The sequence below is a fragment of the Lissotriton vulgaris genome, chromosome 5, assembly GCF_964263255.1.
Source record: "Lissotriton vulgaris chromosome 5, aLisVul1.2, whole genome shotgun sequence".
Lineage (NCBI taxonomy): Eukaryota > Metazoa > Chordata > Amphibia > Caudata > Salamandridae > Lissotriton > Lissotriton vulgaris.
Window position 1 is genome coordinate 291,141,669 of NC_141693.1, and position 72,089 is coordinate 291,213,757.

Sequence of the window (72,089 nt, forward strand, 5' to 3'; positions counted from 1 at the left end):
TCAAAGCCATGTGTCTGTGGCCCTGTACTGCCCGCTGCCTCCGGCCTCAACTGCGGCCCGCCAGGGCTCACACATCAAATCGAGACATGACCGGCCCGGACGTTGCTTATATTTGAAAAAACAATCCCAGGCATAAACTGAGGAAAGTACACAATAGATTAAACAAACAGACTAGTTCAGTTAGAAAAAATATTTATAGTTTAATTTGATAAAAAAGGGGATAAAAATTAAACACATTGATCACAATTGATAAAAAGACTGATACATATGTATTCACAAATTAGATAAAAGGAAGGTTAAGTGGTCTCCAGTCAACGCGTTTCGACATATACAATATGTCTTCATCAGGACATTAACCATGAAAAAACTCTGTAAGACATAATTATTACATAAAATTATTATAGATGTAAAGTTACTATCACATGATTACTACTGAACTAGATTGACGTTTGTTTGCAGATTCTATTGGTACATAGTGCATTCTTCATTCCAAATTTATGGTAAAACCGCTCTAAGAAGACAACAGATTTGACAAGCTACCTATATTTACAAATGGCTGTTGGAAAGATACAAACACAAAAATTGATTTGGCATACAATACACTCTGATTGATCAATTTAGTTTAAACAGGATTGGGTTGTAATATATGTTCAAAAGCTACATAGGAAGACACCTTGGGTGCAGGATGATGTACATTTGCTTAAATTGTCTAGATATCGTTTTGGACAAGTTGCAAAACAAAAGAAAGTTATACTTGTTGGATAATTTCTGTTTAAGGTGTTTCGCATTATGAACATTTACCTGTTTTCATTTCAACTTTAATTAGTATAACTGTTTTTAAAGGAGCATAAGCACATATTCACTCTCTGTCAATATATAAGTACAATATACAGGTAAAATACAAAAATAGATGATGGCATCTTTACTATAATGTGTACAGATGTCTATCACTAAACTATTTGTACAGGCAGTAGCAATAATCTACTAGAAGGAGGGGAGCGAAAAGATAAAAGAAAAGATAAGAAAAAGTAAAGTAGATAAGTGGTGTACAGTTATTATTATTATTTATATTATACCTGTCTAGCTAAATTAAAGTAACGCTCTTTTATTTAAAGAGATGGCCCATTAGCCGTACTGAAAATTATTGCGTTCTTACCTATTGTACTGCAATATTAGGGGACAAGTGTTGAATCTGTTCTTTAGTATGTTCAACTTGTTGGAACAAGGTCAATAAATCCTAAAGAAAAAGATATGGTCACTCTAATACGTAATTTAATAAAAATAAATGTCTTGGGTCAGTGGAAAGGTTTGTGTTGGCCTTTTCTTATTATTATTCCATCATTCTTACCCTAAAATTAGAGAATTATTGATCCCACACTCTCGATTCCGGACTTTAAAATTGGAGGCACAGTAGTTACTTAAAGGGCTGTTTGGGCTACCTATCAAAACAAAAAGTAGTGCACAATTTAGATTCGGATATAAATCACGAATACTCTGGTAATTATCAGAGTATGGCTACCGTAGCTTACCGTGTGAGAAAGAGGAGGTCACCTCTGGGGAGTGACAATAGTTGTTGGTAGCAGCTGTATATGAAGGCAATAGTTGCGGTAGTATGATTGGGCAGCTGCAGAGCTCCTAACTGAAAGAACAGTTGTATTTACATTACGCTTTTAGGAACTTGGTGTATACATGATATTGAGGCTGGTGCTTCACAAATCGGTAACATTAACATACCTTTCTAAATGTGATGTGGTAGCCTTCGCCAACACCGATAAATGTGGAAAGGCGCCGGGTTTTGAGTCAGGATACTACAGAGCGGTATGCCCTATCACGGTGTAAAAGGGCGCATCAATACCCAAATAAGTCCTATGGGTGGAGGACAAAGAGTGATATTTTAAATAGAAGGAGGCTTCCAAAGGAGTTTGCAGAGATGGTTAAGTGCATGTTAAAATCGCTTACCTTGAGCGTTTAAGAAAAAAGGGGGCGCCACTTCTCAATGAGGTTGCATTCACTTCTGCACGTTTGTGATGCCGCCTTGATAAAAACAATTCCTGTTTAAGACAAAAGGCGCTTTAAGTATGGCCTACGTTTGAGCAAAGGTTAGAAAATTTAACTAACCTAACCGGAGATTAAAGAGGCTTACCAAGAACGCTGATGATAGCCAGCTACATCCGGGGGTCTGCCGACGAGTCAGTTTCCAAAAAGAGAGCGACTTTGGTACGTCGACTGTGGCGGGCTTTTATATGGGCGTTGTTAATTGGATAAGCTTTCCTTTGTGTGTTCTTTAAAGGGGACCGGGCTATATTATCGTGTGGTCTGTCAGTTTATTTCGCACCGGAAGCAAAACATTGGTAAGAAACACGATGCAGAAATGAAAACGGCCCGGACGTTGCATCACCGCAGGAGGCGCACACCACCATCCCCTAGACCACCTCCAAACGCCATCTGCCAGAGTTGAAACAGTCTTACTGGCAGACTAGCGGAGGTGCTCACACCTGTCGTGGATACCATCATTTGCCTGATACCCTGCTCAGCACTCCAGGTGCCACTGACTCAGTGCACCGCAACCCATGGACCGTTACTGATTGAGTTTTATGCTGTGGAGAGGTTGCGCAGCAATGTCACCTCAGGCAGTGTGGGAGACCTAGGACGATGAAGAGGAAGATGATGCAGGTGTAACACACCCCACTGCAGCTGCATCAGGTATATCCCGAAGGGACACAATCCTAGACAATTTGCACACATGAGTGGGCTCAGTTCTAGTGCCCCAACCTCAGTGCACTGCAACTCACGGACACTTCAGTTTGCATATTGGGTGACCTCTGTACTTGCTCCAGCTACCTCCATGTTGCTCAGCAGTTGTCTCTGTAATGCTGGTGTTTTCAGTTTCCGTTTTGATGGTGTTCACTGTTCAAGGTGTTGCCAGCACCAACCACTCTGTGTGGGCTGGCTTACACTCACCCCACACACATCCAGCACAGGCGTCACTGCACATGTGGCCCTGCCAATAAAGGGGCCGGTGCACATGCCGGTAGCCAGTTCCACATACTATCTGAGTGTGTCCCTGTGGTCATGTTGTCTGCATGAGGGCCCTGGGCCCTACAACATTACATTGTGCTGTGTACAGCGGACGCAGGCATGTCACCCAGGCAGCGGCTTAGAGCTTGGACATGTATCTTTGTCGTCACTTACTCAATGCGTAAGAGGAGTGGACAGGACTGTCATACGCAGAGCCAACGTGGGTGTGTGTATGATAATTGCGTGCCTCTGGGTGTGGTTCTGTACTGGAAATGTGCTTATGCATGTGTCTCTGTAGCATTGTAGGTCTCCTTTGTGAGGTGTAGGTGGTTCCTGAAGGGTATTGGACACCCACGTATGTGATCTAGTTCATCTTCCATGGGTTCGGACCCCACCCACACCTGTTCGGCCACCTTCTTTTGGCATTCTGACACCTGGCATTGGAATGGCATGTGTTACTTGGTGAAGTATTGTGAGCCAGCCGTGCTTGCGGTGCTTCCTGCTTTGTGGTCGGTGCAGGGGCTGGTTTCTCCTCTATGTAGCTTGGCTGCCCTGGTGGTGGGTTGCCTGGAGTGTCCATGAGCTCTTATAGGGCATCTGTGTGGTGGTCCCCTCCGGCATCACTGAGTTGTCTGGTCTGCTCTGCTGGGGGTGTTGTTTGTCCCTCTGCAATGTGAAGGGGAGATGCATGTTGACATTGTGTTGACATGTATGTTGGCGCATTGCTCTTATTTACATGCAGACTGTATGGCAATATACATTGTGCCTGTTTGGGAGGTGCTGGATTTTGACGGTGGACAATGGACATTTGGACTACATGATGGATGTGAGGTTGTACGCGTACATTCCCATCTCACAGTTTCCTACTCTGTTGAATGTAGTTGGCCTGTTTCGGCGCATGTACGGAGCCAGTTGTGTCCTTTGTTCTGCAGTGTTGGGGTTGCACATTGTACCACATAGTCATCAATGTGGATGTGCTGTTCTTGCTATGTGTGTGTACAGCAGTGTGCCACGTGGATCAGGGACATGATCCAGGGTCATCATGGGTGTGCAGTGTGCTACACATTGTTGTGCATGTGGGCCATGGTGCCCATCTCCCCCCGGCCCCCCAGTCCCTGGTTGTTACTTGCCCTGTTGATGCTGTGTCAGGTCCTCTCGTGCTGTGTACGGACTGCCTGCTTCTTGCGCCATCTCTACACTGATGACTGTGGGCTCAGTTTCCTCCAGCTCCTCCTGTGGCGCAGGACTCTCACCTCCTGTCACCGTCGCTGCCTTCCTGTTGGCAGCTGTTTGTCCTTGGTTTGGTTTTCATATCATGCCAGCGCCTCTTGGCCTCCTCCATTGACCTCCTCGACACGAACATTTGGCGTGTTGTCGGAGGCCTATCGCATGGTGCTTCCGTGATGTGTTGCTATTGTTTTTTGCATTTATCACCCCGAGTGAGACGGGTATGCTCAGACGTGAGTCCCGTGCTCTCCATGCCACTGGAATCAAGCTATCCAGGCTGATGAGGGCTGAAAGCACGAAACCGGTCCTTGGATGCTTGTTTCCAGTCCAGGGAGGACCTGGCTTGGCAGTTCGGGCTGGACTGTTCCCATGGGGCACAGGGTCAAGACTGATTTGCATGTGGCTGGGTTCAAACTGGAATGACATGGTGAGCAAAATAACGATGGATTTAGGCCCAGATCTCTGTACTGGGGTGAATGTATGACATTGTTCTGCATTCTGTCCATCACCTGTTGTTTTTTACTTAGTTAACACAGCGTTATTTTCACGCGATAGACTCTGATATGAAGAGTTGCGTTAAGCTCAATTTGCGGTACTTATCACATTCTTGAGAATATACCCCTTGGTGTTTAATCATTGTCTTACCATATTGCCAAAATATGCTGCTGTAAAGTCTGCATTAAAAGTCAGGCAGGTTCCACAACATAGTGGCATTTATTTGGTGGAAATAGTCTCTGCAACTCACTATTGGAGCCCCTAACATCCCAGTTGATGTGTAACAAGCAAGATGAAACTATGGAGCAAGCAGACATGGATTTTTATTAATCCTGCCTTCCCATTGTGACAACTTGCGTGCTCCTGGACAATAATTGCTTGAACATATCACTCTGCTCTTTACAGCGAAAGAAAGAACTTAAATCAAAGTAAACACTGGCAGTAAATATGTGATACAGAAACAGGAATGTAACCACAACAATCATTTGACTTTACCCAGGGGAGAGAACACCCAGTTTCATACTCCACTCACTAAAATGGGATATAATGATAAAAGTTTTCGACCGTGAAACAAGGAGTCCTGCACTGTGGTGTTGGTACACCTGCTTCACCAAACAGTTTGCTCATGGTCAGATCATGCCCTTCTTATGCCTTTGTCCTCTTAAATTCCATTATGTGAAAAAGGTGGGAGAGCCACTGAATTTGAGTCAAGCTCAAGCTTGATTCCTGGCTCTGATTCAGCTCAAGGTTCTCTTGGATCGTGCTTTCTGTCTGCCACCCATGCTCTAATTGCCTGTGCTACGAGTTATAGATAAAGGATAACATTTTAATGTAAAAGGAGAGAGAGAAAGAGATACCCATCTAGTGGTTAAATTGCACAATGTGAAACCAGAATATCAGGGTTCAATCCTGGCTTATCTGCTTGACCAAGTTGTGAGATCCTAGGCAATTGTTTTATTTCACGTTGTCTCTCTTTTTTTTCTTTATTACATATAAGGGCACCTTGAAATAGATGCATTTAGGATGTGCGCTGTACAAAATCATATCTTGTGTTTGATATAATAGACTATAATGTTGTTCCATCTACAATAAGAATTTAGGGCACACACAGGGTGCAACTGACTTCCCTCTTGGTTCACTAATGCCTTATGATCAGAGTTCGAGGGAGGGCATGAATGTTTCTAAGTTGATGGTTACTTTTAATAAACGTCCCTCAATGCAGTGATCCAATGTACTAGGGTGAAACACTTCCACATGTTGCATAAATAAACTGTGTTTCATTTTGAATAGACTTTATTCTACATGTTTATTGGAAATTGTCTTAGAACATGCAGAAGTTCCTAAAGGTAAATGATACAGGGCACCTTTCATGCTTTTATTCCTTTGCTTTAGTTAACATCTAAATAAATGCTTGCCCATTTGTTTAACATAATTCTGAATCTAAGTGATCAGCTAAGTAAACAGCATCCCAGTACTGCTGTTCACCAGGGGGCCACATGTAATGGTAAGGAGGGAAGTAAAGGGCACCTGGGTGAACAATGAGGGCCCGATTCACAAAAGTAAACTGAGGCCGAAAGTCTAACTTTACGAGTTTTGGTAATCACAAAGGGCAGTTACGAATAGTAAACACCCTTTGCGAATACCAAAGGTTGAACTTTACGACTTTCAGTATTCACAAAAGGCATTTACAAATAGTAAATGCCCTTTGTGAATACCAAATTCATAAAGTTAGACTTTTGTCTCATTTTTCCGTTGTGAATCGTACCCTATGTTTGGCAAGATATATCAAAGGAAACATAGAGGGCCTGTAAAGTTAGATGAAAGTCTAATTTCACGCCTTTTGTTATTCACAAATGTCATTTACTTTCGTAAATGTCCTTTGTGAGTACCGAAAATTGAACTTTATGACTTTCAGTATTCACAAAGGGCATTTACTAGTAGTTGTGAATCGGGCCCAGAGATGCTGTTGTGTATTACTGATAGTTCTTTGGGGTTCCAACCACAGTTCTCTCTTGCTTATTCAAGTGAGGGTTCCCTCTGAGATATATATATATATATCTTTCTTTATTCGGGTGCAAATGTATCCATAAAAGATACAGTCATACATGAATGCAATAAAAAGAAAATACACCACATAATATGTAAGAAAGCATTTCATGCAGCTAAAGCATCATAACATTTTAAAATAATGCAAATTGATAAAACTCTGGGGGATAGGTCTGTACGCACCCATGCACTAAAAGAACTTTACCAATGCAGGCAGCACAAATTCAGTCAACTTTAGAGAGCCTAGATCTGTAAGCGGCCCGCAAAACAATTGTCGGGATCGTCTTTTTTTTTCACCATTTGACAACAGTGTCTTCATGCGGTGGGACTATACTTGTAAATATGGACATTATATAGATCTACCGGTTTGCATATCTAAAGATTGACAATATTTTCATCTCGTATGGACACTCACTCTCTCCATTAACTATTGGATCTCCAGTTCCTAATCTGAAAAGACGATCCTGTCCAACGAGACGTATGAAATCGCACCAGACCATTTCATCCATCAGACTGCTTTCCTGAAGATGCTCTTGACCTTTGATAAGCCCTGAAGAAGTCTCTCTATAGCGACGAAACGCGTCAGCTGTATGGTGTCTCAATGTTCCACTTTGAAATAAAAAGAAACCAAACTGAAGAACTTTGATCTTTTTGATTCATTGTAATTGTAGTCTAAACCTTAATTTGTTTCATGTTAGATTTTTGTGGTGCATTGTGCTGTTATTCTTAACTTGTTGTGATCCTTTGTGATCAGGTACTGTTACAGAGGGTGTCATTCAGTATGCACACAAACCCCCTTTGAAATCTGCGGGCAGTAATTACTATCTGGAGCTCTTAGATGTTAGGTACTGAATTCAAGAAGGTTCCACGGTAAAAATACTCCTTGAATATGAAACGTGTGATTAAGAATCTATCATGAGCACTAGTTAGGGCCAAGAGGTGTGGTTCAATACCCGGAACCGATTTTAAAACTACATAGGCCCTCACTGAAGGTTTACTAAGCTTAGTGTTTTCATGGTTCACAGTAAAAAATGTATGATGTAGGTCTTTTATGATTTTAACATCCCCAAAAGGTAAAGTGTCATGTGCAAAGAAAATGTCTGGCCTTGCTATCGCCTGGAAAAACTCCTTTACTTGTCGTATCCAAAGGGGTTTTATTGCCATGTTCCAAAGCCAGACAATCCAATAGGATCAAGCGGTTTAAACCCTTGTGTTCACATGTCCATATCTTTATCCAGCACACTAAAGGTTTGATTGCCCTCTGATGTATGTTATTTGCTAATAGTACGTATTTGGGGTCCTGCCTCCCTCAACAGCCAACTACATTTTCACCTACCTCCCAGACACCTCTTCTCAGCTGGACTCTCACTAGCACATGTACCCCGCATCCACAAAGCCACAGCTGGAGGTCAGACCTTCTTTTAATCTCCCTCAAAACATGGAATGACCTCCAACACCACATCAGAGCCTCCTCATTGCTTCTCAAATTCCGCAAGATGCTAAAGACCTGGCTTTTTTAATATTTTCACCAAGAAGACAGCTGCATAAACCTCCAGCAACGCACCTGCATACCCTCACAAGTGATCAGCCCGCTATTCAAATAAACATACCATAACATATTTTATCTGTTCAGTGAGAACTGTAGTTACATCTAGTCTAAAGACAGATTCACCTGTCTATTGTCTAAACAGCTATTGTCTACAGTAACAATACTTACACTGGTTTGTAGGTCAGCTCGTTGCTTATTATTCTTTCTTCTCAGTCTCATTTGCTTGCTTTTTAATCAGTGGCGTTCCTACTTCTTTTTGTGTTTGTCCGTCCATTCAAACATAGCTTCTTTACTATCCATTTGACTAGATAACTTGTATCCTTCCACTGCTTACATTCAGTGAACTACTTTTTACTTTGCTTTCAGCATTCCCTGGGAGTGCGTGTGTTTTCTTGCTCTCTCCCGGGTGTGCTGCTCCCTTCTTTACATCTCTGTCCCGATCTTCATGTTGTACCTCACACTGCTTTTTATTTATAAATATCTCATCCATTGCACTCCTGTCTGTCCAGGCTCACTGCCTATCAGTGGTGGAATTGGCTTGCTACCCTCCTTCCTCATTTGCTCCCTGTCCCTCCTGGCATTTTCTACATTTCAAATTTTTGTTTTTACTTTTTAGGAGGGCCCAGCAGCTGCCATTTGCTACTGGGGCACTTCTTTCTCTAAATTCGCTTTAACTCCAAAAATGTGTGTCGCCGCATTGGCGTCTGCCATTTTGGAATTATAAATCTAAAAAAACTAAAATGGCCACTGTGGAATGACACCTGCACATGCACACCTCATCACACTGGGCTTGATGTTGGCTTTATTTTTGATGATCTGTTCAGCATGCCAACAAACCTTAGCAAAGCTAAAAGGTTGGCTAATGCAAAGTAGAGAACTATCGGCTTTGCCTATCCTTGTCTTAAATGTGACTATAGTTTGCTTAAAAATTATGTCACTGTATGTCATATCTAAGTTTTACATTAAATGACACCTTTATCTATGGGGAAAATATATGAATGACTAAATAAACCTGGGTGAAGCAGGTAACCGGAAAAGTACATCAAAGTACTGTAAACAGCATCACTGCCCATGTAGGAAAGATTATTGTGATACAGCACTAAAAATGATACACAGTGACCCATCTCACATTTTAGCCCCAAATTCTGATTGAGTAACTTTAACTATTTAAGTTCTGCTTTTTAGGGCTCGCCTGTTGTGCGCAGCACAGCTGGCAAGCTATATAGGGGCTTATCCAGTCTTTATCCACACCACCACTGGCTGGCGATTCCTTGCAGTGCATGAAGCGCGTGCACAATGCCACCAGCCGCCTGCCTGCCTGCCTCGCATTCCCACATCAAAGGCAGCCCTCCCAGCGCATTTCTCACCCCCTAATTATTCACGGCCGGAGGCCGTATCTACTTTTAAAACGTGCACACCCCTCACCCCCCAGTCACTTCATCCGCGCCCACTTCACACGTGCTCTGCAGGTCATAAACAGGACCATCTGCTCCACTCCCAGCACTGCATGACCATCTTCAAAGCAAGCTTGTAACACGAGCTGCCCTCAGACGTTCCAAGACACACACTTTTAATGCTTCTGAGGTCGATAACATGAGCCCCGTTGCATTGACACACACTGCCCTCACACACACAAGTTACTGTCACACACACACCCTCAACCCCTCACCCTCCCTCACCCTCACCCTCACTCACCCTCAACACCTCACCCTCACTCACCCTCAACCCCTCACTCACCCTCACTCTCACTCATCCTCACTCACCCTCAACCCCTCACCCTCACTCACCCTCAACCCCTCACCCTCACTCACCCTCACCCTCAACCCCTCACCCTCAACCCCTCACCCTCAACCCCTCACCCTCACTCACCCTCGACCCCTCCCCCTCGACCCCTCCCCCTCAACCCCTCACCCTCCCTCACTCACCCTCACTCACCCTCACCCCCTCACTCACCCTCACTCACCCTCACTCACCCTCAACCCCTCACCCTCACCCTCACTCACCCTCAACCCCTCACCCTCAACCCCTCACCCTCAACCCCTCACTCTCACTCACCCTCACCCTCACTCACCCTCAACCCCTCACCCTCACTCACCCTCAACCCCTCACCCTCAACCCCTCACCCTCACCCTCACTCACCCTCACTCACCCTCACTCACCCTCACTCACCCTCAACCCCTCACCCTCACTCACCCTCAACCCCTCACCCTCAACCCCTCACCCTCAACCCCTCACCCTCAACCCCTCACTCACCCTCACTCTCTCTCACCCTCAACCCCTCACCCTCACTCACCATCACCCCCTCACCCTCACTCACCCTCACTCACCCTCAACCCCTCACCCTCAACCCCTCACCCTCACTCACCCTCACCCCCTCACTCACCCTCACTCACCCTCACCCTCACTCACCCTCAACCCCTCACCCTCACTCACCCTCAACCCCTCACCCTCACTCACCCTCAACCCCTCACCCTCACTCACCCTCAACCCCTTACCCTCACCCACCCTCAACCCCTCACCCTCACTCACCCTCAACCCCTCACCCTCACTCACCCTCAACCCCTCACCCTCACTCACCCTCAACCCCTCACCCTCAACCCCTCACCCTCAACCCCTCTCCCTCACTCACCATCAACCACTCACCCTCAACCCCTCACCCTCACTCACCCTCACCCACCCTCACTCACCCTCAACCCCCCACCCTCACTCACCCTCACTCACCCTCACCCTCACTCACCTTAAACCCCTCACCCTCACTCACCCTCACCCTCACCCCCTCACCCTCACTCACCCTCACTCACCCTCAACCCCTCACCCTCACTCACCCTCAACCCCTCACCCTCAACCCCTCACCCTCACCCTCACCCACCCTCACTCACCCTCAACCCCTCACCCTCACTCACCCTCAACCCCTCACCCTCAACCCCTCACCCTCACTCACCCTCAACCCCTCACCCTCACTCACCCTCAACCCCTCACCCTCAACCCCTCACCCTCACTCACCCTCAACCCCCCACCCTCACTCACCCTCACTCACCCTCACCCTCACTCACCTTAAACCCCTCACCCTCACTCACCCTCACCCTCACTCACCCTCACTCACCTTAAACCCCTCACTCACCCTCAACCCCTCACCCTCACTCACCCTCAACCCCTCACCCTCACCCTCACTCACCCTCAACCCCCCACCCTCACTCACCCTCACTCACCCTCACCCTCACTCACCTTAAACCCCTCACCCTCACTCACCCTCACCCTCACTCACCCTCACTCACCTTAAACCCCTCACTCACCCTCAACCCCTCACTCATCCTCACTCACCTTAAACCCCTCACCCTCACTCACCCTCAACCCCTCACTCACCCTCACTCACCCTCAACCCCTCACTCATCCTCACTCACCTTAAACCCCTCACCCTCACTCACCCTCAACCCCTCACTCATCCTCACTCACCCTCAACCCCTCACCCTCACTCACCCTCACCCACCCTCAACCCCTCACCCTCACTCACCCTCAAACCCTCACCCTCACTCACCCTCAACTCCTCACCCTCACTCACCCTCACTCACCCTCACCCACCCTCAACACCTCACCCTCCCTCACTCACCCTCACTCACCCTCACCCCCTCACTCACCCTCACTCACCCTCAACCCCTCACCCTCACCCTCACTCACCCTCAACCCCTCACCCTCAACCCCTCACCCTCAACCCCTCACCCTCACTCTCACTCACCCTCACCCTCACTCACCCTCAACCCCTCACCCTCAACCCCTCACCCTCACCCTCACTCACCCTCACTCACCCTCACTCACCCTCACTCACCCTCAACCCCTCACCCTCACTCACCCTCAACCCCTCACCCTCAACCCCTCACCCTCAACCCCTCACCCTCAACCCCTCACTCACCCTCACTCTCTCTCACCCTCAACCCCTCACCCTCACTCACCCTCACCCCCTCACCCTCACTCACCCTCACTCACCCTCACCCTCACTCACCCTCACTCACCCTCACCCCCTCACTCACCCTCACTCACCCTCACCCTCACCCTCACTCACCCTCAACCCCTCACCCTCACTCACCCTCAACCCCTCACCCTCACTCACCCTCAACCCCTCACCCTCACTCACCCTCAACCCCTTACCCTCACCCACCCTCAACCCCTCACCCTCACTCACCCTCAACCCCTCACTCTCCCTCAACCCCTCACCCTCACTCATCCTCAACCCCTCACCCTCAACCCCTCTCCCTCACTCACCATCAACCACTCACCCTCAACCCCTCACCCTCACTCACCCTCACCCACCCTCACTCACCCTCAACCCCCCACCCTCACTCACCCTCACTCACCCTCACCCTCACTCACCTTAAACCCCTCACCCTCACTCACCCTCACCCCCTCACTCACCCTCACTCACCCTCAACCCCTCACCCTCACCCTCACTCACCCTCACCCTCACTCACCCTCAACCCCTCACCCTCAACCCCTCACCCTCACTCTCACTCACCCTCACTCACCCTCAACCCCTCACCCTCACTCACCCTCAACCCCTCACCCTCACCCTCACTCACCCTCAACTCCTCACCCTCACTCACCCTCACTCACCCTCACCCACCCTCAACACCTCATCCTCACTCACCCTCACCCTCACTCCCCCTCAACCACTCACCCTCACTCACCCTCACCGACCCTCAACACCTCATCCTCACTCACCCTCACTCCCCCTCAACCACTCACACTCACTCACCCTCACTCACCCTCAACCCCTCACCCTCAACCCCTCACCCTCAACCCCTCACCCTCAACCCCTCACCCTCAACCCCTCACTCATCCTCACTCACCCTCAACCCCTCACCCTCACTCACCCTCAACCCCTCACCCCCTCACCCTCACCCCCTCACCCACCCTCACCCCCTCACCCTCCACCCTCACTCACCCTCAACACCTCACTCACCCTCAACACTTCACCCTCACTCACCCTCAACCCCTCACCCTCACCCTCCCTCACCCTCACTCACCCTCAACCCCTCACCCTCACTCACCCTCAACCCCTCACTCACCCTCAACCCCTCACCCTCACTCACCCTCAACCCCTCACCCTCAACCCCTCACCCTCACCCTCAACCCCTCACCCTCACTCACCCTCAACCCCTCACCCTCACTCACCCTCACTCACCCTCAACCCCTCACCCTCACTCACCCTCACTCACCCTCAACCCCTCACCCTCACTCACCCTCAACCCCTCACCCTCACTCACCCTCAACCCCTCACCCTCACTCACCCTCACTCACCCTCACCCTCACTCACCCTCAACCACTCACCCTCAACCACTCACCCTCAACCACTCACCCTCAACCACTCACCATCAACCACTCACCCTCAACCACTCACCCTCAACCACTCACCCTCAACCACTCACCCTCAACCACTCACCCTCCCCCTCACCCTCCCTCACCCTCCCTCACCCTCACCCTCCCTCACCCTCACTCACCCTCAACCCCTCACCCTCACTCACACTCAACCCCTCACCCTCACTCACACTCAACCCCTCACCCTCACTCACCCTCCCTCACCCTCAACCCCTCAACCCCTCACCCTCACTCACACTCAACCCCTCACCCTCACTCACACTCAACCCCTCACCCTCACTCACCCTCACTCACCCTCAACCCCTCACCCTCACACAGTGCAATAGGTCTCAGACCATTTCAGTTACAGCTTTAAGAAATGTTTATGGCTTTTTTTTATTTGTAATTCTTTAGCATTGGCTACAGGAAACAAAAATGCTAAACATTTACAAAAAAACCCCATAAACAATTCTAAAAGCACTAACTCTAATGGTGCGAGACCTATTGCATTTCCAATGCTTGTTTATATTACCTTTCAATTGTCTTCAGAACAGATCTGATGTTCACACATCTACATCACCTAGTCTCCAGCCTTCAGGGGGTCCTTCAGGATGAAGCTAACCTCCCCAGCCCAGCCACCACCAAAGAAAGACCTTGTCCTGAACCAGAACAGAGGAACGCAAAGAGACCGGCGACTGCATGAACCAGGCTACATCCTGAAAGTCAGATATACTCACCCAGTACAGGCACAGATGAGAGGTTATTTTTCTGTTGACATTTCTTATACACAGGGCTTTAAGTGGAATGAAAAAACTAGGGGGTCTCTCAAAGGGGCGCGGACAATGTAATTAAGGGCATAGCTTAGAAACACACAAGGTAAAAATCTGTGCTTAGCATAGAGTGCCACTCAACTGCTATTTTGCTGCTTGTGATATTGCATGCAGATACATAATAGAACAAGTAACATTACACCAACACCAAGCCAGGACTATTGGCTTTGCCATTGGTTGTTAGTTGCTTAAGATAAATAAGTAAAAAATATGGTTTTGTTGTTTATAATATTAAAAATGTTTCAGCTCTAAAATGATGAGACTATAAAATAACTATAACCACCCTCTTTGAAGTTACATCAAAGGCAGTGAAGGGTGGCACTGCTGCAGAGTTAAAAAAAAAACATCCCGAGGGTGAGGGCAAAAATGGAGAGCCTGATAGAGACCCGTCTCCACACCTGCTTTTTAGACCCGGCCCACTTAAAGCCCTGCTTATATATAATGTTGAATGTTGACAATCATCCACACAAATCTATTGGGGCATATTCTCAAGAACGTGTGATAGCCATGGCAAAAGTAACTTAACCCAACACTCAACATCGCATTCTATTGTGGGAAAATTAGGCTGTGTTAACCAAGTATTCACAACACGGCGTACCATACGATAGTCTACAGATAACGCGTCAAATGACTGCATTAAAATCAACGCCACGCCGCAAAAATGCGAAACATCAACACAAAAAAAGTTGCGATGAGACATTATGGCAGTCCTTGAGCGGTGAGCCTCAACGAATTCCAGTGGGGCCGCAGGGGTGCCTGGGGCGGGGAGGTGATGGAGCTCCTTAGGAAGAGTGAGACCTTGTGAGCCTCAACGAACCTGGGGTGCCTTTGGGGGGATGGGGCTCGTGAATGCCTCTACTGACTTAAAAATGGACACAGAGACTGAACAACAATGGCAGCCGGCCTTTCCAACACCAGCTCCCCTAGAAACTTTAATTTCTTTCCCGTAAGCGGAGGCCAGCGCTTTACACGGCTGAGAGCATCTAGTCCCCGAGGAGGGGGGGGGGGGGGACGAGGAGGGGTGAATGAAGAGGGGGAAAGCGCCCAGGATACAGAAAGAGAGGAAGCTGAAAGGAGGCACACATTCTGGGCTTAAGAAATGCCCCAGGCTAATAGACTGAACAAAAGGACACCTCCTGATGGTGCGTCTTGGTGAACCTAGGTCTGCCAGGACTGACCTGCCTCCCAGCCTCCTAGTTTCAACTCCACTACTTGTTTCAAGCCCCCTACCGCTCTCCGCTCTACTCTTCTCCTCTTTCCTGCTACCGACCTTTGCCCTCACCTGTCCTGGCCCTCAGTCCCCACCCTGTTTATCTGTGAATTTTCCCACGTCAATTGATATCTAGCTATTTTGTCTGATACCCGATGGAGCTACCTGGTTTAGCTATATGGGAGACAGGCTGGGGATTCCCTCCTTGGACGTCACCTACCCAGTCGGTTTTTAGACAGACTTCCTTTCGTCTCTCATGTCGTCTCTTCCAGCATCCTCCCTCTATTTATGTCTCTCCTTCTCTCCTCTCTCAATGTACTGAGCCTAACTATTTTGTCTGATGCCCAATGGAGCTACCTGGTTTAGCTATAGGGGAGATGGGCCGTGGATTCCCTCCTTGGTCGTCACCTACCCATTCGGTCTTTAGACAGACTTCCTTTCGTCTCTCATTGTTGTCTCTTCCCTTATCCTCCCTTTCTCACCTCCCCTGCCCCCTCCACTACTTCTCTCTCCTTTCTCTCCTCTCCTAATGTATTGCCTATTTTTGATGTAGTGTGTAATTGTTGATCTTTTTCTTTTACATTGTTGATTCTCATGTAAAGTGCTCTGATACCTTCGGGTCTAGCCAGTGCTATTTAAAACTCTTAAATAAATAAATAAATAAAACAGCAAAAACCAGCGGCAGGCCTGCAAATCCCACACATCAGGCGGGAAAATGCACTATAAAAGCTACAAAAACAACACACCAGAAACAATCCTAAGTGCGCAGCAACATGGATGCACCTTGACCGAGCGCAGAGGCCAACGCGAACCCCACAAGCCCCACAGACCACCAGCAGGGAACAACGGGTCGGGGTAGGCCAAGGAGAAGAGGGAGAGGAAGACGGGGTGCAGTCCACAGGAAAACTAGATCCGCGTCACGGGGGTGACAGAACACTACCATCAACTCACCCACAATTAGACTACTGTGAATGCAGTTGGAGTGTCGAGGAGGCCAATGTAGGAGGCCAAGAGGCGCTGGCAGGATGAGAAAATCTAAACCAGGCACAAACCCACTGCCAACAGGAAGGCAGCAATGGTGACAGGAGCAGGCCCGGCCCATGCAGGGCGTTATACCGGGCAGTGACGTCAGGCGGGGGAGGGGCAGGGTGGGGGGTTTTAAAATGCGGAATATGGACCATTACAGGTAAGTAACGTAAAAAAGAAAACGAATTTCGTTGCCTACGCTGCATCACATTTGGCGATGCAGCGCTGGCCCCGATTTTGAAAAAGCTCCTGAGACGGCTGCAACGCATCCAGAACGCCTCAGCACGACTGGTCCTCGACATCCCCCGATGCAGCCACATCACTCCCCACCTGAGAGACCTACACTGGCTCCCCATCAACAAGAGGATAACCTTCAAACTCCTCATCCACGCACACAAAGCCCTACACAACGCCGGACCAGCATACCTCAACGGGACGACTCCGCTTCTACACCCCCACCCGCAGCCTCCGCTCAGCCAGCCTCGTCCTTGCCACGGTCCCACGCATCTAGAAAACTACCGCCGGTGGTAGAACCTTCTCCCACCTTGCCGCCATGACCAGGAACACCCTCCCCACCAACCTGCGATAGACCCAAGACCTGCTGACCTTCAGAAGACTTCTTCTTCGATCAGTAGCGTCTCCCCCCCTTCAGCGCCTTGAGTAGTGCGCTTTACAAATTCCTTGATTGATTGATCATCCAGTGAATGTGTGTTTTTCTGAAAATTAAATATGTTTTATATATGTACATCTCAAGGTCGATGGAAGAATAAATGGGTATATAAGTGTCTAAATGGATGATTGATTTGGGCAAATTGATTATATAACTGACTGATTAAGTGTATCTTAGTAATACATGGGTTAGTGAGTAATGTTTAACTATGTAAGTATCGTATCAGTCTATCACTTTGTGTATAAGTGGCTGCATGGGTTGGTGAGTACCTACATGAGTGTCTATATGGGTTATTAGTTGTTTTGTTGAGTATCAGTATGAGTGTCTGAGTGTCTGTATGGTTCGGTGGGGGGTATTACATACTGCATGGATGCATGAATGAGTGACTCAGTGTTTGTATGTGTTGAACACAGCATGTATGCAGGACTGTACGGGTGGATGAGTGTGTGTATGGGTGTGTTAGTGAGTGAATGATTGCCTCAATAATGTCTTTATGAGTAACTACATATGTTTTAAACTAGTATATGTGAGTATTGGTGTATGTGAGAGTGAGAGATTGGAAGAGTTCCTATATAAATAAATATGTGTTTCTATAAGTGAGTGTTTAAGAGAGTAAGTATGAGTAAGTTTCTGTAGGAGTAAGTGTAGTGGTGTGTGTATAACTGTATATGCAAGTACATGGATGTTTGATACTTTGTTTGCATGTGTGACTATGTGTGTGAGTAACTCTATGGATGAGTGTCGGTATGTAACAGGATGTATAGGTGTATGAGTACATGTGATGAGTGAGTACATGTATGTGTGATTGTATAGGACTGTTGGTGAATGAGTGGATGTGTGTGTAGATCTTGGAATTAATGAATAGGCTGTTGTAACTAGTATTGGTATGTCCATTGTTTTGTAAATGTTAATTTTTATTTTTGAGTGTGTGTATCAAAGGTTATATTAGGGTGAGAGGAGGTCTGCCACTCTATCACAAGGATGATGTCATCAGTGATGTCATTGGAGATGTCCTCAGTGATGTCATGAGCGATGTCACTGACCATGTCATGAGTGATGTAATATGTGACGTCATCAGCAGTCCATTGCGGGCGCGCGAGTTATAGTTAGCTGAACTAACTATAACGGGGGAAATACTATGGTTTTGTACGAGTGAAATGTCGCCCCTGAAACCTATGGTTTTTTCAGTGATTTGCTACGGTTTTTGAAATGCTAATTTCTAACTATAACGTGCCTGAAACCTATGTTTTTTTCAGTGAATTTCAAAGGTTTTTTAAATGCTAATTTCTAACTATAACGTGCCTGAAACCTATGTTTTTTTTCAGTGAATTTCAAAGGTTTTTTAAATGCTAATTTCGAACTATAACCTGCCTGAAACCTTTGGTTTTTTAAGTGAATTTCTAAAGTTTTTTAAATGCTAGTTTCTAATTATGCCTACAGAGGTAGGGCATGTGAAGAAAGAAGAAAAAACGCACAGAAAGAAGCACAAAAATGCAGAAAGAAGCAACAGAGGTCCACAAAGTCAAAGAAAAGTGCAGGAAGAAGCAAGATGTGCAGAAAGAACAAGCAGAGGAGCAGAAAGAGGCCTTGTTGCAAAATCATCCTGTACCCTCAACTTTTTCAGACGGGACTGGTGGTAACTGACTCTGACTAACCAGGCCTAAAGCCAGTGCTATGCTAAAAGACACTTAGAAAACAGTGAAAACACCTACATACACTAGGGAACACTATGCATTGGGGTACCCCTGTGATTAGCATGACCTTTTCTGTAAGGCCCTAGTACATAATAGGGCAGGGGGATTAAAACTACCTCTAAGTCAGAGGTGCAGAAAGGCCCGCCTCATCCCTTCACCACTGTGGAAACACGCCCTGTGGTGCATTTTAAGTTGGGGGATAAACACCTAGATTCATCAATGTCAAATTTTGCGATTCCTAAATAGCGAGAAAAAGCGAATCGCAAGTTAGAAATCGCAGAATGGCAATCATGAAAAAATGCGATTAAAAAAACCGAATCGCAATCGCCGATTGCGAGTTTCCGAAAATCGCATAAATATCGCAGAATCGGCCGATACCCTTGTTGAAATAGTGATCTCGCAATTACCGAAATCGCAAATTGCGATCTCGCTAATTGCGAGATTGCAAAAACGGGAAGTCGCATTCTGAGCACAGTGATGACATCACAACCAGGAAGTAGGCAGGTTCCACCCTCATTCAGCATTGTGAGCCTGAAGTGGAAGCAGCATTGCCAGAGCTCCCCTCCAGAGTACCTACAGGTGAAATCCAGGAGACACCCCAGTGCACAACATGTCACAGGAAGCTGCAGGTGAAACTTCCACAGGAAGGAAAAGGAAAATTAAATTTTCTGAACAAGAGTTAGAATATCTGATAGAGGGAGTGTCAAGGACCACAACCGCCTCTTCGGGAAGGACTCGAGAAGGGTGCCTGAGGCCGACAAAAGGAGGATTTGGGTGTGCATCCGCGCAAAAGTGAATTCTGTGGGGGTGACCCAGCGCTCTGTGGATGACTTGAAAAAACAATGGTACGACCTCTGAGGGCGGGCCAAGGAGAAGATGGCAGAGAGGCGGGGGGAGCGTGTTGCGACAGGAGGAGGGGAGCCCACTGTTCCACCCAACACCCCACTTGAGGACCGAGTAGAGGACACCCTGAATCCGCAGGCATCCGTGGGGGTAATCAAGCTGGACTCCTCCTGACCCACCCAAGATACACAAGGTAAGTGCCATGCGACTGCGACCATGTCCCCTAACAATGGCCATGACCCCAGATCATCCCATTACAAACCCCAGTCATGCAGCCACAGCACACCACAAAAGCCCTATTGCATTGTGGGACATGTAGTCTGACCACAGTTACCATCTAGCCCCATACAGCCAGACCTGTTCAGTGAGAGTCAATCCTGCAGCGAGTCAGGGAATGGTAGCCTGCATGCATGTAGGAAGCTCAAATGTGTAAGTAACATGTCACGAATCAACGTCCCCTTTACATCACAGGTGGCGCTGAAGTACCCAGTACGGATAGCGATGCCCTGCAAATTGAAGAAATAGCAGAGGACACTGAGGGAGACGTACATCCATCCCCACAGCCAGGAACATCAGGGCAAGCTGCCGCACCAGCGGTCATACCACCACCTGCCCCTGTGGACAGTGCCACCTCTGCGCCAACAGGCGCAGCAGTACCACAGCGAGTAACTCAAACACCAGTGGGGCTGACAACACCAGCAGCAGCACGCAGACAAACCCGCCGCCCTGCGGCTGTGAGGAGCCAGTCCAGTGGACTGGTGAGGGAGCCGCGCAATCCCACATCACGCGCTGGCAGGGGGGTGAATGTGCAGGCACCTGGGCTCTCTAATGAGAGCTGTACGCTCCACGTCCACCAGACACAAGCCTGTCATCTCGCTGCAATACATCTCCAGCTCAACAAGACCACTAGGAATGTTGGTCAGCTGACAGACCGTATGGAGAGGATGACCGCTGCTGTGGAGGCCAACACCCAGGCCATGTATAGCCAGCGGGACATCAACCGGCGCAGACACCGGCAGCTGCTGACCCGCCTGTCTGCATACACGCGGTCCAATTATATCATTGGCAATGCGACCTCCCAGCTGTCACGACACTCCTTGGCCATGCAGGTGCAAATGGTCCAGTGCTGACAGGACGTCGCGAGAGCTCTGGAGCATGTGACAACTGCAGTTCAGGGTATGCAGGCAACTGGCCATGGCCAGGCGGGGGGGGGACGACACTAGTGAGGCTAATTCCAGCCATAGTAGCCAATCCGTGCCACTGGTGATTGCACCCCGCCGCAGCACCAGGCCCTCTGCTGCCTCACGGCCAAATCAGGAGGAGGAGCTGGAAAGAAGGTTGGGAGCATCTGCCCGGAGGTGGCATTGAACATTTGCTGCTACAAGCATGGCCTCCTCAAGAACATGGGACATATGACGCAATATGGCAATCATTTTACAGTTTGGGGAATTCCCACTTTATTGTGCAAAAAACAATAACAAATATTCTGTTATGACTCATGCCATTATTACTATTGTCATGCATGAGTGAAGTCTTGGGTGTGTTGAGTGGGTGCACTAGAAACAGTTCATGCTGATTTGGTTACGGCGCCTGTGTCCTTCTGCAGGATTCTCCCCGCGTGCATGACGCACATGTGCAGGTGGTCGGTTGTCCCCTTCCGACTCACTGCCAGAGATCTCTACAGGTATCCTGCTCTTGGTAGCAATGTTGTGAAGGATAGCACACATGGCCACGATGCGGCAGCAGACCTCAGGCTCGTATTTGATGGCCCCACCAGTCTTGTGAAGTATGCGGAATCTGCTCTTTAAAAGGCCAAATGTCCTCTCAATGCAATTTCTTGTGCGTATGTGTGCAGCATTGTAACGCCGTTGCTGTGGTGATGCAGGGTTGGGGCATGGGGTGAGGAGGTACTCACGGAGAGCGTAGCCGCTGTCACCTAAATGATAGGAGCAGAGGGTGAGTGCCTGTTCTGCGCAGCTACATGATCACAGTGTACTATTTTGGGGCATGTGTACTTACCTAGTAGGTGTCCTTCCCCAAAGTCTCCCCTGGCCAGTCATGTGTGGATGCCGCTGTGCCGGAATATGAAGGAGTCATGTGTGCTCCCCGGGTACTGTGCCACTATGTCCATGATGAATGTCTTAGCATTGCACACCATCTGGATATTGAGGGAGTGGTAGGACTTGCGGTTGGGGTACATGTATTCCTTTTGTGCTGGTGGGCAGATGTGGATGTGGGCACAGTCAATGCATTCTATTACATGTGGAAAATGAGCAACGTTGTAAAATTGAAGCTTGGTCTCATTCAAGTCCTGTTGGCTGGTGGGGAATGAGATGTAGTGGTGTAGCCGGGTCAGCATAGCCTCCAGGAAACTCCTTAGGTGCGGGACATGGTGGGCTGGGATATCCCCCCTGCAACAGCGACTATCCCCTGGAAGCTTCCGGAGGCCAGAAGGTGCAGGCTGCACAATACCTGGACATGTGTGGGCACGGCATTGGTCCTCCATGTTGGGTGCTGCATCAGGGGGTCTAGGTCCCGGATCAGGTTGATGATCATTGCCCCATTCAGGCGGTACTTAGCGTAAATTTGCTCCGCAATTTGGCCCAGAAGGGTGACCCGCTGGCGGAATATCCGCTCCTGGATCCTACGTCTGTTCCGTGCTGCTCGCTGTAGCCTTCGCCGCCTGACCACCATGTAGAGTCCTGGCATTGTGAGAGTCCTCATGCTCCAGCTGCATATCCTTAAGTGTGTTTGGTCAGGCCTGCACCTGTTGGTAGTTTGTTAAAGTTTTTTTGAAATTTGTTTTTTCCTTACTGGTTACCACCTGGTTTGGGTTCTCCTTAAATTGCGCGTCGCAAATAGCGATTTTCGGGTTTTTCACATTTAGCAATTTTTCTTGAATAGCGATTTCGATTATTTTGCGATGTCGCAAATAAATTCGCAGATTCACTGGTTTCTCGCAATTTCCGATTCGCTAATGGGCTTCTTCCAGGATTCTGTGAATTTATTTGCGAACTTGCAATTTTTCTTTAGCGAATTCGCTTTTTTTGAGATTTCACTATCATGAATTCCGTTTGTTCAAATTGCGATCGCAATTGGTAATTCGCAGCTATTGCGATCGCAATTTGGCTTCATGAATCTAGCTGAAAGTCCCCTTGAATCCTGAGGATCCCTGGAGTCCAACTAGCCCAACAGTTACCTCCAGTAAGCGCCACAGAGCTGCGTTGCAGAGAGGTGTAAAAAGCAGCGTGGCCTGGACGACCTCTCAGCAGCGCAGGCCTCTGGCACTTACTGAAGGTACCTAGTGGGCTAGTTGGCCCCAGTGGCCCTCAGGATTGAAGGGGAATTAACAGCCAGATTCATGAAGGTACCATTCTGAGATTAGCAAATTGCGAAAATTTGCGAATCGCAGTTTGAGAATCGCAGAATGGAATTCATGTACAAATGCGATCAAAAAATGCGAATCGCAATAGATCGCAATTGCAAAATAATAACAGAATCGGCAATTTTCTATGTTGAAATTGCGATATCGCAATTTGCGATATCGCTATTTGCAATCTCGCTAACTGCGAGATCGCAAAAACGGGAAGTCGCATTTCGAGCCCACTGATGACATCACAACCAGGAAGTAGGCTCACCACACCCATAAACAGAACACTGAGCCAGGGAGTGGCAGCAGGAAACTGAGGAGCACCAAAACCAACACTGTGCAGCACCCCAGCCAGAAAAAAGAGTATCCCAAGATGTCCCAGGATGCAGCAGGGAGCAGTGGGCAGGTGGGAAAGAGGAAAATTAAATTTTCCGAATTAGAACTGGAGCACCTAATTGAGGGGGTCTGCAAGGATCATGCCCGGCTCTTTGGAAAAGACTCCCGGAGGGTGCCAGAGGCAGAGAAGCGCAGGATTTGGCAGGGCATCCGCGCTAAGGTCAATTCTGTTGGTGTGACCCAGCGCTCAATTGACGACCTAAAAAAGCGCTGGTACGACCTGAGAGGTCGTTCTAAGCAGCGGATTGCTGAGAGGCTTGTGGAGCGACTGGCCACCGGTGGAGGGGAAACTGTAGCCACACCGAACACCCCATTGGAGGACCTGATTGAGGACACCATTGCGCCAGAAGCCTGCGTGGGGGTCCTTCAGCTGGACTCATCTCGACCCAGCCAACAACCTGAAGGTAAGTGCCATGCGACTGCGACCCAGTCCCCCAACAATGCCCTTAAGTCCTGAGCTAGCAACATGACATCCCCAACAATGCAGCCCATGCTCACCAAAAAAGCCCCATTGCATTGTGGAAGTTGTAGTGTAGTCATGTACCCGCAGTTAGCCCAACACTGCCAGAGCAGTCAATGCAAAGTAAATCCAAAAGCTAGTCAGGGAAAGCAAGGCTGCATGCATGTATCAACATTGCCTGCGCAAGATACATAACTTTAATCATGCACCCTTTCACATTACAGGTGCAGGTGAGCAAGCCAGCACAGACAGCGAGGCGCTGCACATCGCCGAGAGCCAGGAGGACACTGAGGGTGAGGGCCAGTCCTCCCAACGACCCGGCCCATCACAGCCACCAGCAGTGCTCCCACCACCACCACCACCATCCCGTGCGGCCAGTGCCACCCCTGCAGCACAGCCATACAGCCAACACCCCAGCAAACAGCCACAGGAGTGGTACAGGCTCCACCACCAGCGCCTAGGAGGCAGACGAGGCGCACAGCTGGTGCCAGGTCACACACCAGCACATTGAGGCGCCAGCAGCGCCAGGGCCCAGCAGGCACCGGCAGGGCACTTGAAACACCAGATCCAGGCCTGGCAATCGAACGCCGCATGCTGGCGGTGCATCGCACACAGGCGCGTCACATGGCAGCAATGCTCACACATGTACAGAGGAAACGGCCAACACATAGCCCAGATGACCGCGGCAGTCCGTGAGAACAACCAGCTGCTTGTAGCCCAGCAGGACATGACCCGCTACGCCATCGCCAACTACTGGCCTGCCTATCGGCCTACACCAGGTCCAATCATGTAGTTGGTAATGCTACATCACAGCTGGCACGAAGGTCACTCGCCATGCAGGCCCAGATGGTGCAGTGTTGCGAGGATGTGGCCAGGTCACTAGACCTACTCACGGCAGCAGTGCTCGGCAGGCAGGCCACTGCCCATGAAGAAGCAGAGGGGGCTGACAACGCAAGTGAGGCTGCATCAATCAACAGCAGTGCATCCTTGCCACCGATGCCTGCACGTCGCCGCAGCAGCAGGCCAACATCAGCAACTAGGGCCAACACCGTCCCTCAGGATGCGGAGAGACGACTTGGGGCGTCTCGTCGTCACCGACCGTGAGGACTCAGACACTCTGAGGGAGGCCATGCAGTCAACCCCTGCAAACCCCCTACCCAAGCATGGGGAGGCATGGAGAAATACTTTCTCCATCAGACAGTTGAATAATTAAAGGCCAATTTATTGTGCATAAACAATAAAGAGTAATGGTCAAACTTGATTCACACTCATGTCATTATTACATTTGTCATGCATGGGTGCAGTGTTGTGATAGGGGAATGGGTGCACTAGAAACAGTTCATAGTGATGTGGTTGCGGCGCCTGTGTCCTTCAGCAGGATCTTCACCGCGTGCATGACGTACATGTGGAGGCGGCCAGTTGTCACCTTCAGACTCACTGCCAGATATCTCCACTGGTATCCTGCGCTTGGTAGCAATGTTGTGGAGTATTGCACACACGGCCACGATGCGGCAGCAGACCTCAGGTGTGTATTTGATGGCCCCACCAGTCTTGTGCAGTATGCGGAAACGGCTCTTCAATAGGCCAAATGTCCTCTCTATGCAATTTCTTGTCCGTATGTGTGCAGCATTGTAACGCCGTTGCTGTGGTGTGGCAGGGTTGAGGTATGGGGTGAGGATGTACTCACGTAGACCGTAGGCGCTGTCACCTGCGGGTAATGAGCACAGGGTGAGTGCCTATTCTGCGCAGATACATGCTCAAAGTATAGTATTTGGGGACATGTGTACTTGCCCAGTAGGTGTCCTTCGCCAAAGTCTCCCCTTGTCAGTCGTGTGTGAATGCCGCTGTGCCGGAAGATGAAGGAGTCATGTGTGCTGCCCGGATATTGTGCCACTATGTCCGTGATGTAATTCTTTGCGTTGCACACCATCTGGATATTGAGGGAGTGGTAGGACTTGCGGTTGCAGTACATGTATTCTGTTTGTGCTGGTGGGCAGATGTGGATATGGGTACAGTCAATGCATCCAATAACATGCGGAAAATGTGCAATGTTGTAGAATTTCAGCTTGGTGACATTTAGGTCCTGTTGGGTGGTGGGGAATGAAATGTAGTGGTGTAGCCGGGTCAGCATTGCATCCAGGATACTCCTTAGGCAGCGGGACATGGTGGGCTGGGATATACCCCCAGCGACAGCAACTATCCCCTGGAAGCTTCCGGAGGCCAGTAGGTGCAGGCTGCACAATACCTGTACATGGGTGGGAACGGCATTGGTCCACCTTGTTGGATGCTGCAGCAGGGGGTCTAGGTCCTGGATCAGCTTAATGATCATTGGGCCACTTAGGCGGTACTTGGCATAGATTTGCTCCCTGGTTTGGCCCAGAAGAGTGACCCGCTGCAGTAATATCCTTTCCTGGATCCTACGACTGTTCTGTGCTGCTCGCTGCAGCCTACGCCGCCTGACCACCATGTAGCGTCCTGGCATTGTGAGAGTCCTCAGTCTCCAGCTGCATGTCCTTTAGTGTGTTTGGTCAGGCCAGCACCTGCATGCAGTTAACTTTAATCAACTTTTTTTTTTCTTTGCTGGTTACCACCTGGTTTGGGTTCTCCTTAAATTGCGCGTCACTAATAGCGATTCTCGTGTTTTTCGCCATCTGCTATTTTTCATGAATGGCAATAGCGATTATCGCAAATGAATTTGCAGAATCCTTAGTTTCTCGCTATTTCTAAATCGCAAATGGGCAGGTTTCAGGATTCTGCGAATTTATTTGCGAATTCGCTATTTTTATGTAGCGCTTCCGCAATTTTGCGACTTTCAATGTCATGAATAGCTTTTACTCAATTTGCGATCGCAATTGCTAATTCACAGCTATTGCGATCGCAAATTAGCTTCATGAATCTATCTGTAATTCCCCAACTTAAAACGCGCCACAGGGTGTATTTGCACACTTGTCACCTCAGGTTCCGCCCCCTCTCTTCACCACTGTGCAAAAGCGCCCCGTGGCACGTTTTAAGTTGGGGGATTAAGTCCCCTTGAATCCTGAGGGTCCCTGGGGTCCAACTAGCCCACCAAGTAGCTCCAGTAAGCGCCACAGAGCTGATTGCAGAGAGGTGTAAAAAGGGACGGGCCTGGTCCACCTCTCTGCAAGGCAGACCTCTGGTGCTTTTTGGAGGTACCTGATGGGCTAGTTGGCCCCCAGGGGCTCTCAGGATTGAAGGGGAATTAATTCCCCAACTTAAAACGTGCGACAGGGCGTGTGTGCACACTATGGGTGGGCGGAATTTGCGTAGTCGCGGTACGCAAAGCTCCGCAAAATGGTAAAAAATCTCTGTGACCATGCAAAAGTTCCGCGAACACGTGGAATTGCTTGTTCCGCCCATTCACAATGCTTTTTTCCTGTTCCCGAACGCTGTTTGCTTGCTCAGGGACAAATATCTTGCGAACACGCATTTTGAAAGCGCGAACAAGCAAAAATTTCCACTAATCCGCGGATCGCGTGATTTTGGGCAATTCCGCGCTCTCAGCGGAGCGCGAAATGACCCAAATTCTGCAAATTCTGCAAGCGGAACGGAATTTACCGCCCAGGCCTGGTGCGCACATGTCACATCAGGCCCCGCTCCCTCCCTTCACCATTGTGCAAACGCGCCCCGTGGCGTGTTTTAAGTTGGGGAATTAAGTCCCCTTGAATCCCGAGGGTCCCTGGGGTCCAACTAGCCCACCAGGTACCTCCAGTAAGCGCCACATAGCTGCGTTGAAGAGAGGTATAAAAAGGGGCATGTCCTGGACTACCTCTCTGCAACGCAGGCCTCTGAAGCTTTTTGGAGGTACCTGATGGGCTAGTTGGCCCCCAGGGACCCTCAGGATTGAAGGGGAATTAATTCCCCAACTTAAAACGCGCCACAGGGCGCTTTTGCACACATGTCACCTCAGGCCCCTCCCCCTCCCTTCACTACTGTGCAAACGCGCCCTGTGCCGCGTTTTAAGTTGGGTAATTAAGTCCCCTTGAATCCTGAAGGTACCGAGGGTCCAACTAGCCCACCAGGTACCTCCAATAAGCGCCACAGAGCTGCATTGCAGAGAGGTGTAAAAAGGGGCGTGGCCTGTACCACCTCTCTGCAACACATCCCTGTGACGCTAACTGGATGTACCAGGTGGGCTAGTTAGCCCCCAGGGACCCCGAGTATTGAAGGGGAATTAATTCCCCATTGTAAAACGCGCCACAGGGTGCGTTTGCAGACTGTTGCTGTGAGGGGCGGGGCCTAGGGCACGATCCCGGGTTTTGTTTTATTTTTACTTTTTAGAAGGGGGGCTGATGGGCCCCCATTCTTTTTACTTTTTTTGGGCCCTGGAGACCCCATCCCCCAGGGCCTTACCCATATTTTTTTTCTTTAAATGACCGGGAAGGCGGCTGCGTGGCCCCCCTCCCGTGGTCAATTCCACCCCCGGTGACCCCATCTCTGGGGCATGGCCACATAAACATAATTTTTTTTCCTATGAAGGGGGGCTGCGTGGCCCCTCTCCTGAGGCCTCTATTGGCCCTGGGGACCACATCCCTCGGGCCTTTATTTATTTATTTATACATTTTTGGGGGAGGAGGGGTACCGTGTGGCCCCTTCCTGGGCCACTTCTAGCCCCGGGGACCCCTTCCCCCGGGGCTGGCCCTCTCTGTTGCGGACTGCAGCGGGAGCCCCAATGCCCCCATGGTCCCTGCCGGCTCTCCGCGTCCTGCGGGAGCCGGCATTCCTTTTCCACACAGGGAGCTGCTGACATGCAGCTCTCCGTGTGGAAAAGCAATCTGGTTTGCATTTTGGAAGAGAGAGCAGGTTTCCTGCTCTCTCTTCCAAAATCCAAACCAAGTTTGCTATGGCAGGGCGGGAGCCACGAGGCTCCCGCCCTGCCACAGCAAACAGCAGTGTTCCGGGAGCGGGCACCCCGGAACACTGCAGGAGCCGGCCCTGGGGGGTTGTGTCCCCAGGGCCATCACAGGCCCTCCCAACATCTACACATCCCCGGGGGTGGTGGTCCCTGAGGCTCGGGGGACCGTTACGGACCCCCGAATTTGAATAATCAGTGCCCCGGGAAGGTGGCAGTCCCCGGGGCATGTGGAGGGGCTCGAGCCCCCCCACACAGGTTTGTTATTTTTTTAAAATAGAAGGCCGGGGGGTGGTGGTCCCCGGGGCTGCGAGTGGCCATGTGCCCCCGCAAATATTTTAAAAAAGCCCCTGGGGGTGGCGGTCCCCGGGCCTTGAGGGCCTTGGAGGCCCCCTCATAGATTAAAAAAGAAGCCCTGGGGGTGGCGGTTCCCAGGGCTGCAGGGGGGCTGTGCACTCAATTATCTTGCCCCGGGGGGAGGTGGTGGGCCCTGGGGCAGTGTGGTGGGGTTTGAGAACCCCCCCCACACTTTTTATATATATTGGTTTTACACTAATGAAGGATAGGACTATCCTAAAGGGAATATTTTTGAAAAAATATATATATGGCCAAATAAATTCATGTGTATGCACTTCAAAGATATCATGCTTAGATATATCACACTAACACGAGGCCTGGAGCTCCTAAGGGCTTCCTATCTGACCTTGACTGGACAAGCTTCAACAGATATTCTGAGCCCCGTTAGAGGTCACTTTGCTTGTCCTGACTTCATGATAGTATCCTTATCTGTTTGTGCAAGTTGCTTACACAGTGCATAGCCAGCCTTTCTGGTCTGCCCATCTCAAGCTGTTTATAATTGGCATGGTTCAGATCTTGCACATCCCTGTTAGCCATATTTGGCTTGGGGACTTATTCTAGTTCCGCTGACATGGCAATACTAAATGTATATAGCACCCAGAAACCAGTCACTCTGGGAAGAAGCAGTCTGAGAGCCCCTAAGGCAGGAGACCTGACTTCTTCCTTGTTGATCAACAATGATGCATGCATTTGGTACCAATAAATACATTTTACTCGGTTTCTGAGCAACCTGCTAAGTCTGGTGAGTTTCATTCATTTGCTCTTGTGAGGGGGCCAGTATTTCCCTATCACTACCTGCCTCTACATTTGGCATTTACATTTCAGAAAGCAAGGCTTAGTTGTTGAAAGCACTAAATGCAAGCAAGAACATTGGAATTTGACTCCTTTTTGGACAGGCTGTACTTGTAACATTTTGTTAGCCTGACCAGCACTCTTGTGTGTCTAATGCTCTACTTTTCTCATTTCCTTGTCGCTTATACTCATCCCCCCACTTTCTTTGTCCATGTCCACTTCTTCAAGCGCTCTAAAATGACACTAGGCAGCATGCAGTGCTGTACTGACCTTCAGGTGAGTTCTCATGGATTCAGCAGTAGCACGCTCAGTGACAGGAGCCCGATTGCCCCGCCTCCCCCTTACCTGCCGTTCACAAGCACAGGCCTAGCCCCAAACCTCCTTGTGACTCTGTGACTGACAACCCCAGCTCCAGTGCCTCTTTATTAGCACCAGTCTGCCTGCCAGAAACCTCTTCATAGTTTTGTCTGTCTCTGACCAGAGATCTGTAACTTACATTTTTCCAACTTTTCCAAAGAAGGCATGGGATGTGCTGAAGGAGGGCAGACTCTCCTATGAGACCACCCAGACACTTATTTGTGAACAGAGGGAGAAACAGAAACTCATTTTTCAGAAATACCTGAGAAAACAGCAATGGGTGGTCCAAGGAGCCCCACGGGAAGCCATACATCAATAAAATGCAGTCTATTTCTTAGCAAGAGCCTCATTTCTACACATTAGCTAGAGAGAAGCGGGTGCTGCTGAGTGAAGCGAGGAGTGTGCAGGTTTAGTTCTAGGATAGAATCCTTAATTCAAATAAGACAGGCACTAGTTGTGCAAGCTTCACTGACCCACAGGAAAGGCAGGGCAGGAGCAGCAGCAGGGCAGGTATCCCTAACACAAACGTCCCCTACGTGAAAGATAAGTAAATCAAGAGCAGCAGTGCAAGCTTCCCTGTCAGTGATTGCACTGTAGCACATCCAGGGAATGGCAAGGATGGCATGGGGCCTCGGACAAACAGGCATAATGCCCCACATCTAACCACAGTTTGAAATTGAAATATGGGCACATTCGGGGTCCAATACCCTAAGCCACAGTACCACTGCACCTGCAGCACGATTGATAGCTACACCCCTGAGCAGACCAAGTCCAAAAGAACAATGTTCACCCGTGCAGCTTGCGGGGTCCTTTCCTTTTTATATTTTTCTGTATATGTTTTGTTCATCTAGGCAGGGACCTCATGAACACTAGGGCATGGAAATACATTTTGGTCTCACATTGATCTAGGAGTATGAATTTTCCTATTGAACAGAAATCATGAACTTCTCTTACACAAGGAGCAGGTAGAGCACAGACAGCAGCGGTGCAGTATTATGTTACATTAAAAGTAAATACATTACAGGCACAACCACTACAGACAGCAGCAGAGTAAGCTTCGCTATCACACACAGAACATGTACAACACAGAGTGCAGTAAGGCAAGATTCCTTACCCACAAGATAGCTATAACATGGATGGAGACACTATATGCTGCTACTACTTCAGAGAAGTAGTACTGCATGAAGAACAGCAGCAGTGCAAGCTTTTCTCATTCACACTTGAAGGATAGTAACAGCAGAAGTGCAAGCTTCCCCCATTTGCACTCGAGGGACAGAAAAACAGCAGTACAAGCTTCTCTCATTCACACACGAGGGACAGTAACAGCAGCAGTGCGACCTCTCATTCACACACAAGGTAGAGTAACAGCAACAGTGCAAACTTCTCTCATTCCCACACAAGGAACAGTAACAGCAGCAGTGCAAGCTTCTCCCATTCACATATGAGGGAAAGTAACTTAAGCAGTGCAAGCTTCTCATTCACACACGAGAGACAGTAACAGCAGCAGTGCAAGCTTCTCTCATTCACACAAGAGGGACATTAACAGCAGCAGTGCAAGATTGTATCGATCGCACATTCACGAGGGAGAATAACAGCAGCAGTGCAAGCTTCTCTCATTCGCACATGAGGGACAGTAACAGCAGCAGTGCAAGCTTCTCTTGTATGTCTCTCATTCACACATGTGGCGCAGTAACAGCAGCAGCGCACACTTCTCTCATTCACACTCAGGGGACAGTAAAAACAGAAGTGCAAGTTTCTCTCTTTCACACTCAAGGGACAGAAGCAGCTTCAGTGCAAGCTTCTCTTGTGTGTGTCTCATTCACACATGATTAACAGTAACAACAGCAGTGCAGAATTGGCTCATTTGCACAAGAGGTAGAGCAACAGCAGCATTGCAAGCCTCTCTGAATCTCACAAAAGGGACAGTTTCAGCAGCATTGCTAGTTTCTCTCATTCATACACACAAGAGAGAATAGTGCTGTAGCAGCTCAGAGGAAAGGAGCCCAAGATAAGATGGTTACTAGAGGAAGTGGGTGTAAGAGGAAATTAACTTTACAGGAATGAGGGTGACAGGAGTTTTGTTAGTGGAGTGAGTAAAAGTCTGAGTGTATTCCTAAACAAAAAACCAAAAAGGGGAGTGAAGAGGGGTGAGGTTAGATTCGTCCTCCTCTAGATACCCTTCTTCAACAAAAGGATTCCACCACTTACAATATATCCTTCCTTGTTTAGAAAATTATAATGATGGTGGTGGGAAACTGGTGTTGAGCTCAAGAATTCTCATGGGAAACACTATATGTTTTTTAAATACCCCTCACCCACTAAAAATGTATTCAGTGTCATGCTTCATCGTAGGGGTCTTCCTGTCCCTCTAAGGGGCGGATCATGCTGCGACCTACGGAGATGCGGGAGCACTTAATTAAGTGAAAAACTATGTGTTGTGCAGAGGTAGGAGTTGTAGGATCAGGAAAGATAGTGGTGCAGAATTAAAAGTTACCAGGCTAATGGAAAAAATAAATGTTATTGCCTTCCCTAGCTTGAAACATTAAAAATGGGGAGACATAGGGGATATACTTTTATGAGTTGCCTCCTACTTGCCGAACATGTTTCAAAAGCCATCCCCTTGGCTTTCTCTTCAGGGCCATGCATGATCCCTACTCCACTCACACATTAATTATGTGTTATGTGTGTGCCTAATGATATTCAGCCATAGTTTATGCTAAAACTAGTGTATGTATATCGTGTGACCGCAAAAATAACTGCGCATGAATTAAATGAAATGCATGTAGAATACATCCAAAGAATGTCCTTTAAAAACGCTGGGCCTTTTATGTGAGACATGTATATTTGTGTGTATTTTTAAGTGTTTTTAAACTGCGTGAGAGTTGACTTGAGAATCAGCATTGGACAGTGCAGCACCCACTCTAAAGAATGAGTATGGCTCTGGCTCACCTCGATAATTTTGAGAGAAAAATATATCACAGTGGTATTTACCACCAACTTTCTTTTCCACATGATGGTGATGTGTTTTATACAGTGCATTACTGTGTCATTTTTTTGTTCTTTCATTGCAGGCTATAAGAGATACTGATTGGGTATGGTTTTTTTGCATGCATATTTTAGCATGAACTGTGGCTGAATATTATTAGGCACACAAATTAAACATAATTAATGAAAACAGCTTTTTTTTTTAAATGATTGTTTATGTGCAGGAAGGGGGATCGTCCTCAGATAAACAATCATAGGCAATTTGCTGTTTCTATGCCTGCTGCACAAATGGAAATGGCAAAAACGAGGAGAAGTGAAGCATTTCTCCTCATTTCGCCTGTTCAAGACCTGGTTTTCTAGGTCTTAATTTTGGCGCTGCTTCCTATTTACGCTGTCCTTGTAAATAGGAGGCAGCATCAAAATCAATGGGTGTTTCAGTGGAACGCCCACCGCAACACCCATTGCCCACCCCTTTCACGCTAAATACAGCATCAAGGGAGTGCCTTATTTAGAAGGCAGCGTTAAGCCCCGTTAAGTGGCTTAACAATGCCTTGTAAATATAGCAAGGCTCTATCACTATCACAACATCACTGAAAATATGCCCCACTGACTGAATGCAATGCGTGAAGTTTCTGGATTTGATCAAAGGCTTTAAAAACATTTTGGTGTATTTCTGGTAAGAAAACACACAAAAAGGTAAAACGCAACATTGACTGTTAAAAAATATTATTACGGCACACAAGTGATTCAACGTTGTGTTGAAAACCTAAGGGAAAATAGTAAATTAAAATAAATATGTATATATATATATGGAGAACACATCCAAATACATTGACTTTTTCTTACAAGAACACGTAAACAACTTACCCACCTTTGTGCAGGACACTGGAGATTTTCTCCGTAAATTAAAATGTATCACATGCCAAGACGACTATTTATTAATCACGCTAGATGTGACCTCCCTATATACAAGTATAAATCACTCAGATGGTCTGAAAGCTGTCCAATATTTTTTGGATAAACGGCCATTGTTTTGTTATACACACAATAGGATGCTAATAAACATGATTGAGATCTGTTTACAAAATAATTTCTTCCTTTTTCAGCAGATGTGTTTTCAGCAAACTAGAGGAGTGGCGATGGGATCCTGCTTCTCCCCGAGTTATGCTTGTTTGCATATGGGTCTGTGGGAGAAGCGGGTTCTCGAAGCCCTACATGCTGAAACAATGCGCAATCATGTAGTGTGTATATACAGATACATCAATGACCTATTTATGATCTGGACGGGTGAGGAGAATCTGGCACTTAAATTTATTGAGGAACTTAATATCAACTCTTTGAATTTACAGTTTACATCAGATGTTAGTGCCACCTCAGTGAATTTTCTGGATGTACAAGTATTTATTGACAACAATACAATTCAGACATGATTACATCACAAGGCAACCGCAGGCAATACATTATTACACGCGTCCAGCCACCACCCTAAACATTTGATTCACAGCATCCCCTACGGGGAGATGCTGCGCAGCAAAAGGATTTGTAGTCGACAACAAGATGTGGTGGAAGCACAGGCGGCTTGCCGCTTGCGTTTCTTAGCGAGAGGCTACTCAAACAATACAATTGTAGCAGCTATCAAACGTACGGAGGCCTTATCCAGAGAGGAAGCACTGACCACCAAAGCCATGAGACAAAGAATTGAACCTGCAATAGAATCTGACACAATCAGACTTGTTGTTACCTACAACAAACAACATCAAGCAATACGTAGTATTATGGGGAAACACTGAGCATTAATCCAGAATTACCCCATCCTACGAATGGGCTCCTGTATTTCACCCACCGTTACCTTTAGAAAAGCAGGCAGCATGCAAGACAGCCTGGTGAGTAGCAGTCCAGAGGTCTTGGCTAAGACAAACTGGCTCAGCTCTCGCACAGGTTTTTTTAAATGCACGTCGTGCAAGGCCTGTAATCACGGGGTCAACATGACATCGTACTCCACACCCTTCGTAGATGAACAAATTCCAATCTCTAAATATTTAACCTGCAAGACTGAGTACGCTGTATATGTGCTTGAATGCCCATGTTCTCTTAGATATGTTGGGAGCACCAAGCTCCCAATGCATAAACGGGTGGTACAGCACATGAGAGCAATTACCAACCATGAGGAATCATATCCTGTTGCAAGGCATTTCAATGACTATCACAATAGAGACTTAAAACTGTTAAAGTATTATGCAATTGATGCATTCATGCCATTAAGAAGAGGTGGCAATAGGGAGGGAATCCTCAGAAAATTAGAAACACATTATATTCTCAACTTAGATAGCAAACATCCAGCAGGGCTTAATGCGAGTGAGTATTTCTACACATGCCTATGAAATGGTTGGTAAATGTATACAGTGATGCACTCAAGGGTACCTAGAGCACTTGGCCATGTCAGGACAGCAAAGGCCTATACACACTGATTCAATGTGGCTTGCAAGTTAGTTGATAGGTATATCTCTGTTGAATAGGGTTAATTTATAATATGTATATATTGACTGAGTAACAATACAATAATACATATTTTTGCACAAATTAACTCATGAATTTGGCACTGGTTTTTAGCTCTTTATATTTATTTCTTATTAGTTATTGCTAACTTTGCACTTTTCTAGGAACAGCAACTAATAACAAGACATTAAAATGTTGTTCTTGACTAGCAGCAGTAATCAGAGATCTGCTAATAGATCTTCTAGCTATTCGCTTTGTATTTTACAGAGATTGCTTAGTATTACACTAGTATAATTGTGTATCATTGAGTACGCTACAAAAACAGCTTTAATTTGCTATTTTAGCAATGAGTGGTTTTATCTCTATTTTTGTAATTTCTCATGAATATATATATATTTATATGTTTTTTCACTTGTAAATAGGTATTAATCTTTTTTAAAAACAAATATTTGGTTTTTAAATATGCAACAATGAAATGAATACTGCTTCTATATCTATGATGATGCTGTTCAAAGTCAATGTGCACTGTCACTTTAAATAGTTGAATTTCACTCCATAGCGTGTTATGTGATCAAGGGCCAAGAGGGTTCGAAATGCGTCATGGCGGCAGAGCGGGGAATTTGCACAACAAAAATTTTTAAAAAAAATTAATCCACTGAAGATTTGGGTCCGCTGTTGTCCTTACGATGCTGTAGTTTCGACTTCTCTGCTATATATATATATATATATATATATATATATACATATATATATATATATATATATATATATATATATATATATATATATATATATATATATATATATATCACTGAAAAAACCATTGGTTTCATACCATAATGCACTGCTGATGACGTCACATAATACATCACTCATGACATGGTCAGTGACATCACTCATGACATCACTGATGACACCATCCAGTGAATGTGTGTCTTTCTAAAAAATAAATATGTTTTATATATGTATATGTAAAGGTCGATGGGAGAATAAATGTTTAAATAAGTGTTTTAATGGATGTTTTTTTTTAAAAATGATTGGTTAACTGGCTTATTAAGTGTATCTTAGTGAATACATATATTAGCGAGTATTGTTTAAATATTTAAATGTTTGTATCAGTGTTTCACTTTGTGTATAAGTGGCTGCATGGGTTGGTGAGTAGCTACATGTGTGTGTAAATGTGTTATTAGATGTTTTTTTGTTTTTTTTGTATCAGTATGAGTGTCTGTATTGTTTGGTGGGAGTGTTACTTAGTCAAGTCAAGTCAAGTCAAATGATTTATATAGCGCACTACATACCCAGAGGGTCTCAAGGCGCTTGAAGAAGGGTGGGGGAATTACTTGTCGAATATCCAAGTTTTAAGTTGCTTTCTGAATGCTAGGTGGTTCTGAGTGAGGCGAATGTGAGTGGGAAGTGAGTTCCAGGTTTTAGCTGCCAGGTAGGAGAAGGATCTACCTCCCATGGTGGTTTTGTTGATGCGAGGTACAGTAGCAAGGGCTTGGTTGGAGGATCGTAGCTGGCAGGAGGGGGTGTAGAAGGAGAGTCGTGTGTTAAGGCAATCGGGTCCAAGTTCGTAGAGTGCTTTGTGAGCGTGGGTTAGGAGGCGGAAAGTAATCCTTTTATTGACGGGGAGCCAGTGGAGGTTTTTCAGGTGACCAGAGATGTGGTCTTTACGCGGGATGTCTAGTATGAGTCTGGCTGAAGCGTTCTGAATGCATTGGAGTTTTTTCTGGAGTTTTGCGGTGGTACCGGCGTATAGGGTGTTTCCGTAGTCCAGGCGGCTCGTGAGTCGTGACCAGATCGTGGGTGACAGTTTTTCTAGTTTCGGTGGGGATCCAGCGAAATGGTTTTTTTGAGCATGCGAAGAATATTGAAGCAGGATGATGAAACGGCGTTGACTTGTCTGTACATGGAGAGTGAAGAATCCAGGATGACGCCCAGGTTCCGTGCGTGGTCCGTCGGGATGGGTGCTTTTCCAAGGGCCTCTGGACACCAAGAGTCATCCCAGGCGGAGGGGGAGGTACCTAGGATAAGGACTTCTGTTTTGTCTGAGTTCAGTTTTAGTCGGCTGTGCTTCATCCACTCGGCTACTTCTTTCATTCCTTCATGTAGGTTGGTTTTGGCCGTGTTCGGGTCTTCGGTGAGTGATAGGATCAGTTGAGTGTCATCAGCGTATGAGATGATGTTGAGGTTGTGTCAATGACTAACTCACTGTTTGTATGTGTTTTGAAGACAGCATATGTGCAGGACTGTATGGGTGGAAGAGTGTGTATATGTGTGTGTTAGTGAGTGAATGACTGTCTCACTAGTGTCTTTATGAGTAACTACATATGTTTTAATCTAGTATATGTGAGTATTGATGTATATAAGTGAGTATATATGAGAGTGAGAGATTGAAAGAGTTCCTGATAAAAAAAGTATGTGTTTCTATAAGTGATTGTTTAAGAGAGTAAGTATGTGTAAGTTTCCTTAGAAGTAATGTGCTAGTGTGTGTATAGCTGTATATGCAAATAAATGGATGTTCAATAGTTTGTTTGCATGTGTGAGTATGTGTGTGAGTAACTTTTGGAAGACTGTCGGTGTGTTAACGGATGTAAAGGTGTCTCACTACATATGATAAGTGAGTATATGTATGAATGACTATATAGAACTGTTGGTGAATGAGTGGATGTGTATATAAATGGTGGAATTACTGAATTGGTTGTTGTAACTGGTATAGGTATCTCCACTTTTTTGTAAATGTTAGTTTCTATTTTTGAATATGTGTTTCAAGGGTTACATTACACTGAAAGGAGGTCTGTCACTCTGTCACAAGGATGGAGTCATCATTGATGTCATGAGTGATGTCACTGACCATGTCATGAGTGATGTAATATGTGACGTCATCAGCAGTGCATTACACGCACAAGCCTAGCGAGTCCAACTAACTATAACGTGGAATTTCAATGGCTTTATGTCAGTAAAATTTCCAGGTAACTATAACTGGTGTGAAACCTATGGTTTTTTCAGTGAATTTAATAGGTTTTTTTTAATGCTAATTCCTAACTATAACTGGTGTGAAACCTATGGTTTTTCAGTGAATTTTATAGGTTTTTTAAATGCTAATTCCTAACTATAAGTCTCACTTTATAAGTAAGACTGTTAACGCTCTAGTTGTTCTTTAGAACACTCTGGTACATTCTATCAGTGGGCTATAGTTGCGCTACATATGGCTGATATTTGGGCTACATTTGTTTTTTTTGTCTCTGGTGGCCATCTTTGGGCTACATTGGGCTACATTGGGCTACATTTGGGCTCTAACATATATATAGCCCAATGTAGCAGAATATATATTTATTTGAAAGTTAATTTTCGTAAAAACCACTTGAGTATAGCAAAGGCACATCGGGCTACCAGTCCCTACAATTTTTCCCCTTTTTAAAATGTATTTATTTATTTATTTATTTTTTGCCTTGGAGCGCTCCCGGTGCGCGCCCCGGTGAGCGCCCCGGAGAGCGTACTTGTTTGAAGCGCCCCGGTGCGCGAACCAGGAAGCGTCCCGTTAGCGCCAATGTCGCGAACGAAAACATGATTGTGACGTATTGCGTAGCCGCGTCCGCATCATATGCACGGAGTAAACGCACCCGGAAGCATTCGACGCGCCCCTGGGCGCGCACCGAGACGCGCCCCGGGGCGCGGCGCGTATGCGCGTCGGGTCATGTGACCTGAAAATAACACTTTGATTGGTTCACAACAGTTTTGTTTTCCAAATGATGAAAGACCCCACCTTTTTTCCTCATTTACACTTTGTTGTTTGAGTGAAGAAGACCTGTATTCTGTGAGAAATGGCTTTAGTAGTGGCAGCTGCAGGTGCATCTGGACCACCACCACCACAACGACCACCACAAGACCACATTGGTGGTCATGAAGAAGAGGAGGACGAAGAGGAGCAGGAGGAGAGGCAATTTCTGCCTGAGGATACTCCCCCATACAAACTCAAAGAACATTTTATTTGGGAGTTTTTCAAAATGCCAAGGGGTGCCAAGAAAGTAAATGCAGCAAAGGTGACTTGCCTCATCTGTGACCAAGAACTGTCAAAAAGGAACCCAAATAAAAAATATTCGTTTGGGAACCACACAATGATAAGGCACATGCAGAGGAAGCACCCAAACAATTATTCAAGAGCAGAAGTCAGGCAACTGACCTTGAACCCTCCCCAACCTTCTACTTCCAGCACCTCCAACCAACCCACTCCATCCGGTGAAGAGGCTAGGGAGATGGTCCCTAATGTTCAAACCAAGTTTTCCAAATTTAAATTTGATTGCATATATTGCAACAAAACTATATCTTATGGTGAGCCGAGCATCACTTTACTTAATCGAGCTGCAGACAACCATCACTGCAGCAAGCAACCTTAATTTTTTTCTATTTTTTTGCTCCACTTGAGCTGTTTGCAATTCCCTGTCTTTTGTTTCACCCCAGAAAAACTACAAAAAAATATAAAATTGTTCTGAAAATCCCCCCCCCAAAAAAAGTTCCAAAAAACTAAAAAATATATAAAAAAACAAAAAGAAAAAAAAAACAGTTCTTTTCAGATCGACCTCCCATTTATATAAAAAGAGTTACATTTTTATATGGCTGAGATACCCGCCACCCCCTCTCAACACAAATCCCCAAGGATGGGAAGACGGAATCGGTTCTGAACTTTTGGAAGGCGGGAGGGAGTTACCCTTCCCGGCCGTATTTATTAAAATATGAAACAAAATTAAAACATTAAAATAACAGTTTCATATCATGTACAATTTCATTTATACAGTACGATGTTCTTGGCTGACCTTAACACATCTCTAATACAAAGGTTCTCCTAGCCGATACTAAACATCCTGCAAATGCATTTCTGAACATTGAAATTGTACATCCTAACGTTACGGGCCAACGGCAAGGTCGTAACCGGTGTCAGATCCCCAATACCAATTCCCCCCTCACTTGTGAGGGGCGGTCGCACAGCGGACTGTACCTCTGTGCCCACTTCCAATTTCCCTTGCCTTAGCGGGGGCCCCCTGTTAACTCGACGCCATCTTAGTGGTCGTCCGAGGACTCGTGTGAGGTGTCTAGAAGGTAGCGTAGACCCCCCTCCCACCCCACACAACTTACCACACCTGCCGTCGCAGATGTCCGGGCCCCGGGAAATTCCGAGGAGGGGTCCGTAGCCCCTCCTCCCCAGTGAAGGGGCCTATGGCCGCCTTCCCTTTCGGCGTCCCATCCTTAGATGGGACCGCCTCCCGTTTGAGGGGCCAATGGGCACCTCCCCCCGGGCGCTCCCATCCGTAATGGGTGACGCCCAAACCTCTAGGGATCTTCCAATTACTGCTCACCGATCATGACCTTACCGCCCGACCGGAAATAAATACGACATTTTGAACTATGCTAACGAAAAGGAAATTATTACATTTAAACGATTTCACGTAGAACTCTACGGAGCATAACCATTAAAATTAATCGCAAACATTTCTGCTAAGAAAACATGTTAAAACGAAAATCATCCTTTATTACACAACACATTATCAACTTTATTCCAAGACAACCTGTAAGAGAAACCAATTCACGTCAATCAATTTTTATTCCAACAAATCGCTGTCAACAGGGGCTGGTGGGTGGGTCAAAATTGGCTCTTCGTTCCGTCTCGAGCTCACGTGCAACGGGGAGGTGCAGCTTCAGAGCACAGGAACAAGAGGATGCTTCCTTGGCTTGTCGCTCCTTTTATCCTTCTTCGGGCGGGCGTAGACCCTCCTCCAATCCGCTTCCCGGGCGTGGCTGGCGGTGTCGGTGTCTAGGACAACCCCTTCTTGGGCGGGAAAAGGCGCGCCCAAGCTACGCCGCTTCGGGCATACCAGCCGGGACACGCCTCCCGGCCAAAATGGTTTCCCGGGGGGATCGGGGTACTCCACCATACGTTCGGGGGGACCGAGTGGTCGCCCCTTTCCATATGGCTGAGATACCCGCCACCCCCTCTCAACACAAATCCCCAAGGATGGGAAGACGGAAACGGTTCTGAACTTTTGGAAGGCGGGAGGGAGTTACCCTTCCCGGCCGTATTTATTAAAATATGAAACAAAATTAAAACATTAAAATAACAGTTTCATATCATGTACAATTTCATTTATACAGTACGATGTTCTTGGCTGACCTTAACACATCTCTAATACAAAGGTTCTCCTAGCCGATACTAAACATCCTGCAAATGCATTTCTGAACATTGAAATTGTACATCCTAACGTTACGGGCCAACGGCAAGGTCGTAACCGGTGTCAGATCCCCAATACCAATTCCCCCCTCACTTGTGAGGGGCGGTCGCACAGCGGACTGTACCTCTGTGCCCACTTCCAATTTCCCTTGCCTTAGCGGGGGCCCCCTGTTAACTCGACGCCATCTTAGTGGTCGTCCGAGGACTCGTGTGAGGTGTCTAGAAGGTAGCGTAGACCCCCCTCCCACCCCACACAACTTACCACACCTGCCGTCGCAGATGTCCGGGCCCCGGGAAATTCCGAGGAGGGGTCCGTAGCCCCTCCTCCCCAGTGAAGGGGCCTATGGCCGCCTTCCCTTTCGGCGTCCCATCCTTAGATGGGACCGCCTCCCGTTTGAGGGGCCAATGGCCGCCTCCCCCCGGGCGCTCCCATCCGTAATGGGTGACGCCCAAACCTCTAGGGATCTTCCAATTACTGCTCACCGATCATGACCGTACCGCCACAGGCCCGGATAGTTGACCGGCTATCCGGACCCCCCACAAAACTCCTACCTAAAGGTCATGGCTACAAATTCTTCAACCAAGCTATGAAGTCTCCTATGAGTAAATCATTCCCCACCCGGGACAAATGAACCCCGTCCTCTAGATACATCTGATCCCCCCTGATACACCCATGCGGAATAGAATGCAATGTATTTGTACGAAACAATCTACCAAGTTTGTTATTTACTTTCTTCACAGAATGATTTAAAGCAGACACAGAATTAGCCCCCCGCCACACCTTCCGTGGGATCATGTGGGACCATGCAATTGTGCACCCAGGGACCCTTTTTGCCAACCAACTTACAGTGAACAATATCACCTCGAGAAGCACTCGCCGACCAATGGTCACCAAATCATTGCCCCCAAGATGCACTATGAGTATAGATGGCGGTGACCTCGTCCGCCCTAACAAACCCTCCATAAAAACCTGAAACTGGTCAATACAGAGCCCGCCCCTTCCGTAGAAGGTCACCCTGTACCCGTATACCCCAGCCATGTGAATCATGTCACCTGCTTTGAATACTTCTGCGGCACGCCTCACGTATGAGTGTCCCATGACCCACACCACTCTGTCCACAGCCGGTGTCCTTTGACCGCTGGTCCCCTGGTGTCGGGTTGACTGCACAGTCTGCCCCGACTCGTAAGCTTGCGAAACTGTAAAACCAAACAAAAACAAGAAGCGTGAGTTCATGATATTAGCTTCACAACATGTGCAACCGCACGTACCGTTTATAACAGTTCGAGGACCAACGCTCCAACTGTTTTACTTTATCAACACTCAGACCCCTGGCTGTGGCCTCAGTAGCAGCCCCTATCCTGAAGGAATGGGTCCCAAACTCGCACGGGTTCAAGCCTGCGGCTGTAATTGCCATCGCAAGCACCCGTTGGAACTGAAACCTCGTCAGTGGGGTGGCGTCGGCGTGCCTCAGTAAGCTTCCCCCCCATGCTGCCGCCCTCTGCGCCAAATATTCCTCAACGCATGCTACCGGGCACATGGGCGATCCGGGAATCCGGTGGACTACTACACAATCCCCGTTCGCTCCCTGATCGGTCTTGGAGCTGGCAAACGAGACTACCATTGTTTCCCCTTTAATTCGGATGTGCTCTCGGCACAGTCCCCCCCCCCGTATCCTGCTTGTTCCTTGCTACCAGCTCGCTTACCCTCATAGCCCCATGGAATGCTAATGAAAAAGCGGCTCTAAATAGTACTGTCTCAGATTGAGATGAACATGTTGCCGGGAGTACTGACATCAACAGGGCCAACCTTTCCAGACCTATCGGGTGCCTGTCGTCCACTCTGCGACCCTCAAGGCGTTGCCACCCTCGCAGCGCCTTCTGAACCACAAAAGACGCTGTGGGGTCCTGGATACCATGGGCCCGTGCCATGAAAGAAATAGCAGCCCGGTGCCTCTGTGCCGTGGCTACTGATTTGCCTGCCTGGTGTAAGGATAACAGAAACTTCAGGACATACTCCTCTTGGCCCCAAAGCTCCCCCCCAGCAGAACCCAAAAAGGACCAATAGGAACGGAACGCCCCTTCGTATGCCTTCCTTGTCCTGGGAGCTAGACTCTCTCCCACGAGGTCTTGTAGTCCGGGGTACCGAGAGACCAGAGAGCTTCGGGAAAAGGTGCCGCCACCGGGTCCGCTGAGGGTAGGAAACCCCAGAAGGCCTGCATACGGGAACGAGAAAGCGCATCAGCTGCCTGATTTAACACCCCTGGCACATGTCTTGCCCTAAAGTGGACGTTTAGTCTCATACACAGCAGGACAATCTCCTTCAGCAATCTCAAGATCCATCTGCAGCGGGCAGCCTGACTATTGATACACTCAACAACGGTCATATTATCAGACCAGAACACCACAGCGCGGTCACGAAACCCCTCGGGCCATGTGTTCAAGGCCACCAGAATAGGGAACAGCTCAAGAAATCCTATGTTACCTGTGAGCCCATTCTCGTGCCACCATGCCGGCCAGGTTTGTGCTGACCAATGATTACCAAAAATGGCGCCAAATCCAACACTCCCTGCCGAGTCCGTCCACAACCCCAACTCCTCCGAGGAGACCCCGGGTTTGCTCCACACGACCCGACCGTTGAAATCCGCCAGGAATGCCAACCATATGAGCATGTCCTGCCGAACCTCTGCCGAGAGCCTTGTGCGGTGGTGGCCTTCCTTAAGGCCAACCATGGCCTGTGCAATAGAGCGGGAAAATGGGCGCGCCATTGGGATCACTCTCAGGGCAAAATTTAGTTGACCCACAACCTGCTGTAACTGATGTAATCTCACTTTCGTCGCGCTAATACATGTTTTAAGCGATGCCTCAAATTTCGCCACCTTTTCCTTGGGCAAGCGGAAGCACCCCTCTTCTGAATCGAGCTCTATTCCAAGAAACTCGAGCGAAGTAGACGGCCCCACTGTCTTACCGGGTGCCAATGGCACGCCAAAGCGCCTCATGAGATCGCAAAATTTATTCAAAGCTCGTGCACACTCTATGTCCCCAGCTGCCCCCAGGAACAGAAAATCATCAAGATAATGCATCACATGAGTAAACCCTGTTAATCTTGTGAAGGCCCATTGCAAAAAACAACTGAATCTTTCAAAATAAGCACAAGAGATGGAGCAACCCATTGGCATACATTTATCCATGTAATAGCGACCCTGAAACATGAAACCAAGGAGACGCTGATCCTCTGGGTGTACCGGGAGCAACCGGAACGCTGACTCGATATCTGATTTAGCCATCAGCGCTCCGGGCCCTAGGCGATTCAAAATGGCGACGGCCTCATCGAAAGATGCGTACCGCACCGAACAAACCCCCGGGTCAATCGCATCGTTCACCGAAAGACCCCTTGGAGCTGACAAATTATGTATCAACCTGAATTCCCCTGGATCTTTTTTGGGGACTACACCCAGGGGTGAACAAACAAAATTAGCAACTGGCGGGTTGTCATATGGTCCAGCAACCCGACCTCGGGCCACCTCTTTACCAATCTTTGCTTGTACCACCGCCGCATTCTGCTGTACCGATAGTTGATTCTTACATTGTGCTTCACCCTGAAAATCCCCCGCCGGGATGCGGAAACCATATGAGAAACCATCTCGCAACACCCCAGCGGAGATATGATCTGGGTATTCGTTTAGCCAAGGGATCATTGCCATGACATCAACCGGGGTCGGTAGAGGCGCCCCCTGGACCATTTCAGACCCGTTTGGCGCTACCTCTACTCCCCGTATCACTAGCCTTGGCTCTGCACATATTCTCCGGATGGGAGGACTGCCCACACCCCGAACATTCATGCCTGAACTTACAAGAACCCTGTGGCCTAGTACATTGCCCTCTGTTAAAGCTCCAGCAGACCCCTTTTTTCCCTGTGCTGCCGCTATTCCTTGAGTTCCGGTCATTACTGGAACCCGCCCGAAAGGGCGTCCCTGACGAATGGCGGGAAAACTCGGCCACCTCACCCCCCAATGCTGGTGACCTCCCCACGCCTGGCTTTTCCATATTTTGCCATGAAATAGAGTCAAAACAATCCCATGTCAGGGATGAATCATGTTCCTTGGATTTACGAAATATATTATCATAAGCAAACCATTGATTTCCTCCATAAGTTTCATAAAATCCCATGATACGTGTCTGATACACAGCCAATTCCCCCAACAAATCGGGCCTACGTTCCCCCATAATTGCAGTGAACATTCCGAACGCTCTGCCCCAATTGTCTATCGATTTATCGACTCTAAAACCGGCCATCCTGGCTCGCCATACACTTGGATGTAGAAACTCTTTTTGGTTCTTTACATGCTCGATTTCGTAGTGATCGGTCAACAAGGAAAATATGTTTACATATTTGTCCGCCCATATCCTCTTTTTTACCTCCATCGGGATATGCTGCACAATTCTTTCCCTCCTTGAAGGTACCGATCCCTCCCCAACCATCGGCAATGGCTTACCTGAACCTGCCGCTGTAACTGTCGATCCCGCCGTACCAACGCCTGATCCTGGTTGACCCACGGGCGCCTGCGGGGAAACAAAAGGGCAAGGTGCTTTTGCGGCCTCTCGGGATTGCCGCAACTGCCTCATTAATTGCTTGGCCTCCTCGGCCGTGTCCCCTGGAGGAACGGAACCCACACTGTTACCGCCCAACCATGCCGCCAGCTTGGCAGCCAACTCCGGGGGCATGTCCCCCTCGTTCACAGGGGTAACTACAACAGGTATCGGCTGCCCCGCGTCGGGAACTGGCACAGGAGCCTCCACCGGTCTGGGAGGGCTCGCCGGGGGAGCCTCCGGAACTGGGACCTCGTCCTCATTTGCCCCGTTCCTGGCCCTCTTTCTTCTCCCGTCAGGGGCCGCCCCTGGGACGATTCTTTTTGGCCGTCCCGTACCGTCCCTGGCCGCCATTTTCCTCTTCATCTCCGCCATGTCTTTCATCAGCATGCGGAGCATTTGGTCGGTGCTAACCTTCTTTGCGACCCTTTTGCCTGGCATTTTTCTCACGGATGAAAGGTCCTGAACAAGACTTGTAGTGCTAGAAGAGAAAAAAGAGAAATTACAAATTTCAAAATTGGCTCTTCGTTCCGTCTCGAGCTCACGTGCAACGGGGAGGTGCAGCTTCAGAGCACAGGAACAAGAGGATGCTTCCTTGGCTTGTCGCTCCTTTTATCCTTCTTCGGGCGGGCGTAGACCCTCCTCCAATCCGCTTCCCGGGCGTGGCTGGCGGTGTCGGTGTCTAGGACAACCCCTTCTTGGGCGGGAAAAGGCGCGCCCCAGCTATGCCGCTTCGGGCATACCAGCCGGGACACGCCTGCCGCCCAAAATGGTTTCCCGGGGGGATCGGGGTACTCCACCATACGTTCGGGGGGACCGAGTGGTCGCCCCTTTCCATTCTCTTTTCTCCCCGGTGCGCTCCCCGGTGCGCGTACCGGGCGCTCACCCCGCGCAAATCGAAAAACAATATTTTATTTTTTTGCCCAGCTGGACCCTTTTATAGCCCCCACCTCAAACCTCGGGGGTCAGAGGGGGTCTACCCTGCCCCCTTATGGTCAATTCTCCCTTTGTTTTGGCCACCTCTTGTGTCTTGATCCTACCGAGACACAAGATGGCGGCCGCTACGGACTGTTTCGAATGTTTACAGACACCTAAGAACCAATCAGCTTTCTGCGCGCAAGTCCCATGTCGCGCCCGGAGCGCTCCCCGGAGTGCGTACCGGGGCGCGCTTATAGATATATATATTTTTTGAACCTAAATTACTCAAAATCCACTGGAGCACATATCTTGAAACATAGCAAAGGCACATCGGGCTACCAGTCCCTACAATTTTGCCAAGTTTGGTGTAAATCCATTCAGCCGTTCGGGCTAAAAGTGAGGTCGACCGCCCTATGGAAATTAACATGGGGAAAAGGCGTTTTGGGACCCCCCTTTTATCTCGGCCCCGCTTGACGCATCCCCCCAAACTTTCAGGGAAGGACCGGAGCTCGACAAGGCCATTTTGAGGAAATTTTCAGGCAGATTTGTCAACTGGCGCCAAAGTTATTCCAAATAGAATTTTGAGATTTAACATTGAAAAAAATCCTAACTATAACTACCTACTGGCGACCGACAGTAGGTAATATATATATATATATATATATATATATATATATATATATATATATATATATATATATATATATATATATATATATATATATATATATATATATATATGTATTACCTACTGGCGATAGCCAGCAGGTATGTATAGTTAGGACCTAGCTACCATAGGAAATCCGCAACATTCTATTGGGAATAACTTTGGCGCCGGTTGAGGAATTTGCATGTAATTTTCCAAACTTTTGGCCAGCTCTGCTGCGCTCCTTCCCTGAAAGTTTCGGGGGGATTCGTGAAGTGGGGGCTGAGAAAAAAGGGGGTCCCAAAGCGTGTTTTCCCCATGTTAATTTCCATAGGACGTTCTGACAAGTCTACAGCCCGAACCGCTGAACGGAATTACACCAAACTTGGCAGAATTGTAGGGACTGGTACGCAGAAGTGCCTTTGCTATATTTGGTGAAAATTGCTCAGTGGTTTTTATGAAAATTAACTCCAAAAACACATATATATCTGGGCGGAGCCTAACCACACATCTCATCGTGAGATCTGATTGGCTGTCAGCACTTCATCCAAGAAGTGTTGGCAGCCATCTTGGGACCAATATACATGATAGCACCTCATTAACCCCTTCCATGCTCATGACGAGCTGAGCTCGTCATGAGGCACAGTTGAGCTGTGCTGATGACGAGCTGAGCTCGTCATGAATAAAGCAAAATGACACTTTCCAGCACAGGGGAAAAATAACCACAGCAGCGACGTGGTTAAAAAGCATTGTAGTTAATAGAGGGTTTTAGGACTTTAGTTACATTATAAATCATTTGTTGATGGTACCATACTCATTTTAGGAATTGTGGTGTGTTCTAAGGTGATTTTACCATGTGAAAAAGCCTTCTGCTGGGATATCATGAATCATGTTTGAAAGAAAACTATTATCTCATGCTTTTCCCACAGTGGTTTGGAAGGGGATCTACAAGCTAAACTGAAAGCATATTTTCTGTAAATTCACATTATCTTTCTCAGTCATGTGAGAATGAAGTCTGACATTCTCAGTAAAACATGTACATCCAACAAGGACAGCGACTGTCAGTTGATTCCTTTGTGTTCTACTGCAGCCTCCTAGAGTGTTCTAAAGAACAACTAGAGAGCTAACAGTCCTAGGGCCAGATGTAGGTAGCCCTTTACCGATCGGAATCGGCCGAAAATACCGATTTTCGGCCGTTTTCGATCGGTAAAGGGCTATCGAGATGTAGGGGCACATTTTCGGTAATTTTACCAAATCGGTATCATTACAGAATCGGTAAATTTACCGATTCGCTAATATGTACCGAATCGGTAAAATAATTACCGATTCGGTAATATTTACCGATTCGGTAAAATTACCGAAAATGCAATGTAGGTAGCCAATTTACCATTGGCACATAGCTTACAGAATTGGTATTTTACCATGGAATACAAATCCATGGTAAAATACCGATTCCTGTGTACATGCACATCTGTGCATGTACACATGTGCCATGTGACAGACAGACGTGCCCTTAGGGCATGTCTGTGTGCCACATTGCACACATGCCCGTTTTGGGGGTGCTAGAGGGTGTCAAAGTGACACCCCCTGCACCCTTGACAAAATCGGTATTTACAGATTCAGTAAATACCGATTCGGTAATTGAATTGAATCCTATGGGCTTCAAAGGCCCATAGGATTCAATAGCAAATACCGATTCGGTATTTACCGAATCGGTAAATACCGAATTTGTAAGGAATCGGTAACGATTCCAGATGTTGGGACCTACATCCCATTTACCGATTTTGAAATACCGAATCGGTAGCATTCGGTATTTCAAAATCGGTAAATGGGATTTACCTACATCGGGCCCACACTTATTACAAAGGTATGGCACACCTGAAGCCATCTTGATTGGAATAAAGTGGTAACTCTTAAAACATTTAATTTAAAAAGGAACAAAATGAGGGGGTATATTTTGCCATAGAAACTATGATTAGTGCTGCAGAAAGAAAAACTAGGGCACATTTTGAGTGACTTCTCAAATCCTCTTCTATTTCATTAAAAAATTCTGACATGCAGTCTCCCAAGATGGCCACCAGAGACAAAAGAGCCCAAATGTAGCCCAAATATCACCAGATGTAGCCCAAGTATCGCCCAATGACAGAATGTCCCAGAGTGTTCTAAAGAACAACTAGAGCGCTAACAGTCTTACTTATGACAAAAGTATGGCACACCAGAAGCCATCTTGATTGGAATGAAGTGGTAAGTCTGAAAACATTTAATTTAAAAATGAACAAAATGAGGGGGTTCATTTTGCCATAGAAAGTATGATTAGTGCTTCAGAAAGAAAAATTAGGGCATATTTTGAGTGACTTCTCAAATCCTCTTCTATTTCATTAAAAAAATAATTCTGACATGCAGACTGAAACATGCACTTTGAATACCAGCAGCAGACTTCCCTGGTGAGCAGTAGCTTTACTACAGTGATCTAATGAGCAACTAGAGTGTTAACATTCAGAATTTATGGCAAATGTGTGACTCATCTGAATGCCTTTTTGATGGAACCAAAGTAAACAAGCAATGAAAATGCAATAGATCTCGCCCTCGTTTAAGTTAAAGCTATTCTGTTTGTAATGAGGTGGCTTTTTAGCTTTGCTTTTATTAGTGTTTTTAAAACTTTCATGTAAATAACATGCATATGTATGCATATATGTATATGTATGCATGCATTTATATTTGTATTTATATAGATGTGCAGATTATATATGTTTATATATGTATGTATATATAAAGAAAACGTCTCCTCTCGAAGAAAGAAGCAGGAGCCTCAAAGGGGATTTGCAAGACAACACCCTTTATTCTGAAATGATGGCGAATGCATTTCGGCCGGGTTGGCCTTCGTCAGCGCCTGCAGTGAGTGTGTAGGAAGTCCCAAATGTATATATACACATACACATATATAAATGCATATGCATATATATGCATATATATATGTGTATATGTGTGCGTGTAGAGAGAGGTAGAGAGGTAGAGGTAGAGGTAGAGAGTTAGAGAGGTAGAGGTAGAGAGGTAGAGACTAGTAGAGAGAGAAGTAGAGAGAGGTAGCGAGGTAGAGAGTAGAGAGTGAGTAATAGAGAGTTGAGAGTGAGTAGTAGACAGTATTTACCGATTCGGTAAAATTACCGAAAATGCAATGTAGGTAGCCAATTTACCATTGGCACATAGCTTACAGAATTGGTATTTTACCATGGAATACAAATCCATGGTAAAATACCGATTCCTGTGTACATGCACATCTGTGCATGTACACATGTGCCATGTGACAGACAGACGTGCCCTTAGGGCATGTCTGTGTGCCACATTGCACACATGCCCGTTTTGGGGGTGCTAGAGGGTGTCAAAGTGACACCCCCTGCACCCTTGACAAAATCGGTATTTACAGATTCAGTAAATACCGATTCGGTAATTGAATTGAATCCTATGGGCTTCAAAGGCCCATAGGATTCAATAGCAAATACCGATTCGGTATTTACCGAATCGGTAAATACCAAATTTGTAAGGAATCGGTAACGATTCCAGATGTTGGGACCTACATCCCATTTACCGATTTTGAAATACCGAATCGGTAGCATTCGGTATTTCAAAATCGGTAAATGGGATTTACCTACATCGGGCCCACACTTATTACAAAGGTATGGCACACCTGAAGCCATCTTGATTGGAATAAAGTGGTAACTCTTAAAACATTTAATTTAAAAAGGAACAAAATGAGGGGGTATATTTTGCCATAGAAACTATGATTAGTGCTGCAGAAAGAACAAGCATTTGCAATGCAATAGGTCTCGCATTATTTAAGTTTGAGCTATTAGCATTGTAAATGGCAATTGTTTTTTGCTTTATGCTATATTTTTTTTTTACATAAAAAGCTTCATATAAAATATGTTTTATTAAAGTTATTTATGCAGTATCTAAATTTTGTTTGCATAAAACAGTATAATAATATCTTAGTAAAAAAGTCAAATATTTTAATGGAAATTCACCAAACGTTCATTTATGTGTTGGTTTTGAAAATAGCTAAATTAATAGCTTTGTCATTTACAATGCCAATAGTTATAACTTTCGCAAATGTGACACCTATAGCATTTGTAATGCAACATTTGTATTTACGTGACTTAGATGTATTGATATTACAAATAACAATGGCTTTTAATTTTTTTTAATACTTAATAAAAGTGATTGTAATTTATAATGGCAATAGCTTAAACTTTTGTAAATAACTTTTGTGAAGATTATGTTCAGTGTATTTTATTGTAACAAAATCCAAGAACAGAAGTGAAATATTAACATCTTTTTGTGACATTTGTAATAAAGCTTGAAACATTGAGAGAACATATTTGTGCTGTGGTGGTGCTGAGTGATGCTGTGGTGGTGCTGAATGGGGCTGTGGTGATGCTGAGTGATGCAGTGGTGGTGCTGAGTGGTGCTATGGTGGTGCTGTGGTGGTGCTGAGTGATGCTGAGTGATGCTGTGGTGGTGCTGAGTGGTGCTGTGGTGGTTCTGAGTGATGCTGTGGTAGTTCTGACTGATAATGTGGTGGTGCTGAGTGACTGTACTCACTGTCACTCTGCACTCACTGTCACTCTGCACGCACTGTCACTCTGCACGCACTGTCACTCTGCACGCACTGTCACTCTGCACGCACTGTCACTCTGCACGCACTGTCACTCTGCACGCACTCTGCACTCACTGTCACTCTGCACTCACTGTCACTCTGCACTCACTGTCACTCTGCACTCACTGTCACTCTGCACTCACTCTGCACTCACTGTCACTCTGCACTCACTCTGCACTCACTGTCACTCTGCACTCACTGTCACTCTGCACTCACTGTCACTCTGCACTCACTGTCACTCTGCACTCACTGTCACTCTGCACTCACTGTCACTCTGCACGCACTGTCACTCTGCACGCACTGTCACTCTGCACGCACTGTCACTGCACTCACTGTCACTGCACTCACTGTCACTCTGCACTCACTGTCACTCTGCACTCACTCTGCACTCACTGTCACTCTGCACTCACTGTCACTCTGCACTCACTGTCACTCTGCACTCACTGTCACTCTGCACGCACTCTGCACTCACTGTCACTCTGCACTCACTGTCACTCTGCACTCACTGTCACTCTGCACTCACTGTCACTCTGCACTCTGCACTCACTGTCACTCTGCACTCACTGTCACTCTGCACTCACTGTCACTCTGCACTCACTGTCACTCCGCACTCACTGTCACTCCGCACTCACTGTCACTCCGCACTCACTGTCACTCCGCACTCACTGTCACTCCGCACTCACTGTCACTCTGCACTCACTGTCACTCTGCACTCACTGTCACTCTGCACTCTGCACTCACTGTCACTCTGCACTCACTGTCACTTCGCACTCACTGTCACTTCGCACTCACTGTCACTCCGCACTCACTGTCACTCTGCACTCACTGTCACTCTGCACTCACTGTCACTCTGCACTCACTGTCACTCCGCACTCACTGTCACTCTGCACTCACTGTCACTCTGCACTCACTCTGCACTCACTGTCACTCTGCACGCACTCTGCACTCACTGTCACTCCGCACTCACTGTCACTCTGCACTCACTGTCACTCTGCATGCACTCTGCACTCACTGTCACTCTGCACTCACTGCATGCACTCTGCACTCACTGTCACTCTGCACTCACTCTGCACTCACTGTCACTCTGCACTCACTGTCACTCTGCACTCACTGTCACTCTGCATGCACTCTGCACTCACTGTCACTCTGCACTCACTGCATGCACTCTGCACTCACTGTCACTCTGCACTCACTCTGCACTCATCATTACTGTTCCTTTTGTGGCATAAAACGGGTACCTCTTCTGCGTGCACTGGTTTATGTCAGAGGAGCTAAGCTTGGTCAATGTCTGAACAAAATGGCAAAATGATATGTTCCTGCAACAGCACAAGGCCGTAGATTAGAAGCTACGAGGTAAGAGACAAAATGTACCCGCAATACCAAAGTACTAAACGTTTCACTGTATCTTGGAGGAATGTACTTACAAAAAAAAAAATCAATCACCCATAACAACGAACCCACCCGACCCGTCCTTATCAAAACAGATCAGACGAAGACTTGATGGAGAGGGCCAGGCACACAACCCGGCCATCGGTCGCCTGGGAAACCAGATCCATCCACGGCTCAGGAGTCCTCTGTGCGTGGACAGGGTGTACTCCAGGAATCAAGTCCGTGCAATTGTACCTAATAATTTTCTCATAAAAAACTCACTGCGCATTCCACCCTCAACGAACAACACGCTTGGCAAAACAACATGCACGGCAAAGGAAACCGGCCGCTCGCACACTCTCCTCTCCTGCCTCCTTGTATCATACCAAGTCACGGACATGCGCAGACGTCGTGATGCGCATTTGATTCAAGTATTTTACAGTTTTATAAAAAATACTCACTGCGCATTCACCAATCAACGCGCGCGGCAAAGGAAACCGCCGCGCACACACGCTCCTTTGCCCTAAGGTAAGCAATTACGGCGGACTCCCGCTTTCGTTTTCCGCCGGCCTGCGAACAGGAAGTCAGGCAGGCCGGGCGGGACAACCGGAAGTAGGAGGGCGGGAGCCTACCCCGCCTCCCACGGAAGAGCCGCGATTGTTTGGCGCACCGGAGCAGGCAGGAGCCTACCCTGCGCCCCGGTGCCGAAGAAGGGAAGAAGAGTCTTGCTGCCGGTGGGAGCCGCTGCACTGAGGATGCCGGTGAGTGGGGCGTCGCCTTGTTGGGGGGGGGCGGGGGGCATCTGTGTGCGCGCGCGCGGCGGCGGACTGTGTATGTGTGTGAGCGTGCATGTGTGTGTGTATGTGTATGTGTCCTGGAGTCTGTGTGTATGCGTGTGTGTGACGGGGGGGGGGGTTGCCTGTCTGGGTGCCTGCGTGTCTGTGTAAGTGTAAATGCGTGTGCGTGTGTGTGGAGCCGAGAGGAGAGGGGCTGGTGTGTGTGGAGGGGTCTCTGTGTATGCGTGTAGGTGACGGGGGTGTGCCTGTGTATGCGTGTGTATGTGCGCATGCGTGAGTGCTGTGTATGCGTGTGGCTGTGATGTGCGCATGCGTGAATGTTGACGCGCGTGCACGCAGCTCAATCCACGCTCGTCACAGTTTTGTGTCCCTCATTCCCCCGTGTCAGCCGACTATAAGTCTCCGCCCTGGACGCATCCTTCGGATGCGAATTCCAGGGCGAGACCTAAAAACTAGGGCACATTTTGAGTGACTTCTCAAATCCTCTTCTATTTCATTAAAAAATTCTGACATGCAGTCTCCCAAGATGGCCACCAGAGACAAAAGAGCCCAAATGTAGCCCAAATATCACCAGATGTAGCCCAAGTATCGCCCAATGACAGAATGTCCCAGAGTGTTCTAAAGAACAACTAGAGCGCTAACAGTCTTACTTATGACAAAAGTATGGCACACCAGAAGCCATCTTGATTGGAATTAAGTGGTAAGTCTGAAAACATTTAATTTAAAAATGAACAAAATGAGGGGGTTCATTTTGCCATAGAAAGTATGATTAGTGCTTCAGAAAGAAAAATTAGGGCATATTTTGAGTGACTTCTCAAATCCTCTTCTATTTCATTAAAAAAATAATTCTGACATGCAGACTGAAACTTGCACTTTGAATACCAGCAGCAGACTTCCCTGGTGAGCAGTAGCTTTACTACAGTGATCTAATGAGCAACTAGAGTGTTAACATTCAGAATTTATGGCAAATGTGTGACTCATCTGAATGCCTTTTTGATGGAACCAAAGTAAACAAGCAATGAAAATGCAATAGATCTCGCCCTCGTTTAAGTTAAAGCTATTCTGTTTGTAATGAGGTGGCTTTTTAGCTTTGCTTTTATTAGTGTTTTTAAAACTTTCATGTAAATAACATGCATATGTATGCATATATGTATATGTATGCATGCATTTATATTTGTATTTATATAGATGTGCAGATTATATATGTTTATATATGTATGTATATATAAAGAAAGCGTCTCCTCTCGAAGAAAGAAGCAGGAGCCTCAAAGGGGATTTGCAAGACAACACCCTTTATTCTGAAATGATGGCGAATGCATTTCGGCCGGGTTGGCCTTCGTCAGCGCCTGCAGTGAGTGTGTAGGAAGTCCCAAATGTATATATACACATACACATATATAAATGCATATGCATATATATGCATATATATATGTGTATATGTGTGCGTGTAGAGAGAGGTAGAGAGGTAGAGGTAGAGGTAGAGAGTTAGAGAGGTAGAGGTAGAGAGGTAGAGACTAGTAGAGAGAGAAGTAGAGAGAGGTAGCGAGGTAGAGAGTAGAGAGTGAGTAATAGAGAGTTGAGAGTGAGTAGTAGACAGTAGTAGAGAGCAGCAGAGAGTGAGTAGTAGAGAGTAGTAGAGTGAATAGTAGAGTGAGTAGTAGAGAGTAGTAGAGAGTGAGTAGTAGAGAGTGAGTAGTAGAGAGTAGTAGAGAGTGAGTAGCAGAGAGAGAGAGAATAGTAGAGAGTAGTAGAGAGTGAGTAGTAGAGAGTGAGCAGTAGAGAGTGAGTAGTAGAGAGTGAGTAGTAGAGTGAGTAGTAGAGAGTGAATAGTAGAGAGTAGTAGAGAGTGAGAAGTAGAGAGTGAGTAGTAGATAGTAGTAGAGAGTGAGTAGTAAAGAGTGAGTAGGAGAGAGAGAGTAGTAGAGAGTGAGTAGTAGAGAGTAGAGAGTAGTAGAGAGTGAGTAGTAGAGAGTAGTAGATAGTGAGTAGTAGGTAGTGAGTAGTAGAGAGAGAGTAGTAGAGAGTAGTAGAGTAGTAGAGAATGAGTAGAGAGAGTATTAGAGAGCAAAATGTAAAAAATTTAAACTGATACTTGTATAGCGCACTACTCACCCGCAAGGGTCTCAAGGCGCTTGTACGAATACCGCTGTGGAACCCATCCTGGCTTTCCCTGTGAGGCATCCACTCCTGGGCACCCCCAAGGTGGAGGCCAGGCATCCTTAGCGTTGTGGGGGCCGTTGTGGAGATTAAGCAAGCTATTGCCCAGAGTTGCAGAGTGCGACTCCATGATTGGAATAGGCACCGAGGCGAGAATTATCAGGTCCGTGGAATTTTTGAGCCCAAGACCCGCCAAAGCGGGGAATTGATTTGAACCCTTCTACACTGAGAGTAATGGAGTAGAAGAGAGTAAGTAGTAGAGAGTAGTGGAGAATATTCCAAAGTTTGGCACAGCACCACTTGCACAATAAGTCCAATCAAATCATATCACTTAGAGTCCTTATTGAAGCGCTGAATCTTGGTGTATATTCTAATGCTTTTATTTTCCTTAAGTTTATGTACCACAGCCAGCCGACACATTTCGTTCTGTACAGCAGAACTTCTTCAGGGCGTTCTTATTTCCTTCAAGTTATGTCGGTATCCTGCTGTCATATAACTAGATATTTCTTCCAAATGTTAGACGAGACGTAAGTACATTCTTATTCAAAGTGACTAGGTATCAATTTTACCCACACAATTCGGGCAGACTTGAGTAATTTATAGCATCCTCAAAGTCAGGCTTGCAAAAATTCCAAAGTATAGGACAAGATAATCCAAATCCAAATGTTTCTCAAGAAAAGTCATTTTCAATCGTTCGGAATATCGGCGTTTGGGCAGATATGACCCAGGGACCCCCAGTATGCAAGGGGAATTAGTCCCCCTCTGCAAACGCGCCAGTGGCCTGCGTTGCAGAGAGGTGTAAAAAGGGGCATAGCCTCATTACACCTCTGTGCAATGCAGCCCCCTGGTGCATACTGGAGGTTCCAGGTGGGCTAGTTGGCCCTCAGGGACCCTTAGTATGCGAGGGGAATTAGTTCCCCCTCTTCAAACATGCACGGCGGCTGCGTTGCAGAGAGGTGTAAAAAAGGGTGTGGCCTCATTACACCTCTCTGCAATGCAGCCCCCTGGCGCATACTGGAGACTCCTGGTGGGCTAGTTGGACCCCAGGGACCCCCAGTATGCAAGGGGAATTAGTTCCCCCTCTGCAAACGTGCCAGGGGGCTGCATTGCAGAGAGGTGTAACAAGGGGCATAGCCTCATTACACCTCTGCAATGTAGCCCCCTGGCACATACTGGAGGTTCCAGGTGGGCTAGTTGGCCCCCAGGGGCCCCCAGTATGCAAGGGGAATTAGTTCCCCCTCTTCAAACATGCACGGGGGCTGCGTTGCAGAGAGGTGGAAAAAAGGGGCGTGGCTTCATTACACCTCTCTGCAATGCAGTCCCCTGACGCATACTGGAGATTCCTGGTGGGCTTTCAGGTCTTATATAGTCAGGAATTAGCATTAAAAAACCTTTGAAATTCACTGAAAAAAACATAGGTTTCAGGCCTTATATAGTTAGGATTTCGCATTTAAAAAACCTTGCAAATTCACCATAGGTTTCAGGCCTTATATAGTTAGGAATTAGCATTTAAAAAACCTTTGAAATTCACTGAAAAAACCATAGGTTTCAGGCCATATATAGTTAGGAATTAGAATTTAAAAATCTTTAAAATTCACTCGAAAAACTATAGGTTTTAGGGGTGTTAGAGTTAGCTGGACATTTCACCCATACAAAACCATTGAAATTGCTCCTATATAGTTAGTTGTACTAACTATATTTCGCGCACCCGCAATCCACTGCTGATGATGTCACATATTACATCATTCATGACATGGTCAGTGACATCACTGATGACATCTCAAATGATGAATAAGATGGAACGTGAGGGCTAGATCCGGTGAATCAAAAGAAAGATCGCAATGACTGAGAAATTGTGGAGATTAAATAAAAACATATGGACGTCTAACAAAATTGGAAGACCACATGTGATAGAGGACTAATGAATAGCGGATCAAAAGAATAGAACCAGAGCCCTTTCCAAAAATCTTCCTGCTACCTACATGAAGAAAATCGATAAAGTTGATTACGACAAATGTGCTGACTTGATTCAGCCTGGGGCACATATATTTTGACTGCCCAAAAGATTGAAAACACATGATCCAAAGTGTAGAAACGACTAAATAGGAGTATATGATATATCCTTGATCATATCTAGACCAAAGGTATCCTGTACACACACGTTGAGGAGAGACCTTTTTCTTTGTTGGTCCTGAGGAAGGTGGTACAAGCCCACCAAAACGCGTAGACCTGGCGTGGAAATTCACGATTAACATCTGTGTTACCTCAACCGTAGAAATTGTTTTGTGATATAAAATGAAGTGTGTATATATGCATGAATGAGTAAGTGTGAATGCTGATAAATGTGTGATTGACAGGGTCTTTTTTTATCTTTATTGTATAAATTCTTTTCTCTTACTTATATATTGAATTATAATGACAAATGAATTGTTTATTGAATTTTAATGTAGAAACTTACATGTGTTATAGATGAATTGCAAATATACATGGAAAAATAGTAAAATAGAAGAAAAAGATTCTTTTTTGGTACACTACAAAAAAATGAATAAAATACTAAAAATTAGATATTGTGTACCTGTGTTAATCTGAAGGCTCTATGATTAATTATATGAGCTATGCCATATGAGTAAGTGTGAATAAGCAACGGGGGAACTTTATCATAATCACTTTTAATAATAACAGGCTGATTCCCACTCCGTAATGGTGCCCCCCTGGCCTTACGCGTTTCAAAGACACAGTCCTCTTCCTCAGAGGCCAGAACATGAGCAGGCCACATTTGCGTGCATCTGCACTGTCCCATGTTAAGTCATTAAGTAGTTTTAATTAGCCTCCGGTGGGCTGTTCTCACATTGCTTCCTGGGACCTGCAGTCCATAATCGCACTTTTAACTCCCTCCAGAGTAAATATATATATATATATATATATATATATATATATATATATATATATATATATATATATATATATATATATATATATATATATATCACACAAATAATTACTGAGGGTATTGTCATAATTCAGGGAACCAAGAGCCTGTGAGCTCGAAACGTGTCTGTTTATGCCCTAAATAAACAAACTTTCCGGTACCTGGCTGGTGTGGCTTGTCGTCCTTTTTCCAGATCTGAAGAGGATTCCGTGTATATATATATATATATATATATATATATATATATATATATATATATATATATATATATATATATATATATATATATATATATATATATATATATATATATATATATATATGTATATATATATATATATATATATATATATATATATATATATATATATATATATATATGAAAGCTCCGAGTTACCCACAGGTTCGGGAAGCACTCCAACCACGGTGTACATCCATACACCCACAGCCACGTCTCAGACTGCCGACGCGTTTCGAAATTCAATTCTTCTTCACAGGCTACATTCCACACAGTACACGGTGTTGCGTTGAGACCACATCTTTAATCCGTGCAAAAATATTAGCTGCCTTCTGATAGGCTGTCTTTACATGCCTCCTGATAGGCTTGGGTGTTCTGGGATATGTAGTCCACCAAGTACAGTTGCATGTGGAAATGTCTTTAAAAGACCCTCTGATGCCCCGAGGCGTGCGCGTATATATATATATATATATCACCCAAATAATTACTGAGGGTATTGTCATATTTCAGGGAAAGGTAAGCTAAAATTGAGGTTTTGATTCATTCTGAGCTTAACCATTTCTCATGAGCATGACTTAATAATAAGGATCGAACTCGCTTCCTGCACAATGTTATACAGGTTTCGACATCGAGGAATGCTTGGTGAAGGTCAATGGTAGTAAAATATTTTTCTACAAATGTTAGCCACTGAATGTCAAATCCCGTATCATAAGCCAAACAATCTTTTATAATGTCTCTTATTAATGTTGCTTCTTCATTTTTCCAGGCTTAAAGCCATAGCAAGGGGAGAGCAGATTTGAGCTATATATATGGCTTCATCCCAACTGATTATGGCAGATGAAGTGTGATGTGGAAGGAGGAACGGATAAGAGCTTACAGCAGAAGTGTTTTTCTTATGTTTGGAGCACTGACATATCCCTGGCACCCCTGCCCTGTAGGTGGCAACTGGTACGCATTGCATAGAATAGATTGTAACATAGGGGCAAATACGCGACTGTGGTGGGGGACGGGAAGCTGAAGAGAGAGCCCTAGGTAGCTTGGTTCTGCCCTCAATTATGCTTGGTACCCAAGAACATTAGAGCTAAAAACCACCTTCAAGTAAGAGAATGTGTAAGTACTAACTAGATACTTAGATTCAACCACAATGCTTCGGAAGGGGTTACGTTTTGGACCAGAAGTCATAATAAAAGTTTTTTCAAAACTGGTCAGCAAATTCCACAAATGATTTGACCAGTGATCTCAGGGCTCTCGGGGTGCGCGCCAGCAAAACTGTGTCATCTGCATATAACAAAACAGGGCATGGAGTGCCAAGGACCATAGGAACGTCTGGCGTACATGATTTCGGTGGGCACCAAGTGTGTTTGTATACAGAATGAACCGTAAAGGAGCAAGCACGCACCCCTGGTGAACTCGACGCCCAATGTGAACCTCTCCTGTAAGCTCACCACCTTGACGAAACCTCATTCTGGCTTTTGTATTTATGTGCATAGAAGCCAAAAGATGCACAAGTGGTTCCTCCAGCTCCATTTCTAATATTTGCCAAATAACGCAATTGAATGCCATGTTTAGGTCCATGAATGCTAGATACACAGGGGGTGCGCTTAGCTACAGTGTACTTGCCCAATATTAAGCTGAGATTCAGGCATTGCTCCTGTGTTCCAATGTGTTGTTGAAAACCACAATGGCAAGGGTTTAAAACCTTATTAACCTCAACCCACTCGATGATCTTGTTATATAAGAACCCACTAAAGATTTTAGCTGAAATATCTGTGAGAGATATTGGATCCATACTTAATCCTATCTATCGACTCGGAGCTTGACAGTGTGACCAAATGGGTTGCACCCTAATTGTGAATCTGAACTAAATCTAACTCTTTTATTCCTCAAACACCCTAAAAAAGACAGTTGCAGGAGGGTAAGAGAAGGGCCCATCTCCTCTGTGTCAGGATACCTGGTGCTTTCAAGTTTCCCTCTGTTCTTTGACTGCTAGACTCTGAGCAATTGTACATGAAATGAGTGGGACAATATGGTTCGGAACAATCCCCACGGTTGAATTATTTATGTATAATTCATTGGGGGGTATGGATTGCCTCTCCTTATGCATTTTTGCAAGTGCCGGCGGTATACGTCAAACTGTGTCAACAAAACAGTATTCTTTAAACAACACAATGTCGTTTCTGAATCACAGTCTAGTCATACCATTTGCGTTGTCTGTTCTAGGCAGAGAACACAACCACCCTTGTGAACTTCATCCACTCTGGAGCACCCACTGACCCCTGCCCCCACCAAATCTTCAACCGCTCGAAAGAGACGAGATCAGCTGATAACTCACCACCATCATCAATGACTCTCTAAACACAGCCACCTTTCCCGGCGCCTGGATACATACAGAGGTCAGACCCCTCCACAAGAAACCCTTGGCAGCCCACAACGAACACCAGAGCTATTGTCACATCTCCCTGCTCCCCACCAAAGTCCTGGAGAAGTCCATCAACCGCCAACTCATCGAACACCTGGAGAGAAGCAACTTACTAGACCCTCCCCAATCAGGATTCAGAACCAATCACCGCTCCAAGACATTTCTGATCACTGCAACAGACGACATCAGCTCCATAATCAATGGAGAAGAATAAGCTGTCCTGATCCTGCTTGACATCTCCGCCACCTTCAACATGGTCTCCTACCACACACTCATTGAATGCCTACGCTAGATTGGTATAACAGATAATGGCTCAGAAGGATAGCATCCTTTCTCACAGGACGCACTCAAAAAGTCCGCCTCCCTCCCTTCACATCACAAGCCAAACACAACATCTGCAGCATTCCCCAAAGTTCTTCCATCAGTTCAGGACTCTTCAACGTCTGCATGACACCACTCGCAAACATCATCAGATCGCACAACATCAACATCATCTCCTACGCCGATGACAGCTCGTCCTCTCGCTCTCTGCCGACCCCACTTCAACAACTGCATTTAGAATGTTTCAGCATGGATGAAGAACAACCGCCTAAAGCTCAACACAGAGAAGACGGAAGTTCACAGCTTCATCAAACACACCACGCTCTGGAATGACTCCTGGTGGCCAATGGGAACTCAGACCCAACCCCGCGCTGAAAGACAATGCCCGCAACCTCAGCATCATCCTAAATAGTGAACTCTCCATAAAATGCCAGGTCAATGCCATCTCATCAGCATGCTTCCACACACTCTGCAAAATTTTCAAGTGGCTCCCCATCACCACCAGGAAGATGGTAACGCATGCCCTCCTCACCAGGCACCTGAACTAAGGCAACACCCTCTATGTAGCCACCACCACTGAACTCATGCACAGACTCCAGATAATCCAAAACGCAGCTTCCAGACGGATCTTCAAAGTGCCCAAGAGAACCCACATTACCCGGCACCTGACAGCCCTCCATTGGCACCCGGTCCAGAAGGAATGCCATTTAAAGCTCCTGACTCATGTCTACAAAGCCCGCCAACTTGAACCACCATCTACACTTCCACCGTTTCCACAGGAACCTCCGCTCTGCCTGCCTCGCCCTCGCACAGATCCCTCGCATACGTCCGCCGGAGGAGGCTCCTTCTCCCTTCTCACCACCAAAACCTGAAACAACCTCTGCCTCCCCCTCCACCTCTGCACCTCGCCCTAGCTGGACGACTTCAGGAAGGGGCTCAAGAACTGTTTCTTCAAATAAGACCTACAGCAACCGCCTGGATACCCTCTCAGGTGACAAGCCGCGCTCTACAAATAATGATTGATTGATTGATTGATGATTATAAACTTCCCAGTTTGCACTCTTTGTGCATGCCTTGTCAATCTTGGGTCTCTCATAGAAGACTGAGACTGAATTCTCGCCTATGAACCCAAACCAGCACCCCTTGACTAGCAATGCCGCAAACTAATGAGTAAACCATTGGACAACGGAAGAGACCAAACTGGCCTCCCATGAGAAGGAGGTGGAGCTCAATAAGACGAACATCAAAAGATGCAAGAGGGAGAACCTTCGAGTAGAGACCAGCTTGGACCAAACACTCTGTAATAGAGATGGGTACATGAGAACCTGGCCTTTTAGAAGCACGGAGGTAACAGGGGTGCAGGTAAACACAGGTACTGGGTTACAAAGTCAGGGGAATACTGTTCAGAGCTCAGAAAAGGTTACATACCCAAACCAGGATAGGTAATGCACTTAAATCCAAACTTCAAGGAATGATAAGGGATGAATCTACTAATGCAACAATTCTGGGCCCAGTCAAAGGACAACCACATAAGGGCTACGAGCAGCTTACACTGGTGCTCCACCACCAGCACAATCACCCACCAACATCTGGAGGGCAGTAACCAGACCATTCAGTACGGGGTCCTGAAAAGCCACAAGAGGTGGGGTATACTTACAGCTGATTCAGGTTAGGAGAAAGATCAGAAGATTCCCACCCCAAAAGTGATACACCCTGCAGAGACAACATAAACATGTACTAGGTCCACAAATATTTGGAGGGCGGATAACAACCCCCCCCCCCCTCACCATGGACCACAGTTGCAGTAAAAACCTACATGCATACTACATTAGACTTATTCATTGGGCCAAGGAATACAAGCAGGGATCCCCCAGGTCCCTGTCACGTGGGAATACACAAAACTGCCCCCACTTAAAAGCACTCATAAGCGAAGTAGTTGGTGAATCTGTTCTACATATAAAAACATGTTACACAACATTAAATCATTTCACAACAGATACAGGACAGCCAATAACCGTGACAATGTTAGACACACAGACATCTAGAGGAAGCAGAGCAAAGTAGGCAGGGCCACTGGAATGATGCCACTACATTTTATGTATATTATGGATACTGGGCAGATTCCCCACTATCTGATGTGTGTTGCAGATTGGTTTGGAAAAGTAGTGTTACTACTTCACTCAGACCAGAGGTTACAAACAAACATGCCACATGGGGTGCCGCACAGTGGCAGACACTTCTCAAGAATTAACTGATCAACCTTTATTTGTTGATTGCTGAATTCAGGTGTTCACTTGGCACTACTGAGGTAACTCTTTTGCCAATACAACATTAATGTGGGCTGAAATGACAAAATAGAAAAAACAATAGTGCCACAGAATATGCTACCTTGCACCAGATAATTTGCCTTTCCTTCCTGCTTAATTTATTCAACACTGCCCATAATTTGGTCATCATTTGCCACATAATTCAAGTGGTCCTAATTTTACACAGCTGCGATAAAGCCTTTCCTGCCATAGAAAACACGTCTAGCGCCCACAGCAGAAATCAAAGGTTATCTCACACCTGGAGCATGTCCAGCACCAGCCAGCTGCAGCAGAACAAGCTCCCTCACACACACCTGCCAGCGCCTGAGCTCCCACCTTGACTTCCACTCTGGGGAGAGAGTGTTAGCGAACATTCCTGGCTCTCCACTGACCTGTAGGTTACTGTTATCTCTCTGGCTGACCTCGCTCCCAGATAAGCCCAAAACTTCAGAATGTTTCGAGAATTGCTTCACTCCCCTCAAACCAGGAAACAAGAAGAGTGGTACCTGCCTGCAAAGATCACTCTGCACAGGTAAATATAGAAAAGCCATCTTGGCCAATGAAAATCTGTTTACAGACGTGAAGTAGCATACGATGGAAAATAACGACTCAGCTTGGCAGTTCCACTGAAAAGGGTCAAAGTTAGACACTAATACTCGCCAAAGCTAGTAAGAGCGCTTAGTGGTATGAGCTCCTTCTAAGATATTGGCATATTCCCTGTAAACCACAGGTTCATATACTGGCACGGCCGACTTGCACTTTCATCATTCTAAGTTATCATGCAGCATTTGCTTAAATAAAAACAATTTTGACTGTTAAAAAGACATAATAAGTGTGCCTTTTTGCGTTGTACAAATGGTAGTTATTATAACAACTATTTTACAGAGTAAGTGTCAATGTGTCTATAGTTAAGATGTCCTTTCATTATTGGAAAAGCGATTTTTAGGCCTTCCCAAAATACTCCCTCCCAAATACATATATATTTGTTCACTTAAGTAAGAACATGGGACGTTTGCTGCAAGTTGGTCAACGGTAGGCGAAGTTAAAAGGACGTCTCATGAAGGGGGACTTTCTCACTCCCCCCTGAAGGCAGCTCTCAAGAGTATTCCAAAACTGAAAAAAAGAACATTTTTGCACACCCTTGTTTTGGTTAAGCTGGTAAAAAACCTTTCAACTATTTTTGTAAAGAAAAAAAACCCTTAAAATTAGAAACAAAGGGGCATATTATCAAGCAGGGCGTTAAAAATTATCGCCGTTTTAGCGGTAGAAAACTGCAGCTAAAGCGGCGATAATGGGCTTGATAATATGAACTTGTAAATTCCAAAGAAACCCATGTTCTGGTGTGAACATGGACTTCTATGGGGATTCACAAGGGCGTAATATCAAGCCCATTATCGCCGCTTTAGGGGCAGTTTTCTGCCGCTAAAGCGGCGAAAATTTTAACACCCTGCTTGATAATATACCCTGAAATTAGATACATATCGTTCATAATCTGAGGGTCGTGGTCAGCTGACCTATTTTATTGAATTTTAATGGAATTTATTTGACTGAAGCAGACTGGAATTTTTCTGGATGGGCCATGTCCTTTTGAGGTGGTCTCAGGGATCAAATTTGGATTCCTTGGTTACTTTGCACATACAGTGCATTATTTTTTTTTTCTAAAGGCACACCCACAATCCAGATAAATGATGTTCATTCATGAAAACGTGATGAGAGGGCGAGGAGTGAGTTTCTGCCTGACTATTGCTGTGTGCATTCTCCACAATGTGAGGTCATGAAGAAATTCCAGTAGAAATTATTGATGGCAATTACATGAGACTGTGTTGTTAGTCAAAAATCAGCGACCGACCAGTGTTAGCTTTCACTGATGAACGGAATCCATTTTGGAATGGCCAAAGTAAATTTGCATATAGTACAGACTCTGCTTTCCCAAGGGTATACAATTCTGGACTTTTTTCACGGGATCAGACAGACACAGAAAATCCTCGATATGAGTTACCCATTATCCCAGACCCATTACCCAGTCCGAATTCATGAAAAACATGTGGGCATATTTAGAAGCTCCTATTTCCACCACAACGTCACTTACCAGGAGGTTGTGGTGGTGATAGGCGCTTCGCCTCAATTACAACGCAGCGTTAAGTCACGTGGCTTAACGCTGCCTTGTAAACAAGGCACCCTTTCACACTATACTTAGTGTGTAAGGGGTGGGGAATGAGTGTTGCGGTGAGCATTCCAACGCAACACCCATTGATTTTGATGCTGCCCCATATCTACAAGAGTGGTGTACATATGGGGCAGCCCCAAAATCAAAACCAGAAAAAACCTGGTCTTATCTTGACGAAACAAGGATAAATGTTTAATTTCTCCTCGTTTTTGCTGTTTACATGTGTGCTGCGTTGTGAAGCACACATGGAAACAGCAAAACGCCAATGATTGTTTATGTGCATGAAGGTGTCCCTTCCTGAACATCAACAATCCTTTTTAGGGCTCGCCTGCTGTGCGCATGCGCATAGCTGGTGAAGCTCTATAGGGGCTTAAACAGCCTTTAACCAAGCAGCACGATTTCACTGGCGATTTCACGCAGTGCATGTGCTTTTTAGGTCATTGCGCAAGCGCAAGCCCTAAAAAGCGCGTGCACAATGCCACCAGCCGCCTGCCTGCCTGCCTCGCATTACCGCATCAAAGGCAGCCCAGCCCCCTCACACAAGCTTCTCAGCGTGTGCTCTGCCTCAGGCCGGCATTTCTCCTCCCCTAATTATTCACTGCCCGGCCTGCTGCTCCCCATGCGTCTTGTCACCCTTCCTCCCTTGTCTGCCCTGCTTTGGATTAAGAGCCCCCCTCTCTGTATTTCTTTTGCACGCTGCGGCATGCGTTTTTAAGTTAATAACGCTTGTGCTGTGTGAAACGGGGTGGCAAAACATGACGCCAGTGAATGTTTGTGTGAGAAGCTTGTCCCCAGCTTCAGCAAAGACAATGTGAAGGCCGAAAAAAACGCAATTCATCTGCTGGCCAATATCATAAACAATTGTAAATAACATTAAGCATTGAGAGATGCATACGCATTTCACAGAGAAATCACAAGTATTTCAGATTAATAAAGCAGCATACCCATCGATTTTTGAGCTGTCAAAGTGAACGTAATCTGTGATTTAAGAAACCAGTGTCTTGCACTAAAGCGTTTCTTATCTGAGTCATTGTTAAACATATGGTGTAATTGAGTGGTTTTAAGTGTGGTTCAAATGTAAAGGTTATATGCCCTCTTTTAAAACGACACAGGCGGGTTAATATCCATTATTGGGGCATGGCTGGCTCACATTGTTTGTACACATGACTAGCAAACCTTTATTTTCTTACTTATTGTAAACTTGTTTTTAAACTTGTCTTATCACACCCACTTTGCCCGATCTTTCACCCTGCCTGTCTTTTCCCGTCTCTCCCCTCTGATAAGGAATGGCAGAGGTAAAAGTCGGAACTTCAATCATCTAGAGAGACAAGAAATGACAGTGACATCAGTCGAGATATTTCATATGAAGGGGAAACAAAACTAAAGAGGGGCGGCTTCAAGCGGCGAGTCTCTCGCACCTCTCTGCCATCGCCTGGGGCTGTAGCGCCGCTCTTCAATGTCACAGTTGTTCGAGGCGGCCTTTGAACTTTCCTGCCCATTCTGTGTGCGCCTCTTGACCCCACTCATGTTCAGAGCTCGAAGTGAGGCTTCCCTGACAGTCAATCACACTAACACAACAGGCGACTGCACTTACACAGAAGTACAAGCACTTCATTGCAGGGCGGCTGCACACACAGAACAGTACAATTACTTCGCAGTAGGACTTTTGCGCTTATAATGAACAGTACAAGCACTTCGCAGCAGGGCTGCTGCACTTACACTGAACAGTACACGCACTTCCCAGCAGGACTGCAACACCTTTTTACTGAACAGGAAAAGCGCTTCACAGTAGAGCTGCTGCACTTATACTGAAGAGCCTTCCAAGTGGGGCGTGGACCACTGCATGTCACTTAAGTTGCAGTAAACCATAATTACATACTTGCAGAGGATGAAGTATTTTGAGAGACAGAGCCCAGTGTGAGCGTTGCACCATAAAATCTTGAATGCCAGACTAAGAAATCCTCTAAGAAGCTTGCATGCACTTTAGTCGTTGTTGTAATTAGTGCTCTAATGTGACATAAGACCGATCCCTGGTTAAACAGACGGACTTTTCTGAAGAGTGGTCAACTTAATTAAACTAATGAATTCCTTGTGTGTGCAGCTGTACACAGATTACATATCTGCCTCCGGCTTGGAGCCGTCTGCACAACACTTCTACACAGGATGAGTACACATTTTGCCACTCATGTGTTCCTATCCAACATCAATGAAAACAACTGTCTGCTTTTACCCAACAGGAAAATTGTTGTGTACGAATGTCAGTAAATGGTTAAGATACTGTGGTGCAAGAGGAATTGTTTGTGAATTTGATGTTTTTCTACCACTTACAAACCTGTTGCTATTATGATTTTAACTTACATTAAATTGCTATAGCTATACATGGTAAATCATTTGACCATGACCCATTAAATATAACACTACAGTTAGCTGATTATTTAATAACATTCTCACGGTTTCCATTTGTTAACTTGGTCACATAATTCTCGCTTGTCAAAAGCTATTTTTTTAAATTAAGATGAAGTCCACTGTCGATGCTGGTATTTTTCATAATTCCAGGAGAGCAGACAGACAAAAACAGACACAGCCTTCCACAGCTAGCCCATCTGTGCCCGCCACACACACAGAGGCAGAGGCGCAGAGATACACAACCACACAAATCAACTCTGCCTGTCCCCACCACACACAGAGATACACAACCACATACTGATTGAAAGACATAGCCTTACACAGCTAGCCCATCTGTGCCCTCCACACACACAGAGGAAGAGAAAACTGGCACAACAGCTTGTGTGGGTGTCTGGGGGTTGGAAGTGTTTGACACTGGTAGTTCCCCGAGACATCACCACATCAAAGGCAGCCCAACCTCCTTCCCCCAGCATGCGCTCTGCCTCAGGCCGGCATCTCTCCTCCCCTAATTATTCACTGCAGGGCCTGCGTCTCGTCACCCTTCCTCCCAGTCCCCACAAGCATGCTTCTCCAGTGGCTGCATACTTTACAGACGACATTTGTACTTTTGGCTGGCTTCTCTTTTTTTTTGGGTTGTTTGTATTGCACCAGGCATACGACGATAGTTGTGTGTCAAGTAGGTGGTTCCTTTGTCTTTTTCGTTTTTTTTTTAGTTCACTTTAGTTCTTGGGTGCAGTTCATCTGTAGCATGCTTAGAGCACTATTGATCACACAGGAACAGTAGGCAAATTGGTGATGGCAACTTGTAATATCTACTTTTTCATTTTCTTCTTCACTCGAGAGTAAAGAAAATGGTAGTGTCACCTATATCTTTTTGTAGTGAAACAATGGTGTCTCACTATTTTGGTAGCGACATAACAAGCCAGTTTATTAATGTTTTCACCACCTTAATGCATACGTTTAGCATTAATTTGTATGTTTCTTGTTTCACTTCAAACTTTTGAAGAACAAACTGATTTTGTGCTTCTAAAATGTAGCGCAGGTCAGTTCAAGCTCCTGTTTTTTTTAAATTTTGCATTGTTTTTCTATAGCACCACTTCACAAGATTGTATTAGAGCACTTTACATGTAACAATAGCTGCTCAGACATAACAACATTAGAACATTTATGAGTTAGGGAGATCAGAAGGGGAGGGAATGGGTGGGTGGATGTAAACGATAAGGGATCTTATAGAGAATTACTAATATGACAAGCGCCAGTATGGCATAGTACATATTTGAAGTCGCCAATTTAGGGGGTTGGAACTTACATATAAAGTCACGTGAATGAGGTGGAGTAACTTATATTAAAAGTTCTTAGTTAAGGTATCTTGTGAATAGATAGGTCTTGCCTTTTTTGTGGAACAAGAGCATATCCGGAACAGTTCTTAAATTGATTGAGAGGGTGTTCCAAATTGTAGGTGCACATCCGGGAAAGCATTGTGTATGAGCTTGCACTGCTCGGAATTCATGGGTCCCAGAGCACTGGAGTTCTTCCTGCCGGATTCTTTTACACCGCAAGAGAATTTCATAAGCTCTGATTTGTAATAATGTTCAATTTCTGGTGCCAGTGAGTAAGGTAGCTCTTCTGTTGCAAGTGAGCCCCTCTCACCCTCCCATCTTCCCTCTCACCTCAACCTCAACCTCCCCTCCTCCCTCTCTTCTCACTCACCCCTCACTCTCACCCCTTTATCCCCTCCCCTCTCACCACTCTCCCCTCCCTCTCTCAAATCCCACTCCTCACTCACTCCTCTCTCCCCTCTCCTCACCCACCCCTCTCCTCTCCCCCCTCCCTCTCTCAAATCCCACTCTCTCCTCACTCACTCCTCTCTCCCCTCTCCTCTCCCCATCTCCCCTCTCACCACTCAACACTGC